The sequence below is a fragment of the Cajanus cajan genome, chromosome 7, assembly GCF_000230855.2.
Source record: "Cajanus cajan strain Asha chromosome 7, NIPB_CcT2T_4, whole genome shotgun sequence".
Lineage (NCBI taxonomy): Eukaryota > Viridiplantae > Streptophyta > Magnoliopsida > Fabales > Fabaceae > Cajanus > Cajanus cajan.
Genome location: NC_138523.1, coordinates 8,170,794 through 8,232,163, shown reverse-complemented (window position 1 = coordinate 8,232,163; position 61,370 = coordinate 8,170,794). Strand labels below are relative to the sequence as shown.

Genomic DNA, 61,370 nt, shown 5'->3' with positions numbered 1-61,370 from the left:
TAAATAATTAAATTAAATCATTTAAAAATAATAATACTAAATTGAATAAGAATTAAAAAAGATTTTATTTGTGTATAATATTATCCCTTGCGCATTTAATAATAACCGCCCCGCATTTAATAAAGCCTTGCATGGGAGTGGTGCGTCTTCTAAATTACATTGAAAACGCATGGGGAACGTGCGTCTTCCTTGCCAATGTGTGGCTCTTATAAAAAATAACCTATTTTAATTATTAGTTTTTTTTAATTTATTTTGTGTATATATATATTTTTTATTTCGACTAAAAAGTCATAAATTTTTAATATAAAATTTTTACATTATACAAGAAGGACCTTCTTTTCTTTTCTTTTATTTATATATATATATATATATATATATATATATATATATATATATATATATATAGAGTAGTGATAAGTATGGTAATTTTAAGTCTTATAGTTAATTCTTTTCTTAAAATATAATAAATCGTTCAAGTATAATATTACTCTAAAAAATATGCTTTAATAATTGAAATAATTTTAAAGGAAAAAAATAAGTGAATTATTATATCTGTATATTTTTTTCTCATGTACCGATGTATATATATAAGTACAATATTAAAAACTTTTATGCAAGAGAAAGTAAACATGCACCAAAATTTCCTCATTTCCGATAAACAACCAAAAGCCAACGGATAAAAGAGAGTACAATATAAACTTGATCATTATTAATCTATTGAAAGGATAGAGACTTAGTCAAATTAAAATATTAAAAATAAAAATGATTAAATGAAATATTTAATTTAAAATTAAAATTATAAAATAATTTTTCAATATAAAATCCTTGCCTCGTAAGTAACAGATTATACTCCTTCCCCATGGCTTCTACCGGGAAAAACATTGTCCATGAAACCCAAGTGGTGGTGGTTATGATACCTTTCTCTGCACAAGGCCATCTCTGTGACACCCTTACTACCCCAACACATATATCGAAATATAATAAAAAAAAATTAAGGAAAATAAACTTTTTAAGTTGGTAAAAGGGTTCACATAATACTTCATAACTGTTCTGACTGAAAAATAAAACTTGAAAGATAAAATTCAAGAGTTTACACATTTTTCAAAGAAAATAACATTTATTACAATACCAAATATTCTATCCTAGAGATCCTCTTGACCCGATGTCACACTATCAGAGCATTTCCCAAATTAACGGATGGCATTCTATATACCACTTGCAGTTGGATCCTCTCCACCTAAAATATCAACAATTTATACGGTGAGAAAAGAAAAATTATCTATATGCAAAATACATTCAATCATATCACAGTATAATTTCATCATAACTCATTATATAGTGTATATATATATATATATATATCAATTACTCATCATATTCACATACAACATTCGTGCCAATCCAACAATTAACACTATGCCAAGGCCTCGCCACATCTGACACAAGTGATACAGGTTAATTGCCTCACTCAACCCACACCAGACCAGGGTCACGCCCTCCCTGTAGCATCACTTACCCAGGGGCCGTGCCGTCCCTCGCCATTTTGGTGTGAGGAAACACAATCACATTACAATCAATACAATCTCTTGCAATTAACCCTATGCCAGGGCTGCCATAAGCGACATAAGTGGTGGTGTTAACTGTCCTACTCATCCCACATCATACTAGGGTCACGCCTTCCCTATAGCACCACTTACCCAGGGGTCGTGCCATCCTAGTCATCAATGTGAGACATCACAAGCATAATCATACAATATCTCAACTCATAATTCAAATTCATATCAATATCATCCATCAAATAACGTAACAATAACTAATATAATAATCAATAGAATAATTAGTATAAACTATAAACAGCGTATCAGGGGTTATACTACTCCTACCATGCTCATCCTTATTTCATATGAAAGATAAGAAAATTTCCTATAACTCTCATGAAGACATCAAGTCCTAATTCCATCATCTACTTTGTGAAAAATGATAAAAACCGCAACAGCTATAGATAAAGCTGACAGCTTGACCCCTCTTCACTAAAACATCCATATCTGGAGTTCTAGACCTCCTTTTTGGGTGATTCCAACGCCATTGGAAAGCTAAAATCCAAGGCTACAACTTTCATTAAGACCTCAAAATCAAAATATTCACGCTCAGCGCCCAGACTTGCACTCAGCGCGCCAGCGCATTCTGCAACCAGCAACCCGTACTACCCTTACAATATAGTGAAAAAAAAAGGAATACATATATATATAGATAATAATAAAGAAAATATAAATTAACTCCAGTAAAGGTGGCAGTGCCTCCTAGTTAGGAATCCATTTATATTTTCCAAATCATAAAAATATAACAAAGATGTAAATTTTAGTCTTTTATCAAGAACATTTAAATTACAAAATAATAGGAGGCTCAGCCTTCCATTTAGATAAATTTCAAATTATAAATTAATAGGAGGCTCGGCCTTCCATTCAGATAAATTAAACGTGATTTTAAGAAATTATTCCTCTACCCAATTCCCTCATGTACTCTACATATAAATAATCCCCTTTTCCCCCGTACCTGGATGAATAGGAACTTGGGCAGAACCTCCTCCTCTTTTTCTTAAATCGGGACCGGAATTAGAGCAGAACCTCCTCTCTTATTCTCTCTTTTTATTTCTCTAGAATTTCTTCTCTCTAAAATTATGAATTTTCAAAAACCTTAAGCTCCTATTTATAGAATTTTTGAAGTTACTATGCATAGGTTACTATTCATTAAAATAATATTATAAGTTACTATGCACTATTCATTAAAATATTCAAATTCATTTATAAATGGAAACTTGCTTCCCTCGTGAGTTCCTTCAGCAGCCATTTACTATGCAATTGCATAGTAAAATACGTATATATGAATAGTAAAATACGTATATATGAATAGTAAAATACGTATATGTAAATAGTACAATACGTATACGTGAATAGTAAAATTCGTATAAAAATATGATAAACTTTCTAATAATTCCAATACATAAAAATAAAATTTTTTTTTTGGAATGTTACATTACTCCCCTCCTTTTAGAAATTTCGTCCTCGAAATTACCTGAATTAAACAAAAATGGATATGAAGTTCTCATCTTTTCCTCTAGTTCCCAAGTAGCACTTTCTGGTATAGCTCCTCCCCAAATAACTTTTACCAAAGGAATTTCTTTACCCCTAAGTTGCTTTACCATTCGATCCTCGACTCTCACCGGGGTAGCTTCCATCGTCAAGTTCTCCTTAACCTCAATATGATCCGACTCAATCACATGCGAAGGATCGTGGATGTATTTTCGAAGTTGAGAAATGTGAAAGACATCATGAAGATTTGACAATTTAGGGGGCAAAGCAATTTGGTAGGCAACATTGCCGACTCTTTTAAGAATTTGAAAAGGACCAATAAATCGAGGAGTAAGTTTTCTGGATTTTAATGCCCTGCCAACCCCAGTCCATGGAGTGACTTTCAAGAATACATGGTCACCTTCTTGAAATTCTAAATCCTTTCTTCTTCTGTCAGCATAACTTTTCTGTCTACTCTGAGATGTCCTCATCCTTTCTTGTATCAATTTAACTTTTTCAGTGGTTTGTTGCACAATCTCAGGTCCTAAGATGACATTGTCTCCAGGCTCACTCCAACACAAAGGAGTTCTACACCTCCTACCATACAAAGCTTCATATGGTGCCATACCTATGCTAGAGTGGTAACTATTATTATAAGTAAACTCTATCAAAGGTAAAAGACTATCCCAACTACCCCCTTGATCCAACACACAAGCTCTAAGCAAGTCCTCCAAAGACTGAATAGTCCTCTCAGTTTGACCATCAGTTTGAGGGTGGTAAGCTGAACTAAGTCTCAGTTGGGTTCCCAAAGCTTGTTGTAGGCTCTCCCAAAATCTAGAGGTGAATCTAGGGTCTCTGTCTGAAATTATGCTAGATGGTATCCCATGTAATCTCACGATTTCATCAATATACAGTCTAGCCAATTTCTCCAGAGAAAACCTAATGTTAATAGGTAGGAAATGTGCACTCTTGGTCAACCTATCAACTATAACCCAAATGGAATCATGCCCTTTCCTAGTTTTAGGCAAAGCAACTATGAAGTCCATAGAGATGCTATCCCACTTCCACTCGGGTATACTCAAAGGCTGAAGTAATCCTGAAGGTTTTTGATGCTCTATCTTAGCCTTCTGACATACTAAACAGGCACTCACAAATTCAGCTATATCTTTCTTCATCCTAGGCCACCAGAATATCTTCCTGAGATCTTGATACATCTTCGTTGCTCCTGGATGAAAACTAAGCTTTCTCTTATGACCTTCCTCTAGTATCAATCGTTTAAGTGTAGGGTCACTAGGCACACATACTCGGTCTTTAAATCTTACCACTCCATCTGCACCCAAGGTAAATTCTCCTCCAATCCCTTGTCCTATAGCCTTACGTCTAGCCTCTAGAAATGAATCCACTAACTGAGCTTCTCCAATTTCCCTCAACAACTCACTAGTCACCCGAGTCATACCTAATCTCACACTATTATGAGTCACTTCACAAGTCAAACTTAAGTCTCTAAATTGGGTCAAAAGATCCATCTCCCTAATCATAAGAGAAGACAAATGCAAAGATTTCCTACTCAAAGCATCAGCTACCACATTAGCTTTTCCTGGATGATAATTAAGATCAAAATCATAGTCCTTAAGAAATTCCAACCATCTCCTTTGCCTCCTATTTAAATCTTTTTGGTCAAATAAATACTTAAGACTCTTATGATCACTAAACACCTCAAATTTTGAACCATACAAATAATGTCTCCAAATCTTAAGTGTGAATACCACAGCTGCTAATTCAAGATCATGGGTGGGATAATTCCTCTCATGTACCTTCAATTGTCTGGATGCATAAGATACAACCCTACCCTCTTGCATTAATACACCACCCAATCCCATCTTAGAAGCGTCACAGTAAACCACAAAAGTCTTACTAAGATCAGGTAATACTAAAACAGGTGCACTAGTCAATTTTTCCTTAAGGGTTCGGAAACTATCTTCACATTTACTATCCCAAACAAACACAACTCCTTTCCTAGTCAAATTTGTCAAAGGTAATACTAACTTAGAAAATCCTTCTATGAATCTCCTATAGTATCCAGCTAATCCAAGGAAACTCCTAATCTCACTAACTGACTTAGGTGCCTCCCAATTCAACACAGCCTCAACCTTAGATGGATCCACTGATATACCCCTACTCGAAATTACATGCCCTAAGAAACTCACCTCCTCTAGCCAAAAATCACATTTGGACAACTTAGCATAAAGTTGTTTCTCCCTGAGTGTTTGTAGTACTACCCTTAAATGTTCCTCATGCTCCTCTTTAGTCTTGGAATAAACTAGTATGTCATCTATAAAGACAACTACAAATTTATCCAAATACGGATGAAGAATCCGATTCATGTAATCCATAAAAATTGCAGGAGCATTCGTCACACCGAAAGGCATTACTAGATACTCATAGTGTCCATAGCGAGTTCTAAAGGCTGTCTTAGGTACATCTTCTTCCTTAACCCTAATCTGGTGGTATCCTGATCTAAGATCAATCTTACTAAACACACAAGCACCTGTCAACTGATCCATAAGATCATCTATCCTAGGCAATGGATATTTGTTCTTAATGGTCACCTTGTTCAACTGGCGATAATCCACACACAATCTCATGCTACCATCTTTCTTTTTGACTAAGAGTACGGGTGCTCCCCAAGGTGATACACTAGGTCTCACAAAACCCTTCTCTAACAAGTCTTCTATTTGCTTTTTCAGTTCCACTAACTCTATGGGTGACATCCTATAAGGTGCAATAGAAATAGGTCCTGTTCCTGGAACTAAATCTATGGAAAATTCTACTTCTCTTCTGGGTGGTAAGCTAGACACATCAGAAAAGACATCCGAAAAGTCACACACAACAGGCAATTCATTTACCAAAACATTTTTCTCGGAATTCAGAGAAGCTAACAACATGTACACTTGGGCATCTTCTTGCAAAGATACCTTAACTTGGTTGGCAGTCAAATAATCCTTACTCACTTTTTCAACAGACTCCTCAAAAATAATAGATTTACTAGCACAATTCAAAAGGACATGATTGGAAGATAACCAGTCCATACCCAAAATAACATCTAGTTGACTTAGAGGTAAACAAATTAAGTCAACCATGAAATCTCTACCTTCAATAGTCAGAGGACACTTTGAACAGACATCAGAAGTGATTACCGATTCACTAGTAGGTGTTTTGACAATTAACTCAAAAGACAAGGAAGAGACAGGTAATTTTAGTTTAGACACACACGCATGTGATATGAAAGAGTGAGTCGCACCAGAATCATATAAAACGGTTAAAGGAGTTCCATTAATGAAACACATACCCTGAATTAAGTCTTCGGATTGAGTAGCTTCAGCACCACTCAAAGCAAATACTCTTCCTGTGGTTCGAGGTTTGCTAGCGCTCCCTCCAGCCTCTGTTATTTCTTTCCTACTCTGAGGGCATTCACTAGCTTTATGTCCCTCTGCTTTACATTTGAAGCATATCATTATCCTTTGCATCCGACAATCAACTGCCTTATGACCTGGCTTTCCACATTTAAAACAGTTGTTGTGTGGAACAAAACCCACACTTCCCCTTCCAGAAGTTTGGCTAACCATTGGAACTTGGCTTCTTTGTTGGATAGAACCCTGATTATTCACCTTAGAACTTGAGTCCCCTGTAAACTTGGTATAAGGTTTACCCTTGGATGAACCAAACTTATTATTTCTCATTGGTCCTCCACTTTTATAATGAGTTACCCTAGCTCGGTTGTCCTCATCATAAACTCTGCACTTGTTCACCAATTCATGGTAGTGTGTGATCCCTTGATAATTGAATACTTGTTTGATTTCAGGGCGCAGACCGCTCACAAACTTCACACATTTGTCCTCCTCATTGTCTACGCCATCATACATAGGACAAAATCTAACCAAGTCTTCAAATTTAGTCACATATTCAGCCACTGAATTCTCTCCTTGTTTTAATTCAAGGAATTCTACTTGTTTCTTATGTCTCACGTCTCGGGGAAAATATTTCTCCAAGAACAGTCGTTTGAAATTTTCCCAGTTTACTTGAGTTCCCGCAGCCATCATTCTTTGTAAAGCACCTTGCCACCAAATACCAGCCTCCCCAGAAAGCATAAAGACAGCTAAAGTCACTTTCTGTATCATAGGACATCCCATAGCTTGGAATATCTTTTCGACTTCAAATATCCAGTCAGCAGCTCCGTCAGGATTATAGCCTCCACGGAAACTTGGTGGATTATTTCGCTGAAATCTCTCTAGCCAATCAATGTCTGGTCGTTGGTTCAAATTACCAAGAGCCTGAGCCATTGCTTGCAAAGCATCGGCTATTGCACGATCGTTTCTACCTCCTGCCATTGTTTTCTGTGTTTCCCCAAAAAGTTAACAATCATACTCTAAAACAACAAACTCAATCAATCGTCATATTATCAATAAGTTCAACAATTAATTTTGCCACATCATCCATCTACCAAACAAGCACAATAGACTCATAACTCACGGCCGATTGAATCGACCTGCTCTGATACCACTAAATGTGACACCCTTACTACCCCAACACATATATCGAAATATAATAAAAAAAAATTAAGGAAAATAAACTTTTTAAGTTGGTAAAAGGGTTCACATAATACTTCATAACTGTTCTGACTGAAAAATAAAACTTGAAAGATAAAATTCAAGAGTTTACACATTTTTCAAAGAAAATAACATTTATTACAATACCAAATATTCTATCCTAGAGATCCTCTTGACCCGATGTCACACTATCAGAGCATTTCCCAAATTAACGGATGGCATTCTATATACCACTTGCAGTTGGATCCTCTCCACCTAAAATATCAACAATTTATACGGTGAGAAAAGAAAAATTATCTATATGCAAAATACATTCAATCATATCACAGTATAATTTCATCATAACTCATTATATAGTGTATATATATATATATATATATATCAATTACTCATCATATTCACATACAACATTCGTGCCAATCCAACAATTAACACTATGCCAAGGCCTCGCCACATCTGACACAAGTGATACAGGTTAATTGCCTCACTCAACCCACACCAGACCAGGGTCACGCCCTCCCTGTAGCATCACTTACCCAGGGGCCGTGCCGTCCCTCGCCATTTTGGTGTGAGGAAACACAATCACATTACAATCAATACAATCTCTTGCAATTAACCCTATGCCAGGGCTGCCATAAGCGACATAAGTGGTGGTGTTAACTGTCCTACTCATCCCACATCATACTAGGGTCACGCCTTCCCTATAGCACCACTTACCCAGGGGTCGTGCCATCCTAGTCATCAATGTGAGACATCACAAGCATAATCATACAATATCTCAACTCATAATTCAAATTCACATCAATATCATCCATCAAATAACGTAACAATAACTAATATAATAATCAATAGAATAATTAGTATAAACTATAAACAGCGTATCAGGGGTTATACTACTCCTACCATGCTCATCCTTATTTCATATGAAAGATAAGAAAATTTCCTATAACTCTCATGAAGACATCAAGTCCTAATTCCATCATCTACTTTGTGAAAAATGATAAAAACCGCAACAGCTATAGATAAAGCTGACAGCTTGACCCCTCTTCACTAAAACATCCATATCTGGAGTTCTAGACCTCCTTTTTGGGTGATTCCAACGCCATTGGAAAGCTAAAATCCAAGGCTACAACTTTCATTAAGACCTCAAAATCAAAATATTCACGCTCAGCGCCCAGACTTGCACTCAGCGCGCCCAGCGCATTCTGCAACCAGCAACCCGTACTACCCTTACAATATAGTGAAAAAAAAAGGAATACATATATATATAGATAATAATAAAGAAAATATAAATTAACTCCAGTAAAGGTGGCAGTGCCTCCTAGTTAGGAATCCATTTATATTTTCCAAATCATAAAAATATAACAAAGATGTAAATTTTAGTCTTTTATCAAGAACATTTAAATTACAAAATAATAGGAGGCTCAGCCTTCCATTTAGATAAATTTCAAATTATAAATTAATAGGAGGCTCGGCCTTCCATTCAGATAAATTAAACGTGATTTTAAGAAATTATTCCTCTACCCAATTCCCTCATGTACTCTACATATAAATAATCCCCTTTTCCCCCGTACCTGGATGAATAGGAACTTGGGCAGAACCTCCTCCTCTTTTTCTTAAATCGGGACCGGAATTAGAGCAGAACCTCCTCTCTTATTCTCTCTTTTTATTTCTCTAGAATTTCTTCTCTCTAAAATTATGAATTTTCAAAAACCTTAAGCTCCTATTTATAGAATTTTTGAAGTTACTATGCATAGGTTACTATTCATTAAAATAATATTATAAGTTACTATGCACTATTCATTAAAATATTCAAATTCATTTATAAATGGAAACTTGCTTCCCTCGTGAGTTCCTTCAGCAGCCATTTACTATGCAATTGCATAGTAAAATACGTATATATGAATAGTAAAATACGTATATATGAATAGTAAAATACGTATATGTAAATAGTACAATACGTATACGTGAATAGTAAAATTCGTATAAAAATATGATAAACTTTCTAATAATTCCAATACATAAAAATAAAATTTTTTTTTTGGAATGTTACAATCTCAACCAGCTTATGCACTTTGCACGTCAAATCTTGTTACACAACATACCAGTCCATTATGTTAGCACAGTCACACATATTCGTCAGGCCACACTTAGATACAACAATTCCACTTCAAACATTCATTTCCATGCCTTTGAAGTTCCACACTTTGTTTCCCCTCCTCCAAACCCAGAAGAAAATCACCCATCGCATCTACTTCCATCCTTTGAGGCCACCTCACATCTTCGTGAGCCTGTTAGGGAGCTTCTTCAGTCCCTCTCATCTCAAGCCAAAAGGGTCATAGTCATCCATGACTCTGTCATGGCCTCAGTGGCACAAGATGCCACAAACATGCCCAATGTTGAGAATTACACTTTTCACAGCACATGTGCCTTTACCACCATTTATTTGTGGGAGAAAATGGGAAGGTCTTCATTTGAAGGCTTGCATGTCCCAGAAGGAAAACTTCCTTCTTTCGAAGGATGCTACCCAACCCAATTCTTGGATTTCTTGATTGCACGAGTTGAATTTATCAAATTCAGTGATGGACACATCTACAACACAAGCAGGGAAATTGAAGGTGTTTACCTTGAGTTGATGAAGGGTGTGACTGGTGGCAAGAAAATTTGGGCACTGGGACCGTTCAACCCTTTAACCGTTGAGAAGAAGGGTTCAAAAGGAAGGCACTCATGCATGGAGTGGCTTGATAAACAAGAGCCAAACTCAGTCATATATGTGTCTTTTGGGACTACAACAACTTTGAAAGCGGAACAAATCCAACAGATTGCAACTGGGTTGGAACAAAGCAAGCAGAAGTTCATTTGGGTGCTTAGAGATGCTGACAAAGGAGACATCTTTGATGCAAATGAAGCAAAAGGGCATGATTTTTCAAATGGGTTTGAGGAGAGATTTGAAGGGATAGGGCTTGTTGTGAGGGATTGGGTGCCCCAATTGGAAATTCTGAACCACCCTTCAACAGCGGGGTTTATGAGTCATTGTGGATGGAACTCATGCTTAGAGAGCATAACCATGGGGGTGCCAATAGCAGCATGGCCTATGCACTCTGACCAGCCACGAAACTCAGTTTTCATGACACAGGTGCTCAAGGTTGGTTTAGTTGTGAAGGATTGGGCCAAGAGGGATGTGTTGGTTACTGCTTCGGTTGTTGAGAATGCTGTGAGAAGGTTGATGGAAACAAAGGAAGGTGATGAGATGCGAGAGAGAGCATTGAGGCTTAAAAATGCCATCCACAGGTCCATGGATGAAGGTGGAGCTTCTCGCATGGAAATGGAATCTTTCATTGCTCATATCACTAAGTAGTCTTATGGATTAATATTAGTTTGTGGTTCCTTTTTGAATAAGACAGAATTTGAATTCATGAATAAGTTAATGCGCAGAATAGGATTGGCATGAAAATATACACATTTCTGTTTCTTGGAACTTAATTTGGTTAAGTTTATGAGAAAAATATGTATACTTAGCCTTTCCGCAAAGTTCTTATCTAAATATTTCAGAACAATCTTTGATATGAATAATTGTGTTACGTGCAAATCAAAGTTATGGATATGTCTTATATGCAATTATCTATATTCTGTTCTATTAACCATTGCATTCTACTTTACTTCTAGATTAACTTTTCCTTCGAAGATAAATATCTTTAATTTATAACATTATATTGATTCAGGGACGGATCTATGTTTATGTTAATGTTAGTGGAGATAAATATCTAATTTATAACAGTATATTAATGTTAGTGGAGGACTTGTCTTCACTAAAATTCTTTTCATTCTTTTTTATATAAAATATTAATTATTTTATAATATATATTATTAATTATATTTTAATTATCTTATTATATCTAATATAATAAAATATTGTCGTAATCGAGATCACGACGGGATGATACAAACATATTTTAATAGAGTCGCCACAAATATTTTATTTTAAAAGCATTGAAAAATCCTTTTAAAAATAATCTTTAAAATTAAAATTGGATTTGGAAATCAATTATGTATAGAGAAAATATTAGTACTGTACAACGCCTATAAAGAAATAGTACCTTTATTAATTGCACAAAATTATATAATTTTATAAATATTTATTTTACTCCTCAAAAATGTTTCATTTGTATTTTTATTTTAAAAAAAATCATAAAGATTTGGGTTAACAAATGACTGATCAATAACCCTTGTAATAACATTAAAGTATTCAATTAATGTTATTGGTATTTATTAGTTGATATTACATTAAAATAAAACTTTCATATTTGTACATTTTTATTTTATTTTAAAAAAAACTTACACTAATTTAAGTTAGAAAATGGTTTATCAATAAACCCTTGCAATAACATTAAAGATAGAATTACTATTCAATTAATGTTATTAATAACCGTTTTTGTTTTCATAAAATGATAATTTTTAATTTACCTTGCGTATAAAAACTTAGGATAATTAACAAATGATTATTCTATAAGTTTTTATGATTTACATGATATTAAAGGTAGAAGGACTACTTAATTAATATCATTAACCACTAAAAATAACTTCTATGTGAGAGAGGAACCCCTTTTTTTAAAAAAAATATTTTATTTAAAGAAATAAATTTTGCATAAGGATTCAAACTAACAAATGACTAGTTATTATTCTCACAATTAAATAACGTCATAGATAAAAGTATTATTCAATTGACGTTATTAACTATTACAAATTAAAGTAAATTTTAAAGAATATTTTTCTCAAGAAAATAATTTACTCTAAACATAAAAATTCATGATAGCAAATGACTATTATATAAATTCTTATGATTCATGTGATATTAAAGGTAGAAACGTTGTTCAATTAACATCACAAATCGTTGCATAGGAGAAAATAATTTATATGTGAAATAAATCTCTTTTATTTATTTATTTATTTATTATTTTTTAAAAAAAAAAGAAAACTTGTATAAGAATTTAAGTTAGCAAATGACTAATCATTAAACTCTCAAAAAAACATAAAAAAATAGTATTGTTATTTAAATAACGCTATTAATTATAGTAAAAATCTTTTGAATTATTATTTGAGTGAAAGATGATGACTTTCCTATTTTGAAATCATCCTCGCGCAAGAATTTAAGCTAAAATGTGACACCCTTTACCCTAACATACATATATAATAATTATAATTTCATATTCTTGGAGTAAATAAAATCTTTAGAATTGAAACAATAGTTCCACTAACATAAGAGTAGATAATTAACATTCGTAAACTTAAATTATGGTCAAATGCAGAATTTACAAGAAAATAAAACATGAGTTTTTCCAAAAATAAAATAACAATATTGAACTTCTAAACTAAGCCTAACTATGCCCTGATATCACATATCTTATCAGAGCACGCCCAATTGAAGCCTAAGCCTCATCACCAACATCCTCATGTTGATGATCACCTGTAACACATTTTAAACACAGACAAAGAACAACAAGGGAGTGAGAAATATCTCACTCAGGTTCAGGTGTAGAAATAAAGGTTAGACATCACACACACAACAAACATAATACAAGTCACAAGCACCAATCACATATAAACAATACACATACACAATCAATATCACATATGCACACTCAATATCATGCAATGATGTCATGGACTCGATTCATAAATGCATGCATGTGGTACTAGTCACGTATCTCATAATCACATATCACATGGTATGCTGTCGAAACAACATACTTAGAGTAGTCTAGGAGTACATGTCGGCTAAACCGTGCACTCTCAACTAGAAGGATGTACTCACTACAAAAAAGTTGATAAATAGTAGAGGTTATTTTGCGGAGATTTTAAAAACCTCTTGAAATTATTAAATTAGATAGAAACACTACAATTTTTTTATTTTATTTACTCGGAGGTTTATAACCTCTTTTAATTAAATAATATTTTCCCTCTTAAATCCCAATTTTATTCTAAAATAAAAAATTTTCCGCTAAAACTACCCGCCCCCGCCTCCCTTTTGTCTGAAGAAAAATCAGAATCCCCTTTTTCAAAGAAATGAGAAAACCTAAACCCATTCCTTCTTGCGTTTCTTCGTGTAGTGAATAACATTTGTGGAGTTTCTCAGACGATTCTTGCGTTTCTCCGTTCATGGCCATACCACCATTGGCATTTGCCTTCCGTTCATGGGCATGGTCCCTTTGAAAGACGAAGTCATATGAGTTTCTCCTTCAATTGAATCAATGCGTAGAGAAATCAGAAAACCCCACCAATCCTAAGCTTCTACCAATCGTCGTATCGTTGGAAACCCTTAAACCCGTTGATTTTGGTCCCAAGCTTCTACCAATTGTCGTACGTGCTTCCCATTGCCGCAACGCTCTGTACGCACATATTTCTACCCTTTTTGCTTAACTTATATTTTTTTTAATTGATTGTGGTTTTGATTTGTGATTTAGAGGTTATGGTTTCATGGGGGTTTCGTCATTAGAGGTGATTATTAAGTTTTGGCTCTAATGGGATTTTGGGGAAATTGATTTTTTGTTTTCGTCATTAGAGGTGATTATTAAGTTTGTTTCTTCATTACCAGGGATGTAAACTAAAGGTGTACCTGTTCTAATACTAGAGGAAAACAATTTATTGAATTGTCGTTATATTGCTAGCAACTCATGATTGTCTTCTAGGGAAAGTGAAGATTCATTTCAGTATGGTAACTACTACAGAGAAGTTGAAGACCTGCGAGTTGTAATTCAACGCTTCTGTGAGCAGAAATACATAATTACAGCAATTGTTGGTCATAGTAAAGGTCAGATTACAAGTATCTTTTAGTGTCCTTTGATTCATCATGTTTTGCTAATTTTTTTTTTTGACTATAATTAAGAAATTTCCTAAATTTTGTTTTACTCTGTTTTCAAATAATTTTGAGTAATTGTGATAATCTGCTGTATGATACAGGGCTTGTGTTCGTTGAATAATTTGGTGCAATATTGATATTTAAAGACCCTTTATATTTTGAGAAGGCTTTGTATTTGATGAATAATTAGTCTACCTTTTTTTTGGATGATTGATTTGAATGATGATTTTCGAAAAAGACAATTTTTATTAAATAAAAAGAGTTTAATACATTACCTAATTCTGTTCAGTTTTGTTTTAGTGGAATGAAATCAATTATCTAGTTCATTTACTTTCATTTTTATAAATAAATATATAAACTAAATATGTTGTAAATCAGCTATATAAGTAATCTGCTATAATAAATCTGCTATATAGACTAAGTAATTATCTTTAAACTTTCGTGTGTTCATAAATATCCTTTTGTGTATAATATTCATATAGTTCTTTCTTGATTTCATTTTAGATATCTGAATCGGGATTGGTCGCAGGATGTGTATTTGCAGCAGTTGCATTCTATTTTAAGGTACACCCCATAGCTTCTGGTTTTTCATCCTGATAATTTTATGAAAATAGTATCCTTCTGTGAAACAGGTTCATGAGGTGGGTGCTGTAGCAGTCCCAGCACTTACTGTAACAGGCATACTGGTATGATGACCATTGCTACAATTTCTTTATTGATGTTGTTTTCTTGGATGTGTCTCAAAATATGGAGTTTTTCTTGTTTATCTGTATTGATGTTGTCTTCTTGGATGTGTAAGGTGGGGGGGTCTTAATTTGTACATCTAAGAAGTTTTAAAATCTTTAGTAGTTATATTAAAAAAAAATAAGGGACAAAAGCAGCAAAACAAAAACCATTTCGACGGTAGGATTTTCTTAGTGGAAACATTATTTAATTATATCTTAGTAAGATAATGTTCTTACACTCTGTCTCATTAGTTAACTAGGACATCATTATCTTTTAATATCTATTCAGCAACGGTGATTAACCATTATTAAAAAAAAATAAACGTTATGATTGAAAGATAATGATGACTTGTAACTTGGAACACCTAATGATACATGTAACTTGCACACCCATGCTTAGGCATGGTGGACATGCTCTCATGTCCTTGGGCTTGCCTTGGAACTCCGTCACCTTCGGGGCATTCCATGTAGAAGAGGCTGGAGACAAGCTGCAACATGAGCACAAGCTGACTCATGGATCACGGCCTAATGCTGCACCTGCATTGACCGAGGCAGAACCTGATAAATCTACAGCAGTTGCTACTTCTGATGCGGCTGGACGTGTGGCTGGAGGATTGATCAATCACCCTCTGGATGTTGCAGACCAGCTGCAGGGAGATGAGGTCTTGAATGCACGGCTTGGTGCTCAGCCAAGTGCAGCTGAGCATGCTAATGGTGCTGCAAAGGCTGGTGCACATGTTGTAGATATCTATGCTGGTCTGCACATGGGTGAATCAGCTGTTGATAATAATCAGTTTGGTGATGGCTTGGATGCAGCTATTCCAGCTGCTGCTCGGTCTCAAACATGTGAAGCTGGTGCTGGCATGTTGGAGCAGGGCAGTGTCAACAGGACTTGAACATAAAATAACAAAAATGATCATAAAAGAATGAAACACATGAAAGTACACAATGAGACAAAAGAATGATCCAATTTTTAGCCTGGAGGATGAAGTGGCTGTGTCAATCAATCTATATTCATTCATTATCCAATCCGCCTTAGATCCGTTAGGAGGTCGACCTGAATAAAACACCAGAGCTTTCTTCACTCCTATGCGCTTTGATCCACTTGAAGAAAGAATTGGCTTGTCAGTTCCAGTTGCTTTCCAGTATCCTGAGGCTGCTGCCCTGTTTGGCCTCAACCCATTTGGGTACTTTCTGTCTCTCGGGCTAAAGAAATACCACTCTTCCTCCCCAAACAAAGACTTATCTGCACATTTACAACAAATACAAAACTATTTTCATTTTTCTCAACTATAATCATAAACATAACTCAGATCTGTTTGGATAAATTCCAGAAGTACTTATAGAGAGAAAAAAAATAGGAAAGAAAATCTTATACATTAGTTAAAAATAAGATTTTGGAGAAGTTAATAAGAGAGAGTTTCTCCAAATTAGCTTTTAAATAAGCAATATTTTAGCTTATAGTAAAGTTTTATTTCATTTTTTCTTCTTTTTTCTCTTATAGAAGACCTTCTAGAAAAGTTTAACCAGACAGGCTCTTAGTAAACAGAAGGAGTGCATGGCAAGGGACAAACTAGGTAGCTCCCACGGGTTATACTTATAGAGATCTATTTCAGCTATGATAGATGCTGGAAGTGGACGTGAACTGATTTTGTTTTGCAAGTAATGAACTATGAGTTCTTCATCAGAAAGGTGGAATCTGAAGCCAGGTGGAAAAGAGTAATGAGAGCCTTGTTGATCTCCCTCCATCAATGAATACTTTGCTCTTGATAAAGGGAATCAATAAGTGCCGATAATACCAATTAGGGTGGCTTTAAATAAGAGAGTAAAGTGTTATCCACATTATATATTTTATATCATTTATATGGCTCTAGTCCCATGCAGATGCTAACATTGTGGAGAAGATATTAGGGACAGGAACCAATTAGTTGCATGTAAAGTTTGAGAGAAGAAGACAGAGAAACCCATCAATTTGGCTTTACTCATTGAATTGACCTTCACCTACGTACTAGATAGCAACTTGCGCATGAGAGACGTTGATAATATTATTATTATTATCTGCTTAACACCTAATCGGCACAATGCATAGTACTTCTGCTATAAATTGAGCTATGCAGAAAATTAAAATTAGGATTTAAAATTGATATTATGACATAATAAGTTAGTGTCACTTTCTCAACCTTGGAGGTCTTTTTTACGTTTAGTGGAGGTTTTTACCCTCCGCAAAATAAATCGCAGAGGTTTCTAAAAACCTCCGCAGTTACATTTGCCGCAAGCAATTAGCGGCGTTTTTAAGAAACCTCTGGTATTGTAAACGTTTAGCGGCGTTTTTTTTAAAGGAGGTTTTAAACCTACACTAATAGTGGAGGTTTTTTAAAGGAGGTTTTAAAGCTATGCTAACTGTAGAGGTTTTTTAAAGGAGGTTTTAAACCTACACTAATAGTGGAGGTTTTTTAAAGGAGGTTTTAAAGTTATGCTAATTGTAGAGGTTTTTTAAAGGAGGTTTTAAACCTATGCTAATTGCAGCCATTTTTTTACTGGAGGCTTTGAAGTAGTGGAGGTTTTAAAGTAAATTAATGTGGAGTTTCTAATCCGCCCTATTTTCCTATGTATAATAATTTATACTCATTTTAATTGCATAATCTACATGTATTACAATTTCCCATTTTCACTTTTGATATTTATAAGAAACTTAATGAAAAAAAATACACATAAAATGGATGAAGAAATTCCATTACTAATAACCAAAAACACAACATATAGTTCAAAGATTTATAATTCAAACTTCTATTATAAATCCAAGTACAACATAAAATTCATAACATTGTCAAATTAGCCTCATACTAAACTTTAAATCCAAAATACATTATATGCAAACTAAGGGTTGCTAGTACCAGATGATCCTCTTGCATCCAAAGGTGTATTAGGAACACTTGAAGCATCGTTTGGCTGAAATAAGAAAAGAAAAAACACCCAGTCAAGAAAAATATATATTATAAATATTATATGATAATGACAATTCCAAACACCCATGACTATATTAGCCAAGGACCAAAACAAACCAACCAATTAATGTAACCAACAACATAACCCATAGTTATAAATAGAACTACAGATCAACAATTCCATGAAGCCAAAATCATAATAGCAACACCAAACCAAAGATGTGTAGCAGCCAAATAGTTCCCAACCCAATAATCAAGGACTAAGAGTAGTCCATTCAGACTCTGAACAACCAAAACTAGAACTGAACCAACAAAACATCCAGCCAAACCAAAAATTGCAATAGAAATCATATTGCAAACCATGCAGCCAAATATTATAAACCAACAAAGCAACCAACCAAACCAGAAATTGCAGTAGAAATCATGCAACCAACCATGGCCTTAAAAGCTGATTCTAAATTAATATCCTGTCTAAGAAATGGAACAATATAGGTTTATTAGGATGACAAGTATATTAACATTTACAATGTTATAATTAAAGAGAAAATAAGCCAAACTATAAACATGAAACGCACAAATTGTAATAGTGGCTTAATAAGTATTAATTTAATAAAAAAATTTATCTAAACTTTTTATTTAAAATAAGAAATTTTCTTTTTTAAATTTAAACAAGGGCGCTCATAATTTGTAAATTCTAGAGTGAACTACTTGTAGAAAGTGAAGAACTACAGAAATAATTTCAGTGGAGAGGGCGTAGAATAATAGTGTGTACATTAGATTAATCTGATGGCTGTTCAAAAATGGGACTTAAAATTCCCCACAAGATCACAAACTGCCTTCCTATTTATCAAATCAATAATTAGCAAACACCAACACTAAAAATATTTGGGATTGAAGACACAAAGCTTTATCATTGTACAGAGAAAATGGTTCACGCTAACAAAATAAAGGATTTGTATCCTATCTTCTAATCATAAATTAACATGAAAATTTTGTTAATCTTTATAATTACCTTCAAAGTCATACCATATTTTTTTATGTACAAAATACTATGACTCCCTGATGTTCTTGAGATTGCACACTATTTTCATGCTTTCTTAACATTTACTACTCCGTACCACCTTGTAAGGTGTACAATATTTTTCAAATAATTAAAGAGGCTCGTGTGATGTATAAAAAATATCCGTGTATATTTTTCAAACAACCAACAGAACTTGTATAATAAAAAGAAATGAGTATTGAGAGAATTTTGATGAAACCACGTTAAGTATAGGTGTAATAGAGACATTCATTCTACAAGCAAGTCAATGTAAGGAGTAGGCTATAAACTAAAATCAAATTAAGGAGTACAAGTAAAACTATACCACAAAAATGGTTAAATCTCATATATTGTAGATATATATGAGATTCCCATGACAGATAAGCAACATTAATGTTACAAAAAAATCAAACACAAAAGTAACAACAAATCATTACAATGTGCCATTTCCTAAGTTTATAAAGAAACATTTTGTAACCAAAGTAATAGAGAATACGTGCCACGTATGAGATCATATATTTCAACAAAGTCTTAGTTATTTATAATATTCCTTGGATTTCATTTTCTGGGATAGTGCAACGTGAACATTTGTATGGATTATTTACGAGTTTTGTCAGGTACGTTCCAAATTAAAAGAAATTATTGATGCTTTCCATTTATTAATTTAGGAATAATTACACTAAACTTTATAAGATAATGGCAATTACATCTAAACTATGCTTGTTTGAAAATGACATGCGATACTTTGCATGTCCATTATTTTTTTATTCTTAGGAGTATTAAGTATGTAATACACAAGAATAATATAAACAATAAAATAGTTAAATGCAATTTTTAATTTAAAATAAGAATTTAAATACCAATTAATGTTAAATAAACATTTTAATACTAGATAAAAATATACAAATAGAAATATGTATCCAACATGTGAAATATGAAATCCAATAAACAAATATTGCATAACATAGCTTAACTACTACGAAAAAGAAATTTTTATGTTCTTGACAAAAGTTCTACATTTTTTAAAAATGAATATATAAATAATAAAGACCAATAAAATTTCCATCATCAATTTAAAAAAAAATAAAATTCACTAGTCATTCATGTTGAGCAGTGCTAGGGTCTCGTCAAGATAGTGAAGTTGCGCAAGATACGTCCCATGCACACAAACGGGCAAAATTGGGCCTTCCAAATCATACTATCCCCTAGGACTCCTCCAAGATGTTTCATACTTAGAGGGCCTTCCCTAACGATGTACTCCATATTATACCCCATCACATAAATGCATATGATGCATGTCACATATTCACAAACTCATAGACTCAACATTTTACTTGTCAAGGAATTTCGTGTCTTATCTCATTTCATCACGTTTCACATTCTCATAGTCATAGTATTCATAATAGCACATAATTTACATCATGTCTCATCTCACTTGTTCACATTTCACATTTCTCATAATCATACTCATAAGATCATAATTTGGAGATTATTGACATTATCATGCTCATAAAACACATCATTTACGTTAACACAGTAATAAGGCAATTCTCACACAATTTGCACCTTCAAAAAAGATATAAAACATGTAAAACATCATAGGGGATCACGCCCGGTCCGCCCCAACTCGCGCTCGGCGCATTAGATGTCACACCAAAAGCGGAGCATTACGCTCGGCATGCCTGGCGAATTTAATGTTGTGCCTAAAGAGGAGAATTCTGCCCGGTGCAGCTTTACATGCGCTCAGCGTGACTTTCCTGTGCCCGATGCAACTTTCTAGAGCCCGACTTAATTTTCCTGAGCTTGACTCAATTTTCCTAAGCCCAACTCAATTTTCTTGAGCCTGGCTCAATTTTCCTGAGCCTGGCTAAATTTTCCTGAGCCTGGCTTAGTTTTCCTGGGAAACTATTAGTTTGTGCCCAACACGAAGAACTACGCCCGGCGCCCTTAGTACGAACCTACACTTCACAATGAGATGATTTTCACAACCATGTAATCATATAAATCAATCGGTAAAAATTCTCCAAATAACACTTTGAACATAAATTCATACTCAGTTTTTCATAAAATACCTCAAATCTTGTCAAAAGATCACACCCCTAATTCTTTCTCATAGTGTTTCCCACAAAAACCACAAAGCACTCTAAATCATATCAAAACTTATTTAATTTTGAACTCAAACACATATTCATGCATCACATCCAACCAAAAACCTAACAGAAAACTCAGATATTAAAACAAAAAGCTTTCAAAATTTGTCTATTCTTAAAGCATGCATAAGGATTGAGGGTCAATATCCTACTACCTAACAATTATTCTCACACCTCAAGCGAGGTTTCTCACTCCTCCCTTACCTGGATGTGTAGAAGATGAAGCGTGGACAGAATCTGGTTGGTCTCCTTCACTTGGTTCTCCCTGGTCTTCAAAGAGCGTAGAAAGAAAATGAATAAGGAGAAGTTAGGAGAATGAAACGTATGATAACTTCTGATAACTCCCTTCTTAAAATAATAAAAATATAATAATAATAATAATAATAATAATAATTAATCAAATGATGACCATCATATCCTTCCTTTGCCTTTCATAAAATAATTAATATAATTAAAACATATCTCTTCCTTTTAATCAAATAATCATAAGCACAATTATTAATAAAAATACATTTCATAAAAGTTATCTATATCACTAATCAAAATAATAATTATAAATCACATCTCATAAATAAAATAGTGCTCATATAATTATTTAAATAATATCAAAACTCTAAATAATTTTATTAAATATCAAAATAAAAATTACAAATCATGCATTATAACAAAATAATGCTCATATGAAAATCAAAGTGTTACATAACAAGTGACTAATAATTAAACTCTCATCATCAAATAGTGTCAATGATAAAATGCTATTTAATTAACACTATGCACAGGGACGGAGCCAGGATTTCAATACTGGGGGGCCGAGAATTGGAATGATCAAATGAGGCGCTACATTTTTTAAAAAAAAAAAAAATTCCAAAGTGATACCACATAGCAGGCCGTACCAGAAGTCCAAAAGTTGAATAAAAAAATAAATTTGGGTTATTCATTTAATTATACATATGAGTTTATATTAAAAATAGGGGGTGCCATATAGTAATATATATGTATATAAAAAAAAATTAAAATTGTTGGGGGGGCCGTGGCACCCGTAGGTCCCCCCTTGGCTCCGTCCTTGACTATGCATTACTACATATTAGACTAACTTTTAAAGAAACTTTCATGTACTAAAAAAAGTAAATTCATTCATACCTAGTTTATGGTAACGAATGGTCATTATATAATTTTGTATAGACTTAAGAGATCTTAATAGCCGAATTGTTATTTGTTTAATATCATGAACTATTGTACAAATTGAATTTTTAAATACTCTAAGAAAGAAATCGCCCATTATAATTAACAAGAAGAATAAAGGTTCAAGATTTTAATCTTATTATTTTTATTATACATTTTAATTTATGTCTAAGCAAAAGTTTACTCGTAATGTATGACTTATGAAAAATTGCAAATATTATGGCCAAATCTTGTTTCTAGTTGATGTACCCAAGATTATATATAAACTTGATGTTGCAATACGTAGAATTCCTTGTGAGAATAGTGGAAGTGCAATTAGGCAAATCATTACTTGAAAGATATATTTAGCCAATAAACATATCTTTAATGGATAATGTTCATTGAATAAAAGCAATCATATCATTTGAATAAATTAAGAAATGGGAACAACTGATTTTTATGTTTGCATAACAAAAATAAAGCTTTCCATATTTACTTTGGAACATACAAGATTTAAATCTTCATCCTATTTAGGTTAAACACCTAATCCCTTGTAATAATTAATAGTTTCATTTTCATCCTTTTATAATTTTTTGTTTCAATTTTGTTTCAATAATTTAAAAAATGTCAATGTGAGACTTTCCGTCCAAATTTTATAAACGATGTTAAATGTAGATGACGTGGATAGGTGGCATGGTACCATACTCCTTCTTTAATGCACCTGGAACAGCTCGCTCTGAAACCAGAACGGTCCGTTCTGATCCCACTCGTTGTGTGTTAATATTGTATCTGAAATTGCCCGTTCCAGATGCAAATGTAACACACGAGTGCATCAAAACGGCCCGTTCCAGAACGTCAACCAGGATTAATGTTTAAATTTAAGTGTTACATTAAAAAAGCATTGACTAATGTTTAAATTTAAGTGTTACATTTCAACAAAATGTTCAACAAAATGCAGTAATGTGGTTCAAAGATTGAAAATAAAAATTCATAACATAACATAAATTCAAATATTAAAATATGCACCAGAGTTGATCTACTCATCCCTATTTTTCATCATTGTCCATATAAATAATAAATCTGTTAGGCGTACTTTACTGTCTGAACTCTGAACCGGCATGACCTATAACAGTAGATGCAACAAACTTATTCATAATTTTAATGGCAGAGTGACAAAATGTAGATGAATTGCATTTACCTGCCTCCCATTGTATATGACCTGTTACAGCCCCCCAAAACATGTATGGATTAAATGATCTTGGGTTTTTTTCCCTTATGGTTTGAAATCCAAAGATACCATTGAATTCCTCCAAATTGAGACGATACTCTCTATTAAAAAGTCTAAAGAAAGTCAATCCTGGTTCACAATTTGTCCCGGTCAAAATTTTAATATGGAGATAATTAAGAAATTTAAGAACCATTCTTGGATCTGGAACGGCCCGTTCTGAAACTAAAACGGCCTGTTCCGCTTGCATTCGTTGTGATAATAAGCAACAAATTATATATGTACCAGAATTGATCATTTCCGTTTGGCCACATTTTTTGTGTGAAATTTTGAATTCCCTCTAGTGTCGTTCCCTCATCTATACCCAGGCCTTCGTGAAGAGGAATGTGTGGGCGTTGACCAACGTAGCCTTTCAAAGGCATGCCCTCATACATGTTTCTTTGTTTGGTTTCAGCTGGGAGATCGAAGAGCTCCTTCATTGAACCGAACACACCATTTTGAAGCCCAACAGAAGCTTTATCATACACAGCTCCGAAGCAACCATATTCTTCAAATGCTTGGCGCACCCTTCTGCATGTTGTTAACCAGGAATTGGTCCCTGGCTTCAAATCTTCCATGGTGAAATCTAGAACAGGAAGCATCGGCTGTCCTTCAGAACCCATTGATTATGATGTTATGATCTCTCTTAATTATTGGTTTTGCTTGCTTGTTTTGAATGCACCGTTTAAAATGTTGAGTTTTATTTTCTTTAGTAGATACGATGGTGTTGATGTTTGACCAATATATAACATTTTTATTTGATATTTTTGTACACATATTTGGATATCCTGGTCATCATGTGATTCATGTCCTAACTAGTTGGGACCAGATTGACATGATATTTTGATAGAGTATATTCTTTGGATCGTTTTTATACATAAGAAAAAAATTTCTCTTATAAACAAATTTTATATGTTTCCGTTTCATTTAATAATATTCTTAAAATAATTTTTTTATAATATGACTCTTTTGTTTCTCCACTTTTCTTTTGATACTTATAATCAGTGTTTTAAAAACCGGATCCAACCGGCCGGTCGGACTGGTTGAGCCGGGAACCGGTGGTCCGGCCAGTCCGAACCTTAAATTGGATCGGTTATGCATTTGACCCGTTTTAAATCGGATTGAACCGGTGGGACAATTTTTTTTATTTTTTTTAAGGGGCCACAAACCACAAAAGTAACAATGAGAACTGAATCTTTTAATGGTAAAACAAATAATCTTATTAAACATAACAATGACTACTTGTTCTAATGTATTTATTTGTAATATATACAATTTAAATAAATTTTATAATATATTATTAATTTTAAATTATATATTTAATAATATAATATCTATGTAGATATTACATATTTTATTTTGTAATATCAATTGCAAGCATATTATATATGTACATATTATTTATATTTTTAATTTGTATTAGTATACATTTTAACATGTAATTTTTTTTTATGTATTTCTTTATACAAAATAAAAATAAAGATAATTTTAAATAAGATAAAAATTGAAATTTAAAATAAGATATGAATTTATTAAAATTTATAAGTATAAAATATATTTAACATGAATATTTTTTAAAAAAATAATAAAAACCGAGTCATGCAGTTCAATTAGTGACCCATCGGTTCAACGTTTGACCCACTGACCTAGTACCTTAACCGATTTGATGACCGGTCCGGTTTTTAAAAGTATGCTTATAATAAAATAATTTAATTATAAATAATTTGAAATTATAAAATTTAACACAATTAATTCATTTATAAGTTGAGCCCCTCGCCTTGCACACATAGCTATTTTGATAACACCTAGACAATCGGATTCACAAATAACCTTCTTACACCCCTCCTTCCAACAAAGCTCAAGGCCTTCGACAACTGCTAGTAGTTGCGCCTGGAAGGGGTCATTGCCTTAGAGGCCAACTGCAAACTCAAGTTTCCATTCCCCTACTGAATTTCGCACAACACCACCAGCCCCCATAGCATTAAGTTGGGGAACAAAATTGCCATCCACATTAAGCTTAACCCAAGATGGTTCTAGGGGACTCCATTGAACATTTACCTGCCACAATTTACGTTTGGCAAGATAAATCTGGTTTTGCACCCAAGCTTCTTCAATCTGACGATACAAGTAAGACAGGGACCACTTATTACCGGGAAACGTCATGTTATTCCAAAACCTCCAAAGCCACCAAAGTAGATTAGCTAACACAGCCACTTGAGGATGTAGTATGATTGATCACAGCTAAGCTACACACTCCATCTAAGCAAAGGAAATTTGGGACGCGAGCCCAGAATCAAACCACACTTGACGAGAGTGTGGACAATCTCGAAGGGCATGGATGATGGACTCTAGACTACAGGAACAACGCGCACAAGCACTAGAGGGAGCCAAATGGTGCCTATAACGAGGATGGTTGGTAGGCAAAGCCCCATGCAGCCCTTGCCAGAGGAAAAAGCTAATCTTAACTGGCACCTCCAACTTCCAAACTTTTCGCCAAATCGCATCAGGAGTCGAATGAGAGGCATACTCCAAAAATTTGACTCTGGATGACACTATGTAACAACCTGAGGCTTCACCTATCCAAGAAAAAGTATCTCTGCCACTCTGAACCAACGGAACTTGCACCTGTTGAACCCTTGTCGCAATTTCTAAGGGAAGTACCGTACTCAATGAGTCAAACTTTCATCTCCCTTGTTCCCAAAAACTGGCCAAATTTCTATCCGAATCAGAAATATGTACGAATTGAACCAGGCGACCCAAGGCTCCCATTCCCAGCCAATCATCAAACCACATGGAGGATTGCCCATCTACCAGACAGGGCCGGAATCCCTCCCGCAGCTTCCCCACTGCTTTCACAATGCTAAGCCACACTTGAGAACTTCCCCTCTACTTAGTGGCACAGAGAATTGACTGATCATTAAGATATTTTTGAGAAAGAAGGCAAACCCAGGGTTTGGTTGGATTTTCAACAAAATCCCACAACAACTTTCCTAATAATGCAACATTCATGGTACGAGTTTCGCGCAAACCCAAACCGCCATAATCCTTAGATTGTGTAACTACCTCCCACCCAACATGGAACCAAAACCTTGAGCTGCCATTATTGGACCAAAGCAAGGACCGACATGCATGGTTAACCTTATTGCAAACTGCTGATGGTAGCCAAAGAGAGTGCATGATGTACACATGCATTGCTGAGACCGTTGACTTGATAAGGCAAAGCTTTCCCGCCTTATTTAAAAGCTTTCCTTTCCAGGAGGCAAGGCGAACATTGATTTTATCCACTACACCATGAAAATCTGTTATCTTAGATGACCCTATAATCATTAGCGTGCCTAGATATTTCTTGATCTGAGTAGAGTGATGAATACCAAGTATACCTTCTAGCTTTTCCACCTGCATTCTATCCACTTTCTTCGAGACCACGACTTTGGACTTGTCCAAATTAATTTTTAAACCTGAAGCCTCAAATAACTCCATTAGGACGTTGTTCACCAACTCAACCTGGTTCACAGAAGCTTGGCAGAAAAGCATTACATCATCAACGAAAAATAAATGGGTGAGTTGTAACCCTCCATGTGACAATGATAAAGGATTCCAAATCCCTGAAAGGTGCAGTTCAGAAATGCGCAACGCTAATCGTTCCATGCAGAAAATGAAGAGATATGGCGACAAAGGGTCCCTTTGGCGCAAACCACGTTCAGGTACAAATGATGGAAGGTAACCTCCATTCCAAAGAATTGAAAAATTTGTATGCTTCACACCCCACATAATGAGTTGCATAATAACCAGAGGAAACCCAAACCTGATCAAAGTAGCCTCCAGAAACCTCCAGCTCACCCTGTCATGAGCTTTCTCTAAATCAAGTTTCAATACCAACAAACCTAGCCTTGAGTTATTTATGTGGGTGTGAGTTAATACTTCTTGAGCAATAATACAATTGTCTCTTGTGCCCCACCCATGAATGAAGCTACCTTGAAAAGGGCCAATAAGATCACCCAAAAAAGGTCTAAGGCGAGCTACCAGGACCTTGGAGATAGTTTTCCAGGCCATATTACAAAGGCTAATAGGTCTAACTTCTTTCAGAGCGGTGGGGGCCTCTACCTTCGAAATTAGGACTATTTGTGTCTCCAAAAGAGCAGGATCAGAGAATCCTACCTAAAATGTATCACGCACTGTCTTCCACAACTCTTCTCCTACGATAGGCCAATAATGTTTATAGCAAAAAGGTGGAAACCCATCTGGCCCCGGGGATTTAAAGGAGCCCATGCTCATGATAGCTTTTATCTTTATCTTAGTTTTTTTTAAACTAAGGTAAGGGGAGCAGACCTTTATCTTTTTAAATTTTATATACTATTATGTTTGTTTATTTTAGGCTTATATATGTTTAAACTACCTCGAATTAGCTCGATTTTCAGATTACTAATTTTTTAAAAAAAAATTTGTTAAAATTACCTGACAAATTTATTTTTTTCAATTTAGTACCTGACGTTAGTTTCCTCTGTTAAATGATGATGTGGCAAACGGACTACCACGTCATCCAAGGGACTGCCACGTGGACATGGTGATGATGTGGCAAATACTGTTGGGTGATGACTTTGCAATCCATCTGCCATGTCATCACTTGATAGAAGGGGACCAATGTCAGGTACTAAATTGAAAAAAAATTATTCAGGTATTTAAAACAAAAAATAATAAATTAATAGATAGTAATCTAAAAATCGACCTAATTAGAGGTAGTAATCTGGAAAACCAACCTAATTGAAGGTAGTAATCTGGAAAATTGACCTAATTGAAGGTAGTAATCTGAAAACCGACCAAAGTGACGGTAGTAATATGAAAATTGTCAATGAAGGACAACTTATTTTGAGGCCACCATATTTCAATTGCATAAATTACATTGAGTGAAAGGAGCGTATGCGAATATTCATACAATCCATCGACTTCAAACTTTGGTTTGTCATAAAAAATGAACCAAAAATTCCAACAAAGATAGTGGACAATGAAGAAGTGGAGAAAAGTGAAGATTAATAAGATGGAAAAGACATAAAACACCTGTAACTAGAAACAAAAACAACAAATGTACATAAATTAGCTTCTGATTTATCATGTATGGAAACTATTGCACTTGATTATAAAAAAAGAAAATTATAGAATTATATTAAAACTTAGTATATATAATATATATGTGTGTAATATTTATGTTTACTAATAATAAGTTTTTAAATAAAAATTTAATTTCAAATCTTATAAGTTTAACTTGTAAGATAGGAAAGTTAATGCCACAAATATTCACTTAACTTATATATATATATATATATATATATATTTTTTTTTCAGTTTGTATCTTTCACGTATATGGAAGTACTGAAAATTTATTTGCTAAGTCAAGTCTCCTCCAAACGGACTTCTAGCTACTTTCACTTCAAATCTTTTTTTTTTATTTTATTTTTTATTTTATTTTTTTTTACGTTTCCATCATATGTAATAAATAAATAAATAAAGGTGTAGCGGAGTCAAGTCTCCTTCAATTAGGTTAGTTTTCAGATTACTACCTTCAATTAGGTCAGTTTTCATATTACTACCTCCAATTAGGTCAGTTTTCAGATTACTACCTATTAATTTATTATTTTTTGTTTTAAATACCTGACTAATTATTTTTTCTTCAATTTAGTATCTGACGTTGGTCTCCCTCTGTCAAGTGATGACGTGGCAGATGGACTACCACGTCATCACCCAAAAGTGTTTGGCATGTCATCACCATGTCCACGTGGCAATCCCTTGGATGATGTGGTAGACACTGTTGGGTGATGACGTGGCAGTCTGTTTGCCACGTCATCATTTAACAGAGGAAACTAACGTCTGGTACTAAATTGAAAAGAAAAAAAAATTGTCAGGTAATTTTAACCAATTTTTTTTTAAAAGTAGTAATCTGGAAATCGAGCTAATTCGAGGTAGTTTAAACATATTTAAGCCTTTATTTTATGTTATATCTATGTGTATTTACTTAGTGAGGTGTCTCTAACTTTATTTACTTGTTTTATCTAAGATATTTTTTACTCTTAATAATTAATAAGGTGTTCCTAGTCTATGTTGTTTAATTATTTTATTATGTTTATCACTTTCATTTACTTTATTAATATTCTTTAATACATTCCATTTACGTAAATTATATTATATTAAATTTTAAATAATTAAAAATACTCAAACTTATTTAGTTTAATTATTAATATTAATTATAATATAGTTTGTTAAAATATCTTAAACTCATCTTGTTGTTATTTCTTCATGCATTTATAAAGATAAATATTATTCTTTGACCATAAGAATGAAAGTTTGAATTAATTTGTATTTGGAGGTTTACCTTGAGGATTTAAATGAGTAAAAACTTAAGGTGAAATAACCTTTAGTTATTTGTTATTATAAAACTCATTTATCTTGACTAGTCACTACAAACATAATTCAAATTTTTATTATATCAAGAAGAATTAATATATTCATTTAGTATTGGTTAAAAATATTTTTATGCATATTGTTAGTTATTGATATTTATTGGATAATTGTTCTCACTTCTTATTTTTCTTGTTTAAAATATTTAATTATAATGAAAAATAGATGGATTTACCAACCGTACCAGACCCTTTCACTTTCGTTATCACTGCCATTTTTTCGGGTACCAGTTGGGGTATGGACGCAACTACAAATGTTACATTTCAAGGCATAGGAGTATCGACTTTTGTATTTTCACCAACCCAACAAAACCCTATTATTATAGATGGTCAAATAGTAGTCACTTTCTATCTTCCCCCAGTTAATCACGTTAACCCCATAGTAAATATGTATCAACCTAATATGTAAATATTGTAATAGAAGTATGAGAAATAAGTAGTTTATACTTTTGTACGTTATTGTAAATATTTTAGATTAGTACATTATGTAAATATAAGCTAACTATATGTACATAAGTTGACAAAATCTTCTTTGTTTATATGTAAAATATTATTATTAATATAGTTGTGTTAATAATGTATAAGAAATATATATTTAATATTATGCTTATTATTATACAAATTGGGCGTTACACCAACTTCTATAAAACCTTTGGGTCGATTCATTAAAATTTCTTCTTCCAAGTCATCATTTAAGAAGGCAATTTTTACATCAATTTGATGAATTTCCAAATTAAAAACACAAGCAAGAGCAATTAAGACTCTAATAGTAGTAACTTTAGAAATAAGAGAATATGTATCAAAGAAATCTACACGTTCTACTTGTTTGTAACCAATAACAAGTCTTGTCTTAAACTTATCTATAGAACCATCCGTTCTTAATTTTTTCCAAAAAATCCATTTACAATGTATACTTTTGTGGCTAGGAAGAAGGTTAGTCAAAAACCAAGTTTTATTGACTTTAAGAGAATCTATTTCATCATTATTGATTTCTTTCCAAAAAAAAAAAAATGCATCAACAGATCTCATGACTTCACTATAAGTTTTATGATCATTTTCAAGTAAGAAAGAATAAAATTCAGAACTAAAATCTTTAGTTTTTCTAATTCTTTTACTTATTCTAGGTTCAATATCCTTATTAACATTACTAGACAGTAAAATAGAGCTAAAAGTATCATAAAACAAGTTTAGACAATTTATTCTTCAAAGGAAATATATTTTCAAAACAAACATCTTTAGATTCTATAATTATATTATTAGAAATTTCAGCAATGTAACGCCCGATTCTAACGCCCAATTTATATAATAATAATTATATATTTTCTTATATAATATTTTCGTAATTATATCGTTAACAATATTTTTTTTATAAAGATAAATATAAAGAAACATAATATTTTGTAAATTTAATACATGACATATCATTCTAAAGTATTTATAATAATGTATTATTTTACACAATATTTCTTTCTTTCACTTATATTACAAACTTTACATTGATAATGGGAATAAATTTACAATAACCAATAAAATTATAATAGATTCATCAAATAGCCTCCACATTCCAATTTCTTCCAAGAAAGACAACAGCTATAATCACTGCAAAATGCTCTGGAATCCCAAGTAGATCCATCTATTTTATAATATATTTAATTTTAAAAACAAAGAAAAGAGAGGAGTAAGAACAATATCCAATAAATACAATAATTCAATAGAATATATAAAATTATTTATAATCAATATTAAACATATATATATATATATATAAATATAAATATATATACAAATCATATATTAGATTTTCATGATACAATAAAATTTGAATTATACTTGTAGTGACTAGTCAGGATAAATGAACATCATCATAACATCAACCAACAAAAGGATATTTCACCTTAACCAACAATATGATATTTCACCTTCATTTCTTACTCATTTAAATCCTCAAGGTCAAACCTCTAGCTACAATAATTCAAACTTTATCTTCTATGGCCATAGAACAATATTTATCTTCATAAATACGTGAAAAATATCAACAAAACGAGTCCAAGATATCACAACTATATCATAGTTGATTATAAATATATTTACAATAAATATATTTACGTAAAAAGAATATATTAATAGTACCAATAATATAAATAAAAATGACAATCATTATAAAATAATGAAACAATATAAAATATGAACACCTTAATAATTATTATAGACAAAAATAATCAAAAGTTAAGCAAATAAATGAGGTTAGGGACACCTCACTAAATAAATATACATAAAAAAATAACATAAATAAATAAACATAGTAGTATATAAAATTTTAAAGAGATAAGGTTATCCTCCCCCTTACCTAGATAAGCAGGAGCTAAAACTTGAGCAGAACCTCTTCTTCTAGATTCCCTCTTATTCTTTCTCTCTCTTTCTCTCTTTCTCTCTCTCTCTCTCTCTCTCTCTCTCTCTCTCTCTCTCTCTTTCTCTCTTTAAGATTTCACTTTCTTACTCCATTATAAAATTTTCACCCCCTGCCTCCTATTTATAGGCATCCTGATGTACCAGAACGACCCGTACTGATTTCGGAACAGCCCGTACTGATTTCGGAACGGCCCGTTCCGGATCCTTCGAATCTATGCAAAATTTTCAACTGGAATGACCCGTTCTAAAATCAGAACGGCCCGTTTCCAAAAAGTAGAACGACCCGTTCTGAAGTTCACTTTTACACAGGTTGACCATAAGGAGAACGACCCGTTTTCAACTTGGATTTTAGGCCATTTTGTTTATCTGGAACGGCTCGTTCCACTTTTTGGAACGCCCGTTCCGATTTTAGGAACAGGCCGTTCCGCTTTTTTGGAACGGCCCGTTCTGGGCCTGAAAAAACAGAGTTTCATATATTAAAATTTTTATTATTATTTAAATTATTAAAAAATCTAAAATCTTCTAAAAAAATTCCGTTAATTAATTAATAACTATAAGAAAATAATTTTTATAAATATAAAATAATAATTAATTATTGTATAAAATTTGGGATGTTACAATTCTCCCTTCCTTTTAGAAATTTCGTCCTCGAAATTTTTTTCTGAAAATAGAAATGGGTAAGTTTCTCGCATCTTGCTTGCTAATTTTCATGTAACATCACTGCCTTATGAATGTACCACTTTATCAATCTCTCCTAAGAATGTCTGATGTTAATAAGTACAAGGTGAGCAAATTCGGTAAGCATATTCATTAACCAAATAAGATCAAATTTCTTAAGAATATCATACATAACTACAACTAATTCCATAGATACAAAATCTTATTTCCAAATTAAGACGTCTAAAGATTGCATTAGACCTGAAAGTTTTTGGTGTTCTACCTTAGCTTTCTGACATACTAAGCAAGCATTCATAAATTCCTCCACTTTCTTCTTCATCTTAGGCCACCAAAAACATCTTTTTAAGATCTTGGTACATCTTAGTGACTCCTGGATGGATACTAAGACTACTTCTATGACCTTCTTCTAGGATTGCTCTCTTAAGCTCTAGCACAATAGGAATGTACAACCTATTCTTAGATCTCAACATTTCATCCACTCCAAATCTAAGCTCACTCTCCACACCTTGATTCAACTTCTCTACTTGACTCAATAAGAAAGGATCTACCTTCTGACCTTCTTTAATCTCATCTATCAGGCTATTAGTCACTCTCAAAACTCCCAACTTAATACTCTTAGAGGTCAATTTACACCTTAAGTTCAGATCCCTAAACTCCTCAATCATATGCAATTCCCTAATCATCAAAGAAAACTCTCTCAAAGATTTTCTACTTAAAGTGTCAGCTACAACATACGCCTTACCGGGGAATAATTCAATTAGAAGTCATAATCTTTAAGAAATTCTAACCATCTCCTCTACTTCTCTTTTCACCTTAGACCATAACGTTTTCGCTGCACCACTCTGATACGTTTTAGTAACTCCTAAATGAATACTAAAAGTACTTTTATGTCCTTCCTCTAAGATCATCTTCCTTAATTCGAGATTACTAGGCACATATATTCTATCTTTGAACCTCAAAACACCATCATCTTTCAAGCGTAAAGAGTTATCTATACCTCTACCAATTTTTTTCCACTTGGCTCACTAAGAAACGATTTAACTCCTGGGTCCTCTAATCACATCCATTAATCTATTAGTCCTTTCAACATACTCAATTCAATGCTCCTAAGGGTGAGCTTACATATTACGCTTAAATCTCTAACATCCCCAATCGAATCCAACCCTTATATCATCAAAATGATAGATGAATGCTCATCCTACTCAGGGCATTTGTCACTATATTAGTTTTACTTTTATAATCCTCTCCAAGGATTAGGCACCTAAGTGTAAGTTCGCTATGTACTCATACTCGGTCTTCAAGTCTTACCACTTCATTAATACCCCAGGCAAACTCTTATTCACTACCTTGTCCTATAGCCTCATACCTTGCCCCAAAAATGAATCAACTAATTATGCTTATTCAATACCCTTCAACAATTCACTCGTTACTCGAGTCATACCTAGTCTTTCACTACTAGGAGTAATTTCACAAGTCAAACTTAAATTCCTAATTTGAGCCAAAAGATACATCTCTTTAACCATAAAGAAAGATAAATATAGATGTTTCCTACTCAAAGCATCGACTACTATTTTAGATTTACTCAGATAACAACTACGATTAAAATCCTAATCCTTAACAATTTCCAATTATCTCTTCTGTCTCATATTCAACTCCTACGGATTAAACAGATATTTAAAATCCTTATGATCACTAAATACCTCAAGCTTAGAATTATACCAATAATGTTTCCAAAATCTCAAGCGTAACTATTACAACCTCTAATTCAAGGTCATTGGTAAGGTAATTTCTTCAAAGCCATCACTATATACCACATAAGATTTACTAGAGTCCAGAAATGTTAACACTAGTCAATTTTTCTTAAGATTTTGAAAAATACTCTCACACTTACTATTCCTTAAAGGCAACTATCCCTTCCTGATCAATCTAGTCAAAGGTAATGCTATCTTAAAAATTTTCTCAATAAATCTCCTATAATAATAAGTTAATTCAAGAAAACTCATATCCACATAAACTGACTTTGGTATCTCCCACTTAAGCACAACTTCTACCACAGATAGATCTACATTATATCTCCACTAAAAATTACAAGACCTAGAAAGTTCACCTCATACAATAAAAATTCATACTTAGATAACTTGTCGTAATGCTGTCTTGGATATATCTTCACCCTTAACTCTAATATGATGATATCACATCCTAAGGTCAATCTCACTAAACACACAACCTTCACTAATTCATCCCTAAAGTCATCTATCCACATATCAACATACATGCATATCAAGTCATATTAGAATGCCTACTTTAAATCTTCATATACACCATCCTTAAGCATGTACGGATCAATCACTGTTTACTCCATATAGCATGTACATGAACCAATTTTTGTCACATAGCATCATACAACCTTAAACAACCTTTCAATACCTCAGAACATCATATCCAGATAATTTTTTATCATTGCATTGCCTAATCACCCAAAAAAAAATTAATCCATCTTATATCTTCCTTTAATAACTGTCAAAGAAATGGAACATAAAGAATTATACTCATTCATATGATCTCAACCTATCACAAGAGAATAAGCCACAACCCTTATGAAAACATGAGATTTTAAAAGGATTATCTTCTTAGCTAAAAATTCAAAAAGTCACCACAGATATATTCAACTCTTACAACTAAACCTTTGATCACCAAAGTAGCTATAACTGGAGTGCAAACATCCCCTACACAATAACGCATCAACATCTAGGCCACAAAATACCTCAATCCTTCCAAACTTACTCCTTTCCACCTCAAATCCATATCAAAGTTTCCCACTACAAATCTAAACTAAACAACTCACATATTTAGTACAAAAGGCTTAGAAAATAAAATTCACATGCAACCATCAAACTCTAAAAATCATCAAGACTTCAATCCTCCCTTAAGAATACCAAAACTCCAATTTTCAACATACGTCGTCCTTGGATTCAATCGCTACAACTATAGCTTTCAAAAATTTCACCAATCGTAAATTCTTAATACACTAAAAAAAATCAATATCTTACTCAAATCTAAGGCCTCAATAGTTCCTATAATATTAGCACAATATCTCGTCTACCACTACTCGCACATATGCTTGCAACACAAGCGATAACACTCAACCATTACTTCTTACGTAAGCAAGAAGTATCAAACAAATAAGCAATCATAAGAATGAAGAAGAGCGGTCATAATGGTATTAGCTAACACTATCATGACTATCATTCCTCTAATTATGAAATAACTTAACAATATCAAACTCTACAATATCAGCACAAGGAGAACATCATCATCATTATCAAAGCACAGCATCATCAAAACATACAACAAACAAAACATTGTCAGAGTACACAACACAATCATGATAAGTACATAACTCACGGCCGATTGGATCGACCTGCTCTGATACCACTTAATGTAACGCCTAATTCTAACGCCAATTTATATAATAATAATTATATATTTTCTTATATAATATTTTCGCAATTATATCGGTAACAATATTTTTTTTATAAAGATAAAGATAAAGAAACAGAATATTTTGTGAATTTAATACATGACATATCATTCTAAAGTATTTATAATAATGTATTATTTTACACAATATTTCTTTCTTTCAGTTATATTACAAACTTTACATTGATAATGGGAATAAATTTACAATAACCAATAAAATTATAATAGATTCATCAAATAGCCTCCACATTCCAATTTCTTCCAAGAAAGACAACAACTATAATCACTGCAAAATGCTCTGGAATCCCAAGTAGATCCATCTATTTTATAATATATTTAATTTTAAAAACAAAAAAAAGAAAGGAGTAAGAACAATATCCAATAAATACAATAATTCAATAGAATATATAAAATTATTTATAATCAATATTAAACATATATATATATATATATAAATATAAATATATACAGATCATATATTAGATTTTCATGATACAATAAAATTTGAATTATACTTGTATTGACTAGTCAGGATAAATGAGCATCATCATAACATCAACCAACAATAGGATATTTCACCTTCATTTCTTACTCATTTAAATCCTCAAGGTTAAACCTCCAGCTACAATAATTCAAACTTTATCTTCTATGGCCATAGAACAATATTTATCTTCATAAATACGTGAAAAATATCAACAAAACGAGTCCAAGATATCACAACTATATCATAGTTGATTATAAATATATTTACAATAAATATATTTACGTAAAAAGAATATATTAATAGTACCAATAATATAAATAAAAATGACAATCATTAAAAAATAATGAAACAATATAAAATATGAACACCTTAATAACTATTCACTACAAGAAAAATGTAAATTTCTGACAGAAAATTTCCGACGGATATGGATCCGTCGGAAATTTCTGACAGAAATATAAAGCCGTCAGAATTTTTCGACTCCGTCAAAAATTTCTCCCGGAAAATTTCTGATGGAATATTCTGTCGGAAATTTTCGACGGATTTATTCCGTTAGAAATTTTATTTTTAATTTTTAATTTTAATTTTAATTTTTAATTTATTTTTTTAATTTCTTATTTTTAATTTCTTATATATATTTGTAGTATTAAAAATTTTATATATCTTTTAAAGGTATAAATATATATTATAATTATTTATTATAAGTTTTTTATATCTACGATTAGTATTAAAGATGAAAATAAATTAGGTTATACTATATTTTATTATAATTTACTTGGTTTGAACCTAACTTTCTTTAAAAATATATATTTTAAGTATGACTTATTTATCTATCATAGACAATTTTTAAATGTTTGGGTAGAACTACAATCATAAAGACTTATTTTATAATAATTTAACACTATTAAAAATATAAAAATCTATATGTTAAATTTATAAAAATAAAGTTTAATTTATTTATGATATAAATATGTTTTTAATATCTAATATATATTTTTAGATGATAATTTATTTTAAAATATATCTTATAATAACAATTCTAAATGGAATATAAATCTTATGATTTTTCTTGTTTTGATTTTTTTAATCAATGTATACAATTTTACTATTTTGATTTTTTCAATCAACGTATAGAATAAATAAAAAACACAAAAGATAAACATGCATGCTACAAATTTTATTTTATCAAAAAATTATTTGTTTTAATATATTACATTATATATGTGAATATTAAGACATATATATATATATACATATATATATATTATAATTAAACTTTTTTTAAAAATTAATTCATTATTAAGAAATTTTTTTTATCACATGAGAATTAATTTCCTTTAAAAATTTGACAGATATCAAATAAATAAACATTTTTTCTGAATCTATATATTTATTTTATTAGAATATAATTTTTATTTTTTAAAATATATTATTTTTTAGATAAAAAATTATATATATGTCAAATAGTAGTGAGGGCAAGCGCCTCACTATTCCAAACGTGCAGCTGTCACTGTATATAGGGGGTTATAATTATACCGGTGTAACTTTTACTAAGTATTATGTCGCTCTATAACTTTATATTAAATGTGAATTTTGTAAATCCAACCGTTAAATTGAAAGTTCATATCACTTTATACGTGTATATCAAATTTTGTTAAAATTGAACAACAACTAGAAGATAATCCAAGTGTTCATATTTTAGTGTATTTTGAAATGAATATATTACATCAATTTTGTTTTATAAAAATGAAGTATCAAATCATCTTGGATTAATAAAAAGTTTTGTATATATAATCTATAAGAGATATGAACTTTCAATCTAACAGTTGGATTTACCAAATTCACATTTAATATAAAGTTATTGAGCGGTGTAATACGTTGTAAAAGTCGCATTTAATATATATATATATATATATATATATATATATGAGGGGGGTTATAATTACAATTGTATAAATTTTACTAAGTGTTACACCGCTCAATAACTTTATATTAAATGTGAATTTTGTAAATTCAACCGTTAAATTAAAAATTTTTTACTCTTAAATCATATATATATATATAGACACACACACACACACACACACACACACACACACACACACACACACACACACACACACATATATATATATATATATATATATATATAGACACACACACACACACACACACACACACACACACACACACACACACACATATATATATATATATATATATATATATATATATATATATATATATATATATATATACGAGGGGGGTCATAATTACAATGGTATAAATTTTACTAAGTGTTACACCGCTCAATAACTTTATATTAAATGTGAATTTTGTAAATTCAACCGTTAAATTGAAAATCTTTTACTCTTAAATCATATATATAAAATTTTATATTAATCGAAAATAATTTCTTATAAAACAAAATTAAATCTGTCAAAAAATTTATATTTTTGATGAGAAAATTTTTGTAGGGAAAGCTATATTATTGATAGAATATTTCTGACAAATTTATATTTGTCGAAAATGTAAGAACTGGTTTTAAATTTGATAGGAAAATATTATGATATAATTAGATAAAATTTTAAGTTAGTATTTTATTAATGGTTGATAATTAAAAAATAAAACATGGATAAATACATTTTTTGAATTTTATATGTTTGATTTAAGATAACTTACAAAATAACTCTTGGTAAAATTATTCCGCTCAATAACTCATGGTGTGTTGAATTTCATCGATCCAATTAATTGTTAAATTAAAAGTTATTAAATTTTACTAATAATTAATATAAAAAAATTAATTAGTTTTGGAATAAATTATTTGCTAATTAACAATATAATTGAAATATTAATTATTTTAAATTATTTAACTAAAATCTTATTGACAATTTACTATATGATCTTAATATTTTTGTATAACTAATATCTGGTTTTAAATTTGATATGAAATTATTATATATAATTAGATAAGATTTTAAGTTAGTATTTTATTAATAGTTGATAATTAGAAAAAAAAATAAGGATAAATACATTTTTTGAATTTTATATGTTTGATTTAAGGTAAATAAATATATTAAATTAATTAATAATTTATTTAAAATACTAAAATTTAATTTATAAGTATGTAATAAATAAATATTTATAATTTTATAAATTATATTATCATTATAAATTATAAAATTAAATAATTTAAATTATAATTTTAAATAAAAATAAGTAGATGTTAATTATAAAAGTAAGTACATATAAATAAAGAATAATTAAATATATTTTATTATTATTATTATTATTATTATTATTATTATTCGTAATATAAAATTATTATATATTATTATTATAGTACAAATATGAGATTGTATATTTGAGGATGACTTAAATGAATTAATTTGTACAAGTTATACTGACAACATACATAGACATTTCGGTAGCTTACTCATCAGAACTTCACAGTTAAGCGTGCTTGACCTGGAGTAGTACTGAGATGGGTGACCTTCTGGGAAGTCTCTCAGAAATTGCACAAGTAAGGATAAAATACGCTAAATAGTGAAATATTGTGAAATAGAACCCTTGAGAGGCCAAATATGAAGTTGTTACATTAATAAATTTATTAAAATTAAAAAAAAATTTAATTTTTGATGAATATTTCGTCAAAAATTTTGACAGCAATTTCTGACGGATTTTTCCGTCAGAAATTTTGACAGCAATTTTCGACAGATTTTTTCGTCAGAAATTTCTGACGGAATTTTCTGACAGAAAAATCCGTCGGAAAATTCTGTCGGAAAAATTATTTCCGACGGATTTTTTTTTCCGATGCCACTTTTTTCGACGGATTTGAAATCCGTCGGAAAAAGCAAAATCCGTCAGAAATTTACCTATTTCCGTCGAAAATTTCCGTCGGAAATCAACATTTTTCTTGTAGTGATTATAGACAAAAATAATCAAAAGTTAAGCAAATAAATGAGGTTAGGGATAGCCCACTAAATAAATATACATAAAAAATAACATAAACAAATAAACATAGTAGTATATAAAATTTTAAAGAGATAAGGTTATCCTCCCCCTTACCTGGATAAGCAGGAGCTAAAACTTGAGCAGAACCTCCTCTTCTAGATTCCCTCTTACTCTTCTCTCTCTTTCTCTCTCTTTCTCTCTCTTTCTCTCTCTTTCTCTCTTTCTCTCTCTCTCTCTCTCTCTCTCTCTCTCTAAGATTTCACTTTCTTACTCCGTTATAAAATTTTCACCCCCTGCCTCTTATTTATAGGCATCCTGATGTACCCAGAACGGCCCGTACTGATTTCAGAACGGCCCGTTCCGGATCCTTCGAATCTATGCAAAATTTTCAACTGGAACGGTCCGTTCTAAAATTAGAAAGACCCGTTTCCAAAAAGCAGAACAACCCGTTCTAAAATTAGAACGACCCGTTCTGAAGTTCACTTTTACACAGGTTGACCATAAGGAGAACGACCCATTTTCAACTTGGATTTTAGGTCATTTTGTTTATCTGGAACGACCCGTTCCACTTTTTTGAACGCCCGTTCCTCTTTTAGGAACAGGCCGTTTCGCTTTTTTGGAACGGCCGGTTCTGGCACTAGTAGAAAATAAGCATATTACGTCACCCCTTTTACGTCGGAAATACGAAAATCTGACGTAAAAAAAATGCGGTGGCATTTTTGTAGTTTTTGTGAACTTTTTTACGTCGCACCTGGTAAGGTCCGACGTAAAAAGTCCAATCTACGTCGCACCTGGGAAGGTCTGACGTAAAAAGTCCAATTTACGTCGCACCCTACCAGGTCCGACGTAAAAAAGACGCAAATTTGAATAAGAGAGCGCGAGGCACACCGCGCGCATTCACTTTTCATCACTTTTCATTTTTTTCTCTGTAAACCCTCTCCCTCTTCTTTGTTACTGAATCGTTTTCTTGTTTTTTGCAGAGGGATGAACTCTTTGTTACTCATTTGCACATTGTTGCTGCTCCTCAGGTATGAAACAAGGTTTCGTTAGCACTTTTCTACTTAGCATTGCTACTCTGGTTATCTATTTTATTCGATTTTTTGGTTGTTTTATTTGTGTAGGTAGTGGACGTTTTTGTTGTTGTTATTCTACGAAGCAGAATGCCTTGTTCTGCAAGCAGAACGGCCTGTTCTGCAAGCAGAACGGCTGTTCTGCTTGGAGAATGGGCCGTTCTGCAATCAGAACGGGCCGTTCTCCAAGCAGAACGGGCCGTTCTCCAAGCAGAACGGGCCGTTCTCCAAGCAGAACGGGCCGTTCTACCTGCGTTCTTAAGTTTTTTTTTTGTTTTTTTACGACTTTTTTACGTCGGGTTTCGTAATTTCCGACGTAAATTTACGTCGGATTTGAAGCCCCGACGTAAAATTTACGTCTCCCGCTTCTACGTCGGTACGTTTTCTGACGTAAAAAGCCTAAAATATCCGACGTAGTACACCTCTTTTGTACTAGTGTGGGCCTGAAAAAACAGAATTTCATATATTAAAATTTTTATTATTATTTAAATTATTAAAAAATCTAAAATCTTCTACAAAAATTCCTTTAATTAATTAATAACTATAAGAAAATAATTTTTATAAATATAAAATAACAATTAATTATTGTATAAAATTTGGGATGTTACAAGCAACTTTAGAATTAATAACTAAAAATCTATATGTAGTATTATGGAAAGAATATAAAAAAAAAAATTAACAATCTTGGGACCAATTTTTCTTTTCTTATTAGTAGGAATATTCACCATTGCAAGACACCCCCACTCTTTAAGATATTTCAAATTTGATTTTCTATTTTTACAAAGTTCATAAGGAGTTTTATTTGAATTTTTATAAGAAATTCTATTCAAAATATGATATACAGTAAACAACGTTTCCCCCCACAAATTATTAGGCGAACCAAAACTTATAAGCATAACATTTATCATGTCTAACAGAGTACATTTTTTTTTTCTTTCAATAATTTCATTAGATTGGGGAGCATAGGATGGAGTGACTTCATGAATAATATATCATGTAATTCAAAAAATTCCCCCATTTCATGAGAAGTATATTCTATTCTTTTATCATAATGAAGAATTTTAATTCTCCTTTCTAATTAATTTTCAACTTCTACTTTTATAAACTTTGAATTTATCAAATAACTCACTTTTATGAATTATCAAGTATACATAGCAATATTTTGAGAAGTCATCAATGAAGGTAATAAAGTGTTTCTTTTTATGACGAGTAATAATACCATTGTTATCATATATATCACTATGAATGAGTTCAAGCGAGCAAGTTTTCTTTTGAAAAAAATTTTGAAAAGATTTTCTAGGTTGTTGAGCTTGAACACAAACTTCACATTTTTGTTTCAATTCATTAAAAGATTTAGGAATAAGATTAAGAGTCATCATTCTTTTAATAGAATTCAAGTTAACATGTCCAAGTCTACCATGTTGAGTGTCATAACATTCAACATTTGAAATAAATGATGAAGAAATGGTAGAATGTTTATTAATAAAAGATGACATGAGATTAAGTTTAAACAAATCATCACAAATATACCCTTTCCCAACAAAAGAATCATGTTAAGAAATTACAACTCTATGGGATTCAAAAACAACTTTAAAACCTTGTTGAACTAACAAAGAAACACTCATCAATTATTTTTCTAATTTTGGAAACATGAAAGGCTTCATCTAAGACAAGACAATTTCCTGAAGATAATTCTAATTCTACTCAACCTAGACCAATAATGTGAGTTAGGCTCTCATTCTCCATGCTCACAGTATGTCTGTCACGTTCCTGATATGAAGAAAATAATTTTTTATTAGCACACACATGAACATTAGCTCCAAAGTCAATCCACCAATCATTTGAGTTATAAATAAAATTTAACTTTAGGCTAGTGACATGATACTTGTTAGATGGGGAATCTGAGCTAGCATGAGTAGTAATAACATTAGCCTGAGGTTAAGAAGATGATTTGGGATCAGATGTAGTGTCTTTTGGTTGACAACAACGATGAAAACAATCCTTAACAAAATGATTGTTTCTCCCACAGACAAAGCAAAAGGACTTATTTCCTTGAATTTTACTATTTGGTTTGTAGTTGTTATTAAAAGCCTTGCTTTTATTTTTTTGGAGACATAAGAGCTTTGATCAAACTTATTATTAGAAAACCAGATTTTTGAAAAACTTATGTTTATGCTTATTAGAATTTTCCATTAAATGAGCCTCAGCTTGAAAATGAGGTTTATGAGAATCCTTTTGTGAAATACGATGTTTATCTTCAATTCGCAAAGAAATCAATAAGTCATACAAAGTGAAATGATCATGTTTATGGTTAAGGCTTCTTGCAAATTCAAACCAAGAAGGAAAAAATTTAGAAATTTAAAAACTAACAAGCATTATGTTAGACAAATTAATTTCTTTCATCTTCATATCATGAATAATATTTTCAAATTCATGAACATGGTCAGAAAAAAGGGTTTTCATCTTCCATTTGAAAATAAATCATTCTTTCATTAAAGTATCTTCTTAAACCATTTTTAGCAAAACCATATTTTAGTTCAAGAGCATTCCATAACTCCAAAGTATTTTTTGTATGATAAAATATTTTATAAATATTATCAAATAAAGAACTCTAAATACGATCATGACACAAAATATTTTTATCACTAAAAATATCATCAAAAGAGCTAACTTTAACCAAAGCACCATCAAAAATTTTTTTTCTTCAGATTTTCCATTTAAAATAACAGAAAATAAATCCAACTTTGTCAACCAAAATATCATCTATTGTTGCCAGCATAAAAAATTTTCACCATTAAATTTTTTTGACTTACTGCTCAAAGACTTCAAAATATCTGTTGCAGACATGTAGATATTGAACAAGAAAAGAAGTTTTCTCTCTAAGATTGTTGGAATTAAAATTTAATAGAGCACATAAAAATAAATACTTAAATTCATCAAGAAAGACAATGAGTAAATTAAAAACAAAGCAATCAGTAACAACCATTTAAACACAATGAGTAAATTAAAATAATAAATAACAAGATTAAAGTAGTCTGGGTTGAAGCACATAGAACTTTATCCGTAGAGAGAAAATGTCCCACTGCATTGGTAATTTTGAGTCTTATAGTACACTTCTTTCCTAAGATACGTCAATTCGTTAGACTATTCATGTGTAGAGAAAGATTCCCAAACTAAAGAACACCATTCCAAATAATATATTTTAGCGGTATAAATAATTTTAAGGGAAAAGATAAGTGAACTGCTATGTATCTGTAAATTTTTTTTTCTCACATACCAATTTTAGACACCTGATTTCATCTGGGACACACAAACAAAGAAATAGACTTTCAACATGAAAAAGGAGCTCCCAAATGCCTGAAGCCAACACTAGAGAAGGCCAACAAGACACCCAAGGATCCAAAAAAATAAGTACTAGAATTAATAGCCTGAAACAGGCCGTTCCAAGCTTAAAACAAAGCTTGTAACCCTAGGACAGAATGCCCCGTTCTGACCTAGTCTGTTATGGGTAAAATTCAAATTCGGAATGGGTCGTTTTGTTTTGGGAATGGACCATTCCAGATTCAAATTTTATACATAATAGAAAAGTCTAGAACAGCCCGTTTCGGAATCGAAATGGCCTGTTCTGGTGGATTTTTGTGCCTATAAATAGTAGGCTCAAGAACATTACTCGGGACCGGAAATTTTTAGATCTGATTAGTCTCTCTAAAATCTAGTACGCTTTTTCCTCTCTTTCATTGTATTTCTTGAGATTTGGTGAGGCATCGTGAAGTGTGAAAGGTAGCCAAAAAATACCTTAAATTTGCTGCATTCGGAAGTATCTATAAAAGCTCATTTTAAGAGGTATCTTTCTCTACCATCTATCTTTTCTATATCATCAACAAAAACAATCATGTAGACGTTTCAAGGCAAACCATGTAAATATGTAAATAGTTGTTAATAAAAGGGAACCTAATATTTGAATTATTGTTTGCAATCACGCTAGTTTCACCATAGGTACCGATTCAGGGCGTAGTAGGATGCCTAACACCTTCTCTACACGTAATTAACCCCTGAACCCAATTCTGGTTGTAAAGGCCGTTTTGGCATTTTAAAACTCTTTTCTTCTTTTTTTGATGTTTTGAGTAAAATATCGGTGGCGAATCCATGAACTCTTTTCAAAACCATTAGTTAGGGATTAGTTTGGTATCCAAGTATTCCTTAATTGAAGAGATTTTCAAAAGGGGAAATATAAACCATTTGTGGGTAAAATCAAAATTTTTTGGGTTCTGACACCAATGTATATATATAGGCACAATATTAAAAACTTTTGCAAGATAAAGTAAACGTGCACCAAATTTTACTCATTTCCAAGAAAAATCAAAAGCCGAAGGATGAAAGAGAATACAATATGAACTTGGTCATTATTAATCCATTGAAAAGATATAGACTTAGTCAAATTAAGATATTAAAAATAAAAATAATTAAATGAAATATTTAATTTAAATTTTAAATTATAAGATAATTTTTCAATATAAAATCCTTACATCATACAAGAAGGACCTTCTTTTCTTTATATATATATATATATATATATATATATATATATATATATATATATATATATATATATAGTAGTGGTGAGTAGGATAATTTTAAGTTTTATAATACGTTTCTCTCTTAAAATACGTCAATATGTTAAATATAACAAAGAATTCCCAAATCAAAGAACACCACTCAAAAAAATATATTTTAGCGGTAGAAATAATTTTAAAGGAGAAAAATAAGTAAATTATTATGTATATGTATATTTTTTTCTCACGTACTGATGTATATATATAAGTACAATATTAAAAACTTTTATGCAAGATAAAGTAAACATGTACCAAATTTTACTCATTTCCGAGAAACAACCAAAAGCCAACGGATAAATGAGAGTACAATATAAACTTGATCATTATTAATCTATTGAAAGGATAGAGACTTAGTCAAATTAAAATATTAAAAATAAAAAATGATTAAATGAAATATTTAATTTAAAATTTAAATTATAAAATAATTTCTCAATGTAAAATCCTTACATCGTACCATAATAAAGTAGTAACAGATTATACTCCTTCCCATGGCTTCTAACGGGAAAAACCTTACCCATGAAACCCAAGTGGTGGTGGTTATGATACCTTTCTCTGCACAAGGCCATCTCAACCAGCTTATGCACTTTGCACGTCAAATCTTATTACGCAACATACCAGTCCATTATGTTCGCACAGTCACACATATTCGCCAGGCCACACTTAGATACAACAATTCCACTTCAAGCATTCATTTCCATGCCTTTGAAGTTCCACACTTTGTTGGAAATTCCTTTGGTGAAAGTTTATTTTAGAGGGCACCAAAACCCTCTGTGACTAGGACCATACAACAGATGACATGTGACTATTTTGCCAGTACTTGTATTTTTTAACAATGTTTTAATATTTTCTATTTAACCCTCCTTAATTATATCTTTTTAAATAATAGTCCCTAGTCTACTTATGTATACTTTATCTTCTTTATTTCCCTCTGCCTTTTCATTTTCATTCTTGTCTCTCACGCATCTCTGTGGCTTCTCTCTCGCGATTGGGGCTTTTGTCTCGCATCTCTGTGGCTTTTCATTTTCATTTTTCAATCTTCTGTCGCGCAACTCTGTGGCTCCAGTGCTCTCCATGAAAATCTCCATCAAAGACGGTAACTTTCCGTGTACCCTCCGTTCCTACACTTTTTCATTTTCATTTTTTCTCTTCTCTGTGTCGCCTGTTTTTCCAAGCCCCTCTAATTTTTGGTTTTTTTTTTGTTTCTGCTGACCTCATTGTCCAGTCTCCGGTGGTCAAAAACCTACTCTCCCTACCAAAAGGTCCATCAAAGACTGTATCTTCACCGTTTGAAGTTTGTTAAAAAGTATGAAATGCATGTTTATTTTATTAAAAGGTTTTAGGGTTTCAACTGAGGTTCGGATTTCATTATTTATTTGTCGGTGTTTTGGTGTTTTGTGGTTTTGCAACCCCATTTGAAGGGGTTTTGTGTATTAATCGCTGTCTTCGTCATTTTGGATATGTCGATTTTGGTATTGTGTTTATTGATCCTATTTTCGAATTAATGTTGAGGGTTTTATTTGTGAATGTGGTGTTTGAATCTGAGTGAGCATGGAAGCATGCAATAGATCTATGTCCTTCTTGCTGTTATTTTTTTGAGTTGTTTACAAAAATGTACATTGTTACCTATGTGGTTCATTCGTTTGTTGTTTTCCTGTTGATTCCATTGTTTAAGTGTATTTTATGTTTTTTCATGCTCAGTAGATTTCATTTTGAGTTTTGTTTGTTTACATGGTTATATGTGATTTAGTTTTTTATTTGTGAATCTGGTGATTTAGTTTTTTTATTTGTGAATCTTCATAGGTGAATTTGGTGATATAGTTTTGTTGAATTTGTTTATGTTTAAGTTATTTATGATTTTGTGAAATGCATCACTTAATTTATGAATTATTTTTTGTTGTTTTACTTTGTGATTAATAGTTTTCAGTTGCTGAATTGCATTTTTTTAGGAACATGGCTGAATGTGCATCTTCAGAAAGTAGCAGCGTTACATTATCACCAAATAGAAACATGAGAAACTGTTTTTGTGGAGTTCCTTGTAAGGTTCAAATGTCAAGCACTTCTAAGAAATTTGGTAGAAAATTTTTTGGATGTGGAAATTATGATGGATATAACAAGCATTGCAAGTTTTTCTTGTGGTGCAACCTAGCTGATGAAGTTTATGAGAATGAAAATTTGCTTTCAGTAGTTGCAGCTAAAATGAGTGAGATCGAAGAATTGAAGGGGATAGTTGATAAATTGAATAGAGACACTGAAATAGAATATTTGAAGGACATAGTTGATGAAATGAATAGTAAATTAAGTGTTCTTAGTAGTAAGGTTGAAATGATTAATGAAGATTTGATGGCAGTGTGTAATACTATTGATTCTCAAGTTGTAGATTATAGGAAAATGAAGTTTGTGATATTGGCATTCATTGTGTTTATTGTAGCCAAAGTGATGTATTTTTGATGTTGTTAAATTTATTTTATAAGGTGATTGATTAATGAATTATTGTTTTTTTGCAAGTTTATTTTTTATTTTGTTTATAAATTTATGTAAGTTTAGGGTTAAATTTATTTAATTTTGACAATAATAAGAGATTTGAATCCATTTGTTACATAATATTAATTTTGTTCCACTAAGTTGTCTGTGATATGTAAACAAAATATTTTTGTAAATTTTTTTGATAAATGTATAAGCTATGCAAACTATAAATGAAATTTATGCTAACAAAAACATAAGTGAAATTACAGAACATTTTATAAAATAAATATTTTAATGTTTATTTGGTTTTTAAATTGTAATGTAGATTTGTTTGTAATTTTATTTTTTAAAATCTTCTATAACAAATGAAAAGTTTAAATTTTATTGTACATTTATACATGTCGCATAGTAATAATTAGAAAAATATTATTTTTTAACACAATGGCCCATGAAAATTGTAACATGATATATGTTATGTGACATTTGACAATTTTCTCATTATTAGTATATATATAAAAGCCTAAACATATTTTAAAAAACATCAGCAACCAATTATCATATAAATTAAAAAATAATAAGTTAAGTAGATTTTATAAGTTGTGGGAAATTGTGATGATTGTTAATTTGGATACTGATAAAAAAAACAAGAATGTCATCATACAGAAGCACTTAAATGAAGTTCACAGTTATAAAAGAAGCATAAAATGTGAAGGCCAAGTCAGGCTTTCCTAACATGGAGGATCAGGAAGTTCCAGTGTTGAACTTTTTCAATCTTAAGTCTTATGCCTGTGTTGTATCGTTGGCCTTTAATAAGCTGGCCCCATTCCTTCCCAACATAAATCTCCCTTTTGTTTCGCTGTGTTGATGGTTTTTTAATGTCAGCTTGAACCATGTCTCCATCTTCGTTGATTAAGACACAAAAATTGTATTTGTGTATGCCCCAAACATCAAAGTATTTGACCGGAAAATACTGGAAATAATAATTAAAGTCAATTATTTACATCATTATGTATATTAATTTTTGAAATAAAATATTTTTTTAATTTAAAAACAATGATGTAATTCCATACCAAAGGTTGTTTTCCAGTTGCTGCAGATTTTGTTATAGTGTGAAACCAAGGAACAGGATGTCCGAACAAAACTTTCAACTATTAACTCGATTGGAAGTGCCATTTTTGAGGGTGATGTTTATTGTAGATAATTACCGTACAGTTTTTGTTGTGCAGTAAAGCAATGATGACTAACAAATCCCTTTGGTCATATTTATACGAAAAATGACATATACGAAGAGTTATATCTATACTAGAAGTCGCATCCCCATACCCACATCTCTTCCCAATAACTGCGTCTCCCTTGGCTCCCACATCTGCTAGATTACAACCGTTAATTTTATTTTGCAGCCTTTTTATTTAATTTTAATGAGTGGTGTATTTTAAGTGGATTTAAGTGTATCAGGTTCATTTATTTGCGTAATTAAAGTCGCATATTTTAATTTAACTACTTGACATTATTAATCATTTAATTAACAAATACAAAATTAATTATATGTACTTTATATTTAAGATTAATATAGTTTATGTGTATGTGTCTAAGCGGTTAAATATCTGTTTTATATTTAAACTAGCTGGACAAAGGCACTTCGTGCCTGCATTGTATTAAAAAAATTAAAAGAAAAAAAAGAAGTTACTCATAAAAAAATAAATATTAAAAAATAAATAAAGGATAAAATGATTCATATAAAAAAAAATCAAAAGTAATTATTATAAAATTAATTTATTAGTTTCAAATTCGTAAATTTGATTAAATTTTTTTTTTAAAATTTTTAAACATAAAAAGGTATAATGGTCCAAAAAAGTGGAGACCAATGAAATTATTAAAAAGGGTATCTCCTTTATATATTAGTATAGATATAACATTTTGTGTATATAATTAAAGTAAGTCAAATTATATGTACTTTATATTTAAAATTAATAAAGTTTAGGTGTATCTGTCTAAGGGGGTTAATAAAGTAAGTCAAATTATATGTACTTTATATTTTAGATTAATAGAGTTTAGGTATGTTCGTGTAAGGGGTAAAATATGAATACACTATGCTAGTTGCTTACAATGATGACTCTAATGTTGACTAATCATGACCAAATGACTAAAGTAAAATGATATTATATGTTTAGGGTTTAGGGTTTAACAATGTTTAGGTGTATGTGTGTAACAGGTAACATATATCTTTTATATTTAAGATTAATAGAGTTTAGGTATGTTCGTGTAAGGGGTAAAATATGAATACACTATGCTAGTTGCTTACAATGATGACTCTAATGTTGACTAATCATGCACGATTGACTAAAGTAAAACGAAATTATATGTTTAGGGTTTAGGGTTTAGTAATGTTTAGGTGTATGTGTGTAACAGGTAACATATATCTTTTATATTTAAGATTAATAGAGTTTAGGTATGTTCGTGTAAGGGGTAAAATATGAATAGACTGTGTTAGTTACTTAGAATGATGACTCTAATATTGACTAATTATGACTAAATAACTAAAGAAAAATGATTTTATATATTTAGGGTTTATTTAAGATTAATAAAGTTTAAGTGTTCGTGCGTATGGGATAAAGTGTTTATCTTAAAACAAAAATGTTAATTGAATTTTTTGAACAGTTAATTAATTTATACTAGAGGGATAGAGGCACTTCGTGCCTCTAATATTTATTCACTAATAAAATATTAAAAAGTTGTGTATAATTATTTTAAAAAAATTTAAGATTTTTTTTATATCTGGGGGCATAATGGTCCATTTAAAAATGGAGACCAAAAGTGGTTACATATAAAAATTAGTTATAAAATAAAATAAAAATTAAGTAATAAATATAAGTTAATCTAATGTTATAATTAGTCGATTAATTTTAAGGTCTTAATTTTCAGAAAAATATTTTTGTTTTAATTTTTTAAAATGAAAGGGTATAATGGTCAACAAAATGGGGTGATCAAGGAAGTTACTAAACGATGTATCCAGTTATAAAATAAAATAAAAATTAAGTAATAAATATAAGTTAATCTAATGTTATAATTAGTCGATTAATTTTAAGGTCTTAATTTTGAGAAAAATAGTTTTTATTTAATTTTTTAAAATGAAAGGGTATAATGGTCAACAAAATGGGGTGATCAAGTTAGTTACTAAAATATGTATCCAGTTATAAAATAAAATAAAAATTAAGTAATAAATATAAGTTAATCTAATGTTATAATTAGTCGATTAATTTTAAGGTCTTAATTTTGAGAAAAATATTTTTTTTTTAATTTTTTAAAATGCAAGGGTATAACGGTCAACAAAATGGGGTGATCAAGGTAGTTACTGAAAGATGTATCCCCTTTATATATTAGTATACATATATTAGTATAGATAAATTATTTCATAATTCAAACGTTATTATTGGTGTTTATTAAAATACTCCGTAATATTGCATTTGAAGTAAATGCAACGAAATTTTTTGGTTAGACGTTAGAGTATCTCATCCCGATATTCATTACTGAGTGTAATTATGGCTTCTGGAATTCGAAATTTGTATTTTTAATAGAAAGGGACTTTATGTGTTTTATAAGTTCAAAAAGGTGAACCCCTTTATTGCATTCTTCGGAGAGTAATCATTACTCATTACTTGAAAAAAATATAAGAGTGACTGTAATACCCATTTTATTATTATGGCATTTTCGTAAATTTTCAAAGGTATAGGGGTATTTTTGTAATCTTATTATTGGATGGCATTTTAGTAATTATCGGTGGCATTTTCGTAGTTTTATTAAAATTTTTGGGGCATTTTCGGATTTTGGAACGGGCTGTTCCAAAAGCGGAACGGGCCGTTCCAAAAGATAAAAATACGTGTTCTGGATTTGTGCAGAACAGGGCCGGAACGGGCCGTTCTCCAAAGGAGAACGGGCCGTTCTGCTTGGAGAACGGGGCGTTCCCCTTGCAGAACGGGCCGTTCTGCTTGGAGAACAGGGCGTTCTCCTTGCAGAACGGGCCGTTCCGAAAGGAGAACGGGCCGTTCTGCTGGGTTTCGAAACGGGCCGTTCCGGGGCCGTTCCAGTCGAAAATTTTACGTTGTTCTGAAGGGTTCAGAACGGGCGTTCCGTTTTCGGAACGGGCCGTTCTGGGTTAGGTGGCGAAAATTGCTATAAATAGGGGCCTTGGGGTGTTGGAAATGCATGCCTTGAGAGAGAAGAATTCCTAGAGAGAGAAAGAGAGAAGAGGGGAAAGAAAAGAGGAGAGAGAGAAAGAAGAATCCAGTAGAGGGGGTTCTGCCAAGGGAGAGAAAAGAGGAGGGAGAAGAGGAGATTCTGCCCGAGTTTCGGTTCTTGTTTAAGGAGAGCGGTGGAGATTCTGGCCGAGTTTCAGTTCAGGTTTATACAAGTAAGGGTGGCATTTATAAAATTAATCTAGTATGCTAAGTAAGGGTAGTGCTTATAAAATTAATCTAGTGCGTATGACCATGATAGGAATAGTATAATTTTAATATATGCTATTTTATGTGGAGATTTTCATTTCATATAGTATAATTTGGATCAATTGATGGTTGTTTTGGATATTTATATTATTATTATATTGACAAATTGGCATGGTTATGGTTATGTTTAATTATGGAATATGCTGTGTATGTGGTTTGGAAAAGTAAATAGGACTTAAAGGAGTAAGGTTATGGTATGGATTAGATCTCTTGGTGAGATCAGGATATAATCTTTGGAAAAATATGAAATTGGGAATCCCATGGTGAGGATTCCAATGTGGAACTTTTCCAAAGGTTATATGATAAACCACTTCAGATGTTAGGTGGATTCTGAAGTACTCCTTTAAGTATTCTATTTGCTACCGGTATGGGGGCCAGGCCGAGCCATACCGATGGATGAAGTGGCCATGATCACCAGGGTTACGTGACGACGTAATCCAACTGTATATTTTCCATGAGAGGTCAGGTGTGATTCCTGGGTTGCTGATATGTTTCAGCGTGCGTGTCAACACTTGGTGGATGGTGTTGAGGCCAACATTGTGAGGATATGTTGGTGTGAGATCATGGAATAATTATACAGTGGTGTGACTTTGTTTCTGGATGTGGAATATGTATACAAATGGTGTGGATTGTATGCATTGGATTTTAGATTTGATTTATATTTGGCATGGAAATAACTATTTATAAGGTTTATTTCCTTGGTGCGGATATATATATATTATGGGTAAATATCTGTTTAATGATATTTCATTTTATCGTACTATGGTTGGTTTATATGTGCTAACCCTTGCATGTTTTCCATGTGGTTTGGACTGTGATGATCTCACTTTGTGGGGGAGCAGATCAGGTGTGAGGCTTGGGATAGCAAGAAGTCTTCTGATAGCTGCTTTGAGTAGTAGCAAGGTTTAGAGCTTGACCAGCACCTAGGGTGTCTATATTATATTATCTTTTGGATTACTGTATAACTTTACTAAGGATGATGACTCTGCTATAGCAGATTATATTATATATTTTGGAAACAATTTATATGTTATTGTATAATTACACTCTAGCGTAGCTGGCTTTTGCTCTATTCTCTTTATTTTATATATTTTATTTTGGTTGGTTATTGATGTAACGGCCTAGGGTGGGTCGTTACAATTTTGGTATCAGAGCTGGTCAAGTCTCTTCAGGATTTGTGGGGAATGGTCTTGTTATGTTTCCGTTGTATGGAAACGAATTTTGAAAGGAACTTCATGAGTAACTCATGAGTTTCTTAATCTTGATTAGGAATTTCTTATGAGTTTCGTGTAAACTCATAAAGTTCTTTGACCTTTTTAGGATGGCTGGTAGGGGAAATCATTCTAATTCTTCTTCAAGCATGGATGGGCGGCAAATTGCTCAAGCTATGGAGTTAATTGCTGCTGCTATTGGACAACAGAATACCTTGTTGGCTCAGATGGAGACCAACCGGGCTGCAGCTGAAGCAGCTAGGACTGAAGTACCTGATGAATATAGGGGCTTGTCAGAATTCAGAAAAGGGAATCCTCCTCAATTTACAGGTGTTAATGGACCTGAAGTTGCTGATCAATGGATTGAGGAGATGGAGAAAATTTTCATGGTGATGCAATGCCCCGAGGAGAGGAAGCTAGTTTATGCTGTTTATATGTTGGTGGGTGAGGCTAGTTTCTGGTGGAAAGGTGCTCAAGCTATGATGGAAGCTAGAGGGGAGGTGATAAATTGGAAAAATTTCAAAAAGGTATTTCTAGAGAAATATTTTCCAGATAGCGCCAGATATGCTAAGGAAGCTGAATTTTTGAGATTGCAACAAGGAAATATGTCAGTACAAGAGTATGTGGTCAAGTTTGAACACTTGGCTAGGTATTATTCTCAAGCTATCACTGAAGCCTGGAGATGCAGGAAGTTTAGTGAGGGTTTAAGATTTGAGCTGAAGAAAACCATTGTTCCTATGGAAATTATGGAATTCCCAGTTCTAGTTGAAAAGGCAAAAACAGTTGAGAGATTTGAAGGAGGAAATAAAATGGCAAAGGGTTCAGAGGGATCATCTGGATTTGATAGGGGGAAACATCCTCAAAAGAGACCATCTCAGTTTCAAATTGGAAATGCTAATAAGAAACCGATGGGGACTACTACCACAAGAGATGTTCAGAGTATTAGATGTTATAGATGTGGAGGCCCACATATGATAAGAGATTGTACTACAAAGAATTATGCTTGTTTTAAATGTGGCAAGGTGGGTCACATGGCTAAAGATTGCAATGTCAAAAATATTCCAGCTAGAGAGAACCAGAAAGTGGATCGGCCTACTGCAGCAGGTCGTGTCTTTGCTTTAACAGGTGCTGAAGCTGAAACGACATCTGAGCTGGTAAAAGGAAAGGGCAAAGCTGATGGTAATGATATTTCTATTTTATTTGATTCTGGTGCTTCACATTCTTTTATTTCTTATGAATGCGTGGCAAGGTTAAATTTAGTTGTGAGTTCTTTGTGTGTGGATCTAGTTGTTTCTACCCCAGCTTTAGGGTCTGTTTTGACTTCTGAGGTTTGTTTGAGATGTCCAGTGGAGGTGGAAGGGCGTTGTTATAAAGTGAATTTGTTTTGTTTACCTCTATCCGATTTGGATGTGATTTTAGGGATGGATTGGCTTTCTGCCAATACGATTTTGATAGATTGTTCAGAAAAGAAATTAATCTTTCCTACTGTTGAACAAGAAAGATTTATTTCTAGGGGACAGGTGGAAGGGTTGTTGAAGGATGGAGCTCTTGGGTTTATGATCTTATCTTTTATTAGTATAGAGAATGAAAAGTTGTTGAATAGTATTGATGTTGTTAGAGAATTTCCAGAGGTTTTTCCGGATGATGTTCCGGGATTACCACCAAAGCGAGAGTTGGAGTTTAGTATTGATCTTATACCAGGTGCGGGACCAGTGTCCATTTCTCCTTATAGAATGGCACCAGCGGAGTTATCTGAATTGAAGAAGCAGGTTGAGGAGCTTTTGGAGAAGCAGATGATCAGACCAAGTGTCTCTCCGTGGGGAGCACCAGTGTTATTGGTAAAGAAGAAGGATGGTGGTGTGAGGTTATGTGTGGATTACAGGCAGTTAAATAAATTGACAATCAAGAATAAGTATCCTTTGCCAAGGATAGATGATTTGATGGACCAATTGAGGGGAGCTTCTGTTTTCTCCAAGATTGATTTGAGATCTGGGTATCATCAGATTCGGGTAAAGGAAGAGGACATACCAAAGACTGCTTTCAGGACTCGATATGGTCATTATGAGTATGTTGTCATGCCTTTTGGAGTGACGAATGCTCCAGCTATTTTCATGGATTATATGAACAGGATTTTCAGACCCTTTCTGGATAAGTTTGTTGTGGTGCTCATTGATGATATTCTGGTTTATTCTAAATCTATGGAAGAACATAGAGAACATCTGAGGATAGTTTTGCAGGTATTGAAGGAGAAACAATTATTTGCAAAGTTGTCAAAATGTGAGTTTTGGTTATCTGAAGTTAAGTTCTTGGGTCATGTGATTTCTGCACAAGGAATTGCAGTTGATCCTACTAAGGTGGAAGCGATTTTGAGGTGGGAGCGTCCAAAATCAGTTACTGAAATTAGAGGTTTTGTGGGATTAGCTGGCTATTATAGAAGATTTATAGAAGGATTTTCTAAAATAGTTATGCCTTTGACACAGCTGACCAGGAAGGATCATCCTTTTATATGGACGGAGGAGTGTGAGAGGAGTTTTCAAGAGTTAAAGGAAAAGTTGACTTCGTCTCCAGTGTTGATTCTGCCAGATCCTAATAAATTTTTTGAGGTTTATTGTGATGCATCTCATCAAGGTTTAGGATGTGTTCTTATGCAAGATAGACAGGTTGTGGCCTATGCATCTAGGCAGTTAAAGATTCATGAACGAAATTATCCTACGCATGATCTAGAGTTGGCTGCGGTGGTTTTTGCTTTGAAGATTTGGAGACATTATCTCTATGGAGCAAAGTTTGATGTGTTCAGTGATCATAAGAGTTTGAAATATTTGTTTGATCAGAAAGAGTTAAATATGAGGCAAAGGAGGTGGATTGAATTTTTGAAAGATTATGATTTTCAATTAATGTACCATCCAGGTAAAGCAAATGTGGTGGCAGATGCTTTGAGTAGAAAATCTCTTCATATGTCTTACATGATGGTTAAAGAGATGGAGTTAGTAGAGAAATTCAGGGATATGAATCTTAATGTTGTGATTGCCTCAGATTTTATTAGTTGTGGTATGACTACCATTACTAGTGATTTCTTAGAGATGGTAAAACAAAAACAAGTTCAGGATACGAGATTGAATAAGGTTAGAGAGTTGTTGGGTTCTGAGAAAGCTGAAGGATTTGAACAAGATATGGATGGAATCTTGAGGTACAAGGGTAGAATTTGTATTCCACAAGATGAGGAGTTGAAGAAGTTGATACTTGAGGAAGGTCATAAAAGTAAGTTAAGTGTACATCCAGGTATGACAAAAATGTATCAAGATTTGAAGAAAATGTTCTGGTGGAATGGTATGAAGAGGGAGATAGCTGAGTATGTTGCATCTTGCATTGTGTGTCAAAAAGCTAAAGTAGAACATCAAAAACCAGGAGGTTTGTTACAAATGATGGAAGTGCCAGAATGGAAATGGGATAGTATAACCATGGATTTTGTTGTTGGATTACCAAGGTCTGCTAAGAATTGTGATTCTATTTGGGTGATCGTGGATAGATTAACTAAGTGTGCTCATTTCCTTCCAATGAATATAAAGTGGTCCTTGGAAAAGTTAACTCAATTGTATATTAAGGAGATTGTTAGATTACATGGTGTGCCCTCTAGTATCATCTCTGATAGGGATCCTCGTTTTACATCCCGATTTTGGCAGAGTTTGCATCAAGCGTTAGGGACTAAGTTGAGACTCAGTTCTGCTTATCACCCACAAACTGATGGGCAGTCTGAGAGGACTATTCAATCTTTGGAGGACTTGTTGAGGGCTTGTATTTTGGATCATCTAGGGAATTGGGAAGAGATGTTGCCTTTGGTCGAGTTCACTTATAATAACAGTTTTCATGCAAGTATAGGAATGGCACCGTTTGAGGCTCTGTATGGGAGGAAATGTCGAACACCTTTGTGTTGGTTTAAAGAGGGAGAATCAATGATGGTAGGGCCAGAGATCATCTTACAGACTACTGAAAAGGTGAAACAAATTCAGGAAAGAATGAGAGCTGCTCAGAGTCGGCAAAAGTCTTATGCAGACAAAAGGAGGAAACCTTTGGAGTTTTCAGAAGGAGAACATGTGTTTTTGAAAGTAACTCCTACCACAGGTGTGGGAAGAGCTATCAAAGCTAAGAAGTTGAATCCTAAGTTTATTGGACCGTATCAAATTCTCAAGAGGATTGGACCAGTGGCATATCAGATTGCATTACCTCCATTCCTTTCTAATCTGCATGATGTGTTCCATGTTTCACAACTGAGGAAATATATTCACGATCCAAGTCATGTCTTGGAATCAGAGGCAGTACAAGTTAAGGAAAATTTAACTTTTGAGAAACAGCCAGTTTCAGTGGCAGATAAGAAAGTTAAACAGTTGCGAGGTAAATCTATCAATTTGGTGAAAGTTATTTGGGATGAGGTTACTAATGAAGCCACTTGGGAGTTGGAAGATAGAATGAAGGATCAATACCCATATCTCTTTTAGAGTAAGTGAATTTTCGAGGACGAAAATTTTTGTTGTTGGAGAGAATTGTAATACCCATTTTATTATTATGGCATTTTCGTAAATTTTCAAAGGTATAGGGGTATTTTTGTAATCTTATTATTGGATGGCATTTTAGTAATTATCGGTGGCATTTTCGTAGTTTTATTAAAATTTTTGGGGCATTTTCGGATTTTGGAACGGGCTGTTCCAAAAGCGGAACGGGCCGTTCCAAAAGATAAAAATACGTGTTCTGGATTTGTGCAGAACAGGGCCGGAACGGGCCGTTCTCCAAAGGAGAACGGGCCGTTCTGCTTGGAGAACGGGGCGTTCCCCTTGCAGAACGGGCCGTTCTGCTTGGAGAACAGGGCGTTCTCCTTGCAGAACGGGCCGTTCCGAAAGGAGAACGGGCCGTTCTGCTGGGTTTCGAAACGGGCCGTTCCGGGGCCGTTCCAGTCGAAAATTTTACGTTGTTCTGAAGGGTTCAGAACGGGCGTTCCGTTTTCGGAACGGGCCGTTCTGGGTTAGGTGGCGAAAATTGCTATAAATAGGGGCCTTGGGGTGTTGGAAATGCATGCCTTGAGAGAGAAGAATTCCTAGAGAGAGAAAGAGAGAAGAGGGGAAAGAAAAGAGGAGAGAGAGAAAGAAGAATCCAGTAGAGGGGGTTCTGCCAAGGGAGAGAAAAGAGGAGGGAGAAGAGGAGATTCTGCCCGAGTTTCGGTTCTTGTTTAAGGAGAGAGGTGGAGATTCTGGCCGAGTTTCAGTTCAGGTTTATACAAGTAAGGGTGGCATTTATAAAATTAATCTAGTATGCTAAGTAAGGGTAGTGCTTATAAAATTAATCTAGTGCGTATGACCATGATAGGAATAGTATAATTTTAATATATGCTATTTTATGTGGAGATTTTCATTTCATATAGTATAATTTGGATCAATTGATGGTTGTTTTGGATATTTATATTATTATTATATTGACAAATTGGCATGGTTATGGTTATGTTTAATTATGGAATATGCTGTGTATGTGGTTTGGAAAAGTAAATAGGACTTAAAGGAGTAAGGTTATGGTATGGATTAGATCTCTTGGTGAGATCAGGATATAATCTTTGGAAAAATATGAAATTGGGAATCCCATGGTGAGGATTCCAATGTGGAACTTTTCCAAAGGTTATATGATAAACCACTTCAGATGTTAGGTGGATTCTGAAGTACTCCTTTAAGTATTCTATTTGCTACCGGTATGGGGGCCAGGCCGAGCCATACCGATGGATGAAGTGGCCATGATCACCAGGGTTACGTGACGACGTAATCCAACTGTATATTTTCCATGAGAGGTCAGGTGTGATTCCTGGGTTGCTGATATATTTCAGCGTGCGTGTCAACACTTGGTGGATGGTGTTGAGGCCAACATTGTGAGGATATGTTGGTGTGAGATCATGGAATAATTATACAGTGGTGTGACTTTGTTTCTGGATGTGGAATATGTATACAAATGGTGTGGATTGTATGCATTGGATTTTAGATTTGATTTATATTTGGCATGGAAATAACTATTTATAAGGTTTATTTCCTTGGTGCGGATATATATATATTATGGGTAAATATCTGTTTAATGATATTTCATTTTATCGTACTATGGTTGGTTTATATGTGCTAACCCTTGCATGTTTTCCATGTGGTTTGGACTGTGATGATCTCACTTTGTGGGGGAGCAGATCAGGTGTGAGGCTTGGGATAGCAAGAAGTCTTCTG

The 61,370-nt window shown here is 32.5% G+C and overlaps 2 protein-coding genes across 12 annotated transcripts; both read left to right on the top strand.

Annotated features, from left to right (window-relative positions):
- Positions 1 to 9,735: 9,735 nt before the first annotated feature.
- LOC109806293 (zeatin O-glucosyltransferase) lies at positions 9,736 to 11,281 on the top strand. The gene has a single exon (XM_083060554.1). It carries the CDS (start codon positions 9,744 to 9,746, stop codon positions 11,031 to 11,033), a length of 1,290 nt encoding a protein of 429 aa, XP_082916680.1. The 5' UTR covers positions 9,736 to 9,743; the 3' UTR covers positions 11,034 to 11,281.
- Positions 11,282 to 13,663: 2,382 nt separating this feature from the next.
- LOC109806729 (uncharacterized) lies at positions 13,664 to 30,653 on the top strand. 11 transcript variants are annotated; one of them, XM_083060549.1, is made up of 6 exons: positions 13,665 to 14,061; positions 14,137 to 14,170; positions 14,268 to 14,483; positions 15,036 to 15,095; positions 15,164 to 15,217; positions 15,657 to 16,246. In XM_083060549.1, the coding sequence occupies exon 6, from the start codon at positions 15,676 to 15,678 to the stop codon at positions 16,150 to 16,152; it is 477 nt and encodes a 158-aa protein (XP_082916675.1). In that variant the 5' UTR covers positions 13,665 to 14,061; positions 14,137 to 14,170; positions 14,268 to 14,483; positions 15,036 to 15,095; positions 15,164 to 15,217; positions 15,657 to 15,675; the 3' UTR covers positions 16,153 to 16,246. The 11 variants fall into 11 exon arrangements, 6 of the variants coding, with proteins under 6 accessions (XP_082916678.1, XP_082916677.1, XP_082916675.1 ...); XM_083060552.1 differs by lacking the exon at positions 14,137 to 14,170 and having other exon boundaries at positions 13,664 to 14,061; positions 14,401 to 14,483; XM_083060551.1 differs by lacking the exon at positions 14,137 to 14,170 and having other exon boundaries at positions 13,664 to 14,061; positions 14,373 to 14,483.
- Positions 30,654 to 61,370: the final 30,717 nt, after the last annotated feature.

Excerpts from the sequence above, each read along its gene's own strand:
- LOC109806729 (XM_083060552.1), top strand. The coding sequence starts at position 15,676 with ATGTCCTTGGGCTTGCCTTGGAACTCCGTCACCTTCGGGGCATTCCAT.
- LOC109806293 (XM_083060554.1), top strand. The coding sequence starts at position 9,744 with ATGCACTTTGCACGTCAAATCTTGTTACACAACATACCAGTCCATTAT.